The sequence below is a fragment of the Talpa occidentalis genome, unplaced genomic scaffold (assembly GCF_014898055.3).
Source record: "Talpa occidentalis isolate TD23 unplaced genomic scaffold, MPIMG_talOcc4v2.1 talOcc4.18, whole genome shotgun sequence".
NCBI classification, from domain to species: domain Eukaryota; kingdom Metazoa; phylum Chordata; class Mammalia; order Eulipotyphla; family Talpidae; genus Talpa; species Talpa occidentalis.
Genome location: NW_023601851.1, coordinates 2,982,586 through 3,049,252, shown reverse-complemented (window position 1 = coordinate 3,049,252; position 66,667 = coordinate 2,982,586). Strand labels below are relative to the sequence as shown.

General features: G+C 43.9%; 1 pseudogene; it reads right to left on the bottom strand.

The window, feature by feature from the left end:
• Positions 1-6,814: 6,814 nt before the first annotated feature.
• On the bottom strand, positions 6,815-45,368 carry LOC119250818 (protein Shroom2-like; annotated as a pseudogene).
• Between the last annotated feature and the right edge of the window lie 21,299 nt (positions 45,369-66,667).

Genomic DNA, 66,667 nt, shown 5'->3' with positions numbered 1-66,667 from the left:
TGGATATTTGTCTTGTGGTGCAATATCTGATCAATCCTGGAGAAAGACCCATGCACACTTGAGAATAATGTGCATGCATATTTTTGGGGAGTGCAGTTTCCCATAGAGCTCTGTTAACTAAATGAGGTCTAGTTCTTATTTGGGGCTCTAATGTCCTTACATATTTTTTTCATGTTGATCAGTCCATTGGTGAGACTGAAATTTTGAAGTCTCTTACTACATATATATTTTATCTCTCTTTTCAGAGATGACAATAATTGACTGATATATTGGGACCTCCTCCATTTGTGAGTGTAAGCTGATAATATATAATCTCTCTGATTTATGGTGCCCTGAGTCATAACATATGACCATCTATTTCTCTTTCTACCTTTTTCAGTTTCAATTATATTTTGTCTGTTATGAGTATCCCTTCCCTTGCCTTCTCTTTTGGTACATTGGTTGATTTACAACCTTTTACTTTCAGTCTGTGTTTATCTGTTGTAGTTAAATGTGTTTGCTGGAGACAGCAGAAGCTGGGATTTCTTTAATTTTTTTAAGATTTATTATTTATTTATACAAGAACTGAGGTACAGGCCAGATGCACAGGAGAGTAAGTGGATTCACCAGAGACAGAACAGGGAACAGATCAGGCAGACTAACAGAAATACATTCTGAGGGTCAGCAGCAGGTGAGACAGGAGAGGTCTGCCTCTCTATGTGGTTTGCTCCCTGGCCTGCCAGGGATTTACCTCATGCTGCAGAGGCTATGGGTTGCCTCAAATTTTGGTGCCTAACCCGTTGTGCCACCAGGGAGGTCCTACATACCTATCTTTTTATTTTTTAAAGATTTATTTATTTATTTACACAAGAACTGGGTACAGTGAGAAGCACGGGAGGGTGAGAGAATTCACCAGAGCCAGAGCAGGGAACAGAACAGAGTGAGCAAGCACTGCTGTGGGGAACAGCAGGTGGCAGGAGAGGTCTGCGCACCATGTGGGACCCTCACCTGGAGGCTGAGGATCGAAATGGTGCAGCAGAGGCTGTGGGCAGCTTCACAACCCAGCGCTCAACCGCTGCACCACCAGGGAGGAGCCTACATACCAATCTTAACCTTAGTTTTGGTGGCCTGCCCCAGCCTATGGTCGGGTCTGGAAGGGGGGCACTAGTTTGCTGTCCTCCAACAGCCATGAAGACAGGCCCGAGTTTTCCTTCTCACTTTGTTGCAGAGCCCTCCTTCTGCCTTTGCCAGTTCCAGAAGGGGATTGTGGGGCTTCAGTAAGGTTCTCTACTTCATCTGATAGGTGTTTCAACCAGTGCAGGACCAAAATACAACTGCAGCTCTTCATATGCCTCTTCTGCTCCATGAACCTCCTCCACATCTCCTTCTGGCTCTGTCTGTCTTCCATCTTCCCCAGACACCTCTTCAGTTTTCCCCGTTTTTTATTTTTTATTCAATGTTTAGCCTGAGTTTCTTCACTTTCTTTTTTCCCCATTAACGAAGAGTTATTGTTTTACCTCTTTGTGAATGTTTTCTCAGTATAGGATTTATCCACTTAGGTGAGGCTTCATGGCTCTCCCACGGCAAAGCACCCACAGTCCTCCAACACAGTAGATTGTGATCACCCATTCTTAAACCTCTTTGGTTCCCTCTCTTTCGCCTCTCCTGTCGTGGAGGTATCAGATCCACGGGCAGATTGCAATTTGTCTTTGATTGACCGTTCCACATACAAGTGAGAGCATCTGCTGTTATCTTTCTCCTTTGGTCTTATTGCATTTAGAATAATCCCTTCCAACTCATCCATGTTGCTGCAAACAGCATGAGTTCATCTTTTTTGGCCACCAAGTAATATTGCAATGAGTCTATATATACCACATCTTCTTGAAATTTTAAAATGATTTTGGGCATTTAGTTTGTCTCCATATCTAGGCTATTATAAGTAGTGCTGCAGTAAACATAGAGACACAGGATTAACGCAGAATTATCAGTTAGTCTGCCGCCCTCCTCATTTATCGACAAATAAAACTGCTTTCCTTTTCCTCAAACTCTGTTTCCTTTTATTGGCTGAGGGGAACTGAGGCTGGCGTTTGGTAACAATAAGTGCTGGTCAGCAGGGAGCCAACGCTGTGCACATGAGGGAATTCAGTCCAATGTTTTACCAGCAGCACCTTCCAATACTTGATCAGTGGTGCTCAGAGGAAGATATTGAGGGAACAGTGAAAGGTGAGAAGAGAACCCTTTTGAAGTGGAGCTGGGGTCGCTATCCCAAACTACAGTGTCGTCTCAATTAACTAGCATCATTTGTAAACCAATGAATCTAAATCAATCAATAAATAAAAAGGTATTTTTTTGTTTCCTACATTTCATTATGAAAAAATTCAAATACAGAAAAAGTGAATAAATATTGTAATGATGTCCATATACCCACAATCCATGCTCAGTCATTGGAAACATTCTGCCACATTTGCTTTAACTACATCGATATTTTCACTACTGAATAAAGTTGAAGATTGCTTTTTTTTTTCTCTTTATAATATATCCAGCTAAGGGTATAGAGTCAGCATTCTATTTTGGTGACACTTTAAAGAAGTCTTTGTATTTCTCTTTGTGATCATGTTAGCAGTTTGATCTTAGGCTTATTTGTCTCAGCTTGTTTTCCATTTTTAGGGTTGTGTGGTTTAAAACTCAAAAAATGTCAATATATCAGTGAAATCTACTGTCATCCCTGTCCTCTCCACCCTGCCAGCTCCCCTCACCACAGGTGGCCATTGCTTTCTTGTTTACCATACAATTGTTTCTTTTTTTTTTTTCAAGATTTATTTATTTATTATTTTTTTAAACAAAAAAATATTTTTATATTAACCATACAATTGCAACACCCCCATTCTGACCCCAGTCCCTCCCCTCCCGCCCCCACCCCCCAAAAAGTGTCTCTGGTGCATAGATTTTTGTTGATTTTGATTTTCACTTTCTTATAGTTATTCATTTTCCTGGTCCCTTATTTAAGTTTTCTAGATTCCTGCTATGAGTGAGACCATCTGGTATTTTTCTTTTTCTTTTTGGCTTATTTCGCTGAGCATGATCCCTTCCAGTGCCATCCATGTTGCTGCAAATTGCATGTGTTTATCTTTTTTGAATGCTGAGTAATATTCCATGGTGTATATGGACCCCATCTCCTTGATCCTGTCATCTATTTTTGGGCATTTGGGTTGTTTCCAAAGCTTAGCTATTGTAAATAGTGCTGTTATAAACATAGGGGTGCAGGTGCTCTTTGGAATTGATGTTTCTGTGACCTTTGGGTCAATACCTAGGAGTGTAATTGCTGGATCATATGGAAGCTCTATGTTTAGTAGGTCCAGAACTCTCCACACAGCTCTCCATAGTGGTTGGACCAGTTTGCACTCCCACACACTCGCCAACATTTGTTGTTGCTAGTGTTTCTGGTTTATAGTTGCTTGTTGATTTTATTTTTTCTTGGAATTAATTAGTCTTTTTCCTAGTCCCTTGTGTAGGTTTTCTAAATTCCTGCTATAACTAAAACCATCCGGTATTTTTCTTTTTCTTTCTGAATAATATATGGTATCATTGTTGGAGGGAAAAATCAAAGTACAGAACAATGGATATTTTATGCCAATATGGGGTCACATATGAAATGGGAAAATGTATATATTTGCTTTTTTGATAAGAAACAATTGTAAAAAAAATACAAAAAAAATCCCAAGAAGAAAAAAAAAAAATGAGTAATGTAGAGCTATCCACCACTTCCGATGCTCCATTACCCCCTCTACCCTCAAAACAAAAGAAATGAAGTACACTAAATATACTGAGCCAGGGCATTGGGATGGGGAAACCAATAATAGCACAATAGGACAGGAAGAACAGCACATCGAGGGACTGGGGGGCCAGCAGGAAAAAGATGCTAACAGCAAGGCTGGCTGGTGTGAGCTTGCTGTTGATTCACACCTTTTGGTGACTAGGGAAGAGACAAGGTAAAGTGGGGTAGTGGAAAAGTACCCTAGAGGGGAGCAAAATTCTGGGGATCGCTGAAGAACAGTGGAGAGTCCCCAAGATCCCTAAAAATGGGCACCTAGGACTTCCGTAACCTTTTTCTCCCTAGCACCCACTCCTGGAGTCAGGAGTCTCTCCTGCAACAAACCTGAGCTTGTTAATCCTCAGCGGGTGTGTCGGTGATTATTCCTCCTTCAGTAGAACACAAGAACCCAGCCCACCAGCAACATCACCAGGTTGAGAAGGACTAAAAGGACAATGATGACCTGAAGTTAACTTGTGACACCTTCACCTGTTTATTTCACCTGTGCCCTCATCACCATTTTACCTTGCAGATCCCACTGCTCTTCACCTCATTTTCTTTCTTTTCTCTTTTGGAAGATTCATCCATTTATACATAAAAGAACTGAGGAGTAAAGGGTGAGAGTAGTCACCGAGAAAATGCGGCAATTTTAACAGTTAGAGTGACTGAAATACACTGCTGAGGGGAACACAAGACAAGAGAGGAGAGGTCTGCTGCATCACATGGAGAGCTACCTGGCAGGCCTAGGGGCAACCTCCTGCAGCAGAGGCCACAGATAACTTCACGGTGCTGGGCTTAAATCATTGCCCCAACAGGGAGGCCCTATCCCTCGTTTTCTTTCTCTTTCCATAAAAGCTCTCTGGTTTTTCTTTCCTTAGGGCACGCTTTACGATGTGATGAAGAGTGTACACCAAATTACAGTTCTCGGCTATTACAAGTGAAGAAATTAAAAAGCATTTGCCTGCTTAAATTCAGTGCTGTTCTCTTACAAAGGGTAAGGACCTGGCACAGTGAAGGCCTAAACCCTTCATGCAAATTTTGGGGTGGCAACAGCCAGGCCCTAGAGAGATGCAGCCTTTGGGGCTGCAGTCCCCACAGAGACATTCAGCGCCCACCCTGCCTCCCACCCTGCTCCCCGCAGAACACAGGGAAGACAGAGATGACAGGCCAGTGTGTCTTAGTCTTCAGCTGGATGAAAAGCCTGGTACCTTCTGGGAATACCCTCCTGGGGGATCTCTGGTGAGGGACAAAGGCAGAGACCCTTCAGTGACCCAGCAAGCCAGCTAAAACATGGAGGGCCCCTGGCTGTGTCCCGGGAGTGTTCTCAAGTTCCACAGAAGGGAATCTCCATCCCTTCCTCAGTGATTTGGGTCAGAGGAGGCAAGGATTAAATGCCAGAGCAGAGGCTGGGGAGTTGGGTGGTTGAGCTTGTGGCGTGGCTGTGCCAGGGGGTCCTGCAGCTACATTCAGCACAGAGCCTGCTACAGGGAGTGTCCCTGTAGGAAGCCCACATTGGTGGTCCTAAGGCGTGGTCTTGCACAGCCTCATGCCCAGGATGCAGGAGGGAGGTCGTCTCCCACCTTTGTCCCACTCTGTTAGCTGAAAAGCAAGCACCAGTACCTCACTCTTCCCCCACACCACATGTATGCAAAAGTGTGGATGCACCAAGTCAGCAGTCCTGGAGTCACCTCTTTGGAGGAGGACTGTCCTCTGCTGGAAAACAGTGGGCCATGGGCAGCTGCCCACATTCTCAGAGCTGACACAGAGTGGGGAAGTCAGGGACACAGAGGAAGGGTAGCCTGAAAGCCAGAGGGATTGAGGCCCAGCCCCTCTGCAGAGGTGGGGACAGAGACCCAGAGGTGAGGATGAGGGAGAGACTGGCTCACACAGATGCGGAGGCAGAGATAGACCCCAGAAAGCACTCCTGGACCCGTAGCCCCTGCATCAGTGGCCTTCCACTCAAAGTCTGTTTGGACATCCAGGCCCCCGCTCAGCCAGAGACCCTCGTCCCCTTTGGGTCTCAGCCTGGAGTGCAACTGGCTCTCATTACTCACCCCTGCACATAGCTCAGACTCCCTTCCCCTTGAGGTATTCTGGCTGTGTGGGGGTATCCCAAGGGATACAGGGAGCAGTAAAGCGGGGTATATGTGACCCTTGGGCTGGGTTCCCCTAGTGGCCCAATGAGAGGCTGGCCCTGGAGTCTGGTGCTTTGTGGTGCAAGGCTGGAGGTCTTCATGGATTCTGCCCCCATGCCTGAAGGCATTGGGAGATGCAGTGGGTTCAGCCACTGTGCTGCACTGAGTGTGGGCCAGTCAAGTTGCTACCCACTAGCCTCTCCTGATTGTTTCTGAGCGGCAAGGGTGTGCCTGGCAAGTGTCCCATCTGGTGTCATGACCAACTTGTGAGCATGCAACACTCTGTCCACTGCAGAGGTCTGCCTTGCAGAAATAGTCCTGCTTAAATGCAGTGATTGCTTCTTGCTGGGCCTGCACAGGAATCCCCAGCCTGAGTTCTGACACCTTCCACCTCCTCGTATTGTGTTACTCCTGATGGTAGGGATTCCCCACACATAGGGCCCTCAATAGCATGGAAGGTGAGGCAATGACCAGGACATGCGGTGCCTCTGGGGATCCCTCCAAGGTGGCCCTGGCCCTGGTGAGTGGCCCTAAGGAGGCACCGGCCAGAAATTGTCTGGGGCAGCGCACACCCTGGGCAGTGTTACCCAGGGAGGCCCCTTGCTAAGAGCCCCTGGGTGATGGTGATCAGGAGCAGGCCCTCTTCTTCAGGCAGATGGGTGGCAGGCAGCTGAGGCCTAGCCAGAGTGTGCAGGCAGATTTCGAAGACACGTTGGTTCTGGTGAATGACGATGCCTTGGCGGTGGTGGCTGAAGAAGAGGTGACTCTGGGAGGCATTGGACAAAATAGAGACTTGGTGGTGGTAGTGGCCAAGGTTGGTGATGGGAACACCCGGGGGGCCTGCACCAGCAGACACTGCCCCATCCCTCTTGGAGGTGCTGCAGGCCCATCAGTTAAAGCTGGAGCCAATGAACTGGCAAGCCAGCAGGGCCCATTGCAGCCTGAAGCTCAGCATGGGCCAGTGGTGCAGCCCCATCTCGATCACCAAAACACCATAATTCAGGGAGTCCATGGCTTCTGGGCCAAAGTCATATCCTTGCTGCTGCTTCCCCTGGCGGGGCCACAGTTTGGCTGGGTTGTGGCTAGGACTTTGCGGGGAAGGGATTATGAGGGGGCAGCTATCGGGGGAGATGTCAGGTGTGTACACCACTCAGGCCTCACAGTGGTCCTCCTAGACCAAAGAGCCTGGAGTGAGCACACTGATAACTTGCTGGCCCAGAAGCATTGGTGGACAACAACCACCCCCAGATGTCTTCTCCCTGGTGATTCCATGAGGTGCTGAGACTTGGATTGGTGGGGCGGGTGCCGGAGGGAATCAGTGGGGAATCTGGCATTCAGTGGTACAAAACAGGTGAATGAGCTGAAGGAGCGCTTTCCACACAAAGCCCTTATTCGGTGACCAAGGGGCCCGGGGATGAAGCCACAGGCAGATCCACACCTTTGGAGCCAGCTATGCACACAGAGGCTGCTTGTGTCTGGTCCTCAGCATTCAAGGAGACAATGGGAGTGGGAAGAGGATCTCCCAGGGAGCGGGGACTTTGTGTGTTGCTGCAGGATACACAACATCAGCCGGGTGGGGCTGGCCACAATGCATCTGGTGCTGCCTCAGAGGAGAGGCTCTGGTGACCTCCCGGCTTGGGAGGACAGGTCCCACAGGCCAGGAGGTATGGAGCTCTCTCAGACCAGCCTCTGGCTGCCTCCAGCCTTGCCCTGTTCAGTGGCAGCAGGCTCCTTGACCCAGGCCAGTTTTTGAACCACCCCCAGATGTCAGCCTGGCTGAGTCACCTAGATGAAGACATGCTGGGCTACATGATCAACCTGAAGGTGAGCCCAGGCCAAGGGAGTCTGTGGGGCTGGGGAAGGTTCAGGGAAAGGACTGATCCCTGGCAAGGGTGAGGAAAGGGTAGTTCTCCAGGATGAGGTCTCACCTGCCCCTCCACCTTGTCCCCACAGGTGGAAGAGCACAGAGATTGCTGCAAGGTCTCCTTGCTCTTTCGGAACAACCCCTACTTCTCTTCATTTGTTCTGTGGGCTCTGTGTTGTTGTGGCATTTTTGTTGTCTTGAAATAACCCTTTAATTATATTGTCCCTCTCTGATGTATTTATGTTTTGAGTAACAGGCAAAAAAGCCCCCACCAGGACTATAGGAAAATCCATCTGTGTAAGTGAATTATTCTCTAATGCAAATGTGCAGGTTGTAGAACACAATAAAAAATGTAAGGGGTCCTTTACTTGTGTGAGATATGACTGAAAAGAGTAGAAAGCACACTGAAACTGTTACGGAGAAGCCCGATAAAAAATGTGTTGTCTGGCTGTGGGTCCTCACCTGCGCTCTTAAAAAGGGACTTATTAATACTCCACTACAGGCACACACAAAATGTTAATAAAAGGATTATTTACAAGGGAAAAAGATTTGAGGAAATGTACAAGTCAAGGAGAAAATAGGGAAATAAATTTTTTAATGTGTCCTACCCAATCCACAGACCTGGAAACCCAAAGGCACTCTCAGAGCTGGTCGCACGCTGCAAGCCGGCAGGGAGCCAAAAAGGGGTATCCGTCAAAGCCCACGTGTCTGGTTCTATACCAAACCTGGCTGCTTACCCCCACCCTCAGGTTCCAGCAACCTTCCCTTTGGTGATGATGGGATCTGTAGTTCCCAGTGTCTTTTGACTTTGGTCTGGAGTGGGGGTGGAGTCCACAAAGCCTGTATGGATTTAGCTTTAGGACATCCTTTGCCCCTTAACAATCCCCCCTTTCACTTTTTGCCACCATTTCCATGGTGATTCAGATCAAATATATGGATGTTGGGATGTAGTCTCAGAAGAATATTTTTACCAGGTTCCAGTGTGAAATAAAACCAGTCCTCCAGGTATTTTCCATTGTGGAAAGCAAAAGTACTCCATTCCTGGAAAAACAGTATATCAATCCAAGCCAAAAAAACAAAACATCTGGAGGCATTAGCCAAAACAAGACAGCAAATACATCAAAGTATACAATATTACAAGGAAAAAAATCTAAAAATGGTTCAGCTTATGTACAACACAAATTTTCTCAACCTTGATCCCAAACTTTTAACAGCATAATTAACATTTGCAAACTAAATCTACTTTTAAACCTTTTTACCTATTTTTGCATAAAATCACTGGGCAAAATAACTAAACATCAATTTATTTGCTGGCTTTGTTGGAATAATCCATTAGGATCAGAGCGAACTGTTGGCATCTGGTCCATGTAGGCTTCAGGAGCAAAGTTGACCTCATCAGACTCCATCTGGGCTTTCCTCTTCTCGAGGCTACCAGGAATTTTTTTGTTGGCTGAGTTGTCCTGTCCTGCCCATGGAGGCAGCTTCCTCACCCTCTTTGGAGGTCTCTGGAACCCTACAAACAAAGCAACATGTTCTCCTCTTCTTGGTTCAGCTCTTTTTCAACTTTCTGGAAGAACTCCTCACAAAGCCATACAAATAAACTATGTCCATTTTTTTTTGTTTAAGCAGACACATTCCCTATGGAATTTATGCAAAAAGAGACTCTGAGGTAAGTAGTAAAATATTACTACCACTATTTTTATGCAGTGTTGGTATCAAGGGGAGAGAAAATGCAAACACAGGTTAGATTTGCTGGAAAGAAAAATTGCAAACTTGCTGCAGATCCTGGTCACCAAAACAAGAAAACTTTGTGGATTCAGAACAAAATGCAAAAAAAAAAAATACCAGTACTATGTCAAAAAAGAAAAAAAAAACTTAGTAAATATCAGTTATATTTCCAGGTCTACTCAGTCCTTTGTAGGAAAGTTTTACTCTCAACAGTTCCATCAATAGGAATCTGTTGAGACCTTTTCTCCCTATATATCCAGAAACAATTTCTGTAGATATTAAACAATTGAAGTATACAATATTACAAGGTGACAATCACCATTGACAATTTACATACATCTCAGGTACTGAGAGGTTTTTATACACATTTTAGAAAACCACTGTTAACATTTCTGTACATGCCAAAGTTTTACCATTTTCCCAAGTGACAATGCTTCCCTTCCATTTTACTTCATTAGGTAAAAGCCAAATAGAACAAATTCATTTAATGCCTTTCCCAGGACGAAAGGGAGAAACTTTGTGTAGTGTCCCAGGATCTCTACTGAGGTTCCACAAAATTTCCTTGCATCTGCCAAATGACAGGCTACCAAATTTGCACTTGAATTTAGATTTCTGGGATGTTTTTGTCATAAATATCAGAAAAACGACAGAAACAACAATATTCAATCTCTATGAAGGTATCGGCTTAGTTCAGTAGTACAATGTTGACAATCAAACCATAACCTTTAGTTTTTCTCATAACTGGAGACTTTTATTTTTCCACGTCTATGGGTGCCATGTGTACTAATTTGTCAACCAATTTATACCTTGTCTTGGCCAAGACAAGGACACAAGGAAAAGGACATACAGACATACAACATATAGACACAAAGAGCTCTTTAGTTACCAAATTATCATGCGTGGGATATCTCATACAACTGCAGTTTCACTCAGAGGCCAAAGTAACAAAAAAAAAAAAAAAAAAAAAAAAAAACAGAGAAAAAAATAACCTCAAAGTTAAAAAAAAAAAAAGATAAAAGAAAATAACAAAATCAAGAGTGAAAACATTTCTATGTAAAAAAAAAAAAAAATAATGCCAGCATATGCATGATCCTACATGTTATTTCATGCCTCCTAAACTTTGAAAAGAAGAAGATCGGTTAGAGCATGTTGTTTTTTTTTTTCTCGAGTTTCTTCAGCAAAAAAATGTGTCCCTGTGTATCCTGCGGCAATAACTGGAAAATAAGTCAGTAACATTCAAGTTTTTTCTGTTTCTTAAACAAATATCTCAAGTCCTCAATGGGTTCACAAGACCAGTGGGACTTCGTCTCCGGGTCAGCTCCTTCTGGTGCTTTCTTAACTCTGGAATGATGTACCCATGGTTTTATGCCTGCAAGTTTCAGAGAAGTATGTGTGCTTAGCAAAACATCATATGGACCAGTCCATTTTTCTGAGAGCTGGTTTTGGGGATCCCCACTCTGCCAGGTCTTCAGTAAGACCTGATCCCCAGGTCTGAAGGGATGCAATGGTTGATCAGGAGGCATAGAGATCCTTGAGTTTGCAAAGTTGTGAATTACTGCCAGAACCTCCTGGATGGGTTTCACACATTGTGTGATTCGGCAATCTTGTGCCATTTCCAGACTGGCTTTCAGAACTGAGACCTGGAAGGGTCTTCCAAACACAATCTCAAAAGCACTTAATTGTAGCCCACTTCTAGGTGCCGCTCTTATGCAGAGGAGGGCAAGGGATAGTAACTGGTCCCAAGCAGTTGTGTTTATTGGCACAGTTTTACCAAGGTTTTCTTTAAGGTGTGGTTCATATTCTCTGTCCAGAAGACTGCAGTCTCCATGCAACATGCAATGTCCAGTTGATCTGTAACGCACTGCTCACTGCGTGAGTAACTTCAGAGACACATGCCGGCCCATTATCACTCTAGATAGAGTCCGGCAACCCAAAGCAAGGAATTATCTCCTTCAGCAGCTGTTTTGCAACATTGGAAGCTTTTTCCGTCTTTGTGGGAAATGCTTCCACCATTCCGAGAACGTGTCCACAAAAACCGATAGGTATTTGAAGTTGCCTGTTGTTCTAGGCATTTGTGTAAAGTCCACCTACCAGTCCTCAAAAGGGCACTTGCCTTGATATTGAACTCCAATGGCTTTAGTGTGGGAGTCCATTTTGGGGTTATTCCTGGCACATAGTTGATAACCTTGGGTGATCCGTTGTGCTATTTTATGCAAATGTGGTTCCTTCAAATATGGGTGCACTGTTTCTAATAAGGCATCTCTCCCATAGTGAGATACTTCGTGAAGATGTTTTAGCACCAGATATACCAGGGCCTCCGGGAGGAGTATCATACCATGGGAGTTTACTCTCCAAGTGGAGCTGGGGTCAAACTCGGTAAATCCCCATGCACGAGCTCTCTCCTCATCCCGCTTGGTGTATTCAGGAGCATACTGAGTCAGGCCCACAAGAGGGATGAGCGCACCCTGGAGGGTAGAACAGGCAGTGGCCTTAGCCACGTGATCAGCTGCCCTGTTGCACTTTGCCATGTCAGACCCACCCTTTTGGTGGCCAGGGCAATGCATCATGGCAACAGCTGATGGTAGAGCTACTGCCTTTAACAAGGCCAGGATTTCCAATGGGTGATTGACATCCTTGTTACTAGCGGTCAGAAGTCCCCACTCCTTCCAAATGGCCCCATGCATGTGGAGAATCATAAAAGAGTATTTTGGGTCACTAAATATATTGACTCTTACCTTTTGAGAGTTCCAAGGCACGGGTCTGGGCTATTAATTTGGCTTTCTGCACTGATGTACCTGCCAGAAGAGCCTTGGCTTCCACGGTGTTTTGGAGTGTCACCACTGCATATCCCGCACATCGACGGCCTTGGTCCATGAAAATGCTGCTATCCGTAAATAGCTCCCACTCTGGATGCAGCAGAGGCTGGTCAGTTAGATCTGGTCAGCTGGCATACACTGTGTCTATGGTTTCAAAACAGTAATGGATTAAAGTATCATCCTCAGATCTGTCTGCATTGCTTGGAAGCAGTGTGGCAGGATACAGGGAATTAGAAACATGCAGTTTCACATTAGGATTGGGCAACAGAGCTGCTTGATATTTTCACCTTCGCCCAGCAGTCAACTAAAGTCCACTCTTCTGCTCTAGCAATGTTAAGACCTGATGTGGCACACACACAGTGATGGGCTGACCCAATGTAAACTTCTCTGCCTCATGTAGGAGGTCACAAGTGGCAGCCACAGCACACAAACATGGAGGCCATCCCTTGGTGGTGTGGTCCAATTGTTTGGACAGATATGCAACGGGCTGCATTTCTGGCCCCAACAATTGGATCAGCACTCCTAGGCCAACCCCCTGTCTCTCATGTACATTACGTGTGAATGGCTTCCTAAGATCTGGAAGCCCTAATGCTGGTGCAGAGATCAACTTTACTTTTATTTCATCAAAGGCCTTTTGACATTCTGGAGTCCAAGACAAAGGTTCAGAGTCCAGGCCTTTGAGAGCATCATACAAGGGTTTTGCTATTAGTCCAAAATTAGGAATCCAAATCCTACAAAACCCAGTCATACCCAAAAATCTGTGCAACTGTTGCCGGTTGTTGGGAACTCTAAGGGCTGAAATTACCTGTTTTCTTTCTGTCATCTGTCCCAACCTGTGGGATTCGGAGGCACGAATAGAGAAGGACTGAGGATTGAAATGAGGGGCTTGACACGACTTGCCGCTAGTGGTTGCTTCTTTATTTTTCCTTTACCTTCTCTTACTTTTACATGTTTTTCTTTTTCCTGTCTTTTTACTTTCCCTGGCCTTCTCCCTGCTCCTCTTGCAGTAACCTCTCTCAGTATCCTCTCTCGAAGTCTCTCTCTAGAAGTCTCTACACAGTATCCTTTCTGCAGTCTCCTTCTCGAAGTCTCTTCTCCTTATCCTCTATGCAGTCTCCTCTCCTTATCCTCTACGCAGTCTCTTCTCCTTATCCTCTACGCAGTCTCTCTACTCTCTCCCTTGGTTCCCTTCTTATACCCTCATAGCTCCTCCCATCGTACCTCCCAGTCCCACGTGATTTACCAGAAATGCAGTGGTTCCTCAGAAGGTGAAACAGGAATCGAAACCTAACTTATGAGCATGCGCAACACAGCACATGCTCCATGCAGCTCCGGACATCTCCCCTTTTTTTCTTTTAAATGAGACACCCGGCCTGTCTTAGGTTGGCATATCCCATAACCAGCCTTACCCGTCATTGCTAATCCGGCACACCTGGTCCGGACCGCTGTCTTAGGTTGGTCTGGACAGGTTACACTCTTACCTGTCTTTGGCTCACAGGTTCTCTAGGGCTAAGTTGACCTATCTGGATGCCACTGGGGAGTCCTGATCAAGTACCTTGGTGCCAAGTACTTGGCTGACCACAATAGCACATTCTTTGTTTTGCTTCTGTAGCTGATGGAGAAACCATACACTGAAGGCACAAACAGCAAATAGCTAAGGCTATCACCCTGCCCCAAGCTTGCAACTGTGAGAGGAGTCCTCTAAACAAGGCAATGGCACCATCACTAGTAACAGGGGTAACACAAATAAAACTGTACGGAGGGTTGCAAGGCATGTGAGCAGTTAACAAAAGTGTGTCTATCTCTTCTTCCATGAGCTAACTGCTGACTAAGCATAAAAAGTCCATTTCATAAATGTCCATTCATATCTTGCGGTGTTGGTAAGGCAGAAGCAACATTGGCAGCTGATGCACAATCGCCCATTGTACTGACATCTGGGACACTTGTGTCATCACGGTTAGCAGGGTCAGGTGTATTGACAAACCTAATCAATCGAGCAGGAACCCATCGGGGCACTTCCACATCCTGTGGGAAAAGACAAATGCTGCTGGGCAGCTGTATTAATACTGGTGCGGGTGGTTGCCACTCGTTATTGACCTGGTCCTTCCATCTTGCTTGCAACATCGTGACCTGTCGAGGGTCTGGTGACCAGTGCCGATCAGCAGCTGACCACCCCTGGGTAGCTAGGGTCAAAAAATTAAGGGTAAAGAGAGCTGTAGTCAAACGGTCCCTGGGGGAGTGTTCTCCCCCCGTTTGTTTTAAAAGCATAGTTTTCAGAGAACCATGGGCACATTGAACTATACCCTGTCCCTGCGGGTTGTATGGAATTCCCGTTTTGTGCACAATGCGATGGACCACACAAAAGGAGGCAAAAGCCTTACTGGTATAACCAGGACCATTGTCTGTTTTAATGACACGTGGGCGGCCCATTACCGCAAACACCTGTAGCAAATGTGAGCAGACATAAGAAGTCTTTTCACCACAATATGGGGGGGGGTGAAAAGAAAACCAGAAAATGTCGATGGAGACATGGGCCAGGCTCTGTCATCCAAAAGAGGGTACATGAGTCACATCGGTTTGCCAAATTGGTTAGGGAGGATGCCCCGGGGGTTAACTCCTGGGGGCGGCACAGCAGCTGGAGCAAAAGGTGCACACTTGTGACAGGCACAAACAATGTCATGAGCTTGACAACAAGTCAACCCGTAACGACCCTTAAGTGATGTGGCTTTCATGTGCAAGACTGCATGTTTTTCCATAGCACTCTGAAGTGCTGGACAAATTAGATGTCCCCTAGTAAGCCGCTAAAGGTCCTGGCATTGGGAGATGACCTCTGATATGACCTACAAAAGGGTGATGAGTTCTCTTACGAATCAGTGTTTGCAACTGATGAAGGAGGGGTGCGATGGAGCTATAAACAGAAATATGAGCAACAGTTTCCAAAACATTTGAAGCAAGTACCAGATATTTGCTTTCAGAGTACAAATTGATAAGTTCTTGTGAGTGGCTCTCGAGAGCCAAGAGGACAGTGGTCGCCTCAATGACTTGGGCTGAACCACTGACACCTATACCACCTTCCAATCCCCTTCAGAGACAAAAGAGGCTGTACCATTACTGGAGCCATCTGTAAACACTGTTGGCGCCCCTACCATAGGTTCAGTAACCTGTTTCCTGGGGAAACAGACTGGATGATTTTGTAAAAATTTGCATAAAGAGTTGCTGGGATAATGCGAATCAAAAAACACTGAAGTGGTAAAATATAGAATACTCCATGTTTCATCGTGGCATATTAACCTCTGAATTTGTTCTTTGTTATAGGGGAGAATCACCGTTTGCGGGTGAGTACCCAAAAGATGTAGGCTGGAGTCTAGAGCCATTTGTACAATTCTGGCAACTGAATGAAAATAAGGCTCTAAGACTCGTTTTGGACAGATGTTAAGATGGATCCAATAAATGGGACCATCTTGCCATATAAGTGCTGTGGGAGTAAGGTTACTACAAAATACCAAGACATCAAAAGGGCTAGAGACAGACAACCTATTTAAGGTCACCTGGGCTAGAGCCTTTTCGACTCTAGTTATCGCTTCACGAGCTTCCTGCATAATGACTCTAGGAGAAGCAGGGTCTGCATCTCCTTTCAACGTGTCAAAAAGAGGCTTCAGCTCTCCCTATGTAATAGAGAGCAAAGAGAGTATCCATGCTAGATCACCACATAGGCGTTGGAAATCATGCAAGTTGTGAAGGTGAGCTATGCCGATTTTGGTACTGCTGGAGCATAACTGCCTTTACTCAAATGGCATCCTAAATACTGAAAAGGCTCAGCCATCTGTAACTTCTCAGGAGCAATCTTTAGACCTGACATCAGTAAATGATTCTCCAGGTCCTGGAAACAGGCATACAGCAGTCAGATGTGGGAGCTGCCAGTAACAAATCATCCATATAATGATATACATGCACTTGCAAATGTTTGACTCTAACTCTAATGGGTGAAGGCACACCCATTGATATCTATCATGCGGAGCAGCAGCATTAATGGCCAGAATAGAAAAAGCAAAGTGTTTGGAATCTTGATCATGTACTGGAATAGTGAAAAAACAATCCTTAACAATCCTTAAGATCTAGGATCAAGATATAATGATCTAGCAGAATAGCACTTGGAGAGGGAATGCCAGGTTGCACTGGTCCCATAATCTCCATAGTCACATTCACTGCCCTAAGGTCCTCTAATAGTCTCCATTATCCAGACTTCTTTTTGATAGCAAAGATGGGAGTATTCCAGGGGGAGGTAGAAAGGACTATGTGTCCAGCCTGTAGCTGTTCTTCTACTAACATTCTTGCAGCCTCTAACTTCTCTTTTGGCAAGGGCCACTGTGGTACCCACACAGGCGTTTCAGATTTCCAGGTGATAGGAATGGGCGTGGGCAGAGGCCAAATCACAGTGGCCCCTAGAAAAAAGCATAACCAAGCACTCATTTATCCCCCACTTCCCTTGTCACTTCCTGTAGATTAAAAGAGGGAGACCCTTGCTGTTGTTTACCCAAACCTTGTCCAGGCACGTAGCCCTGATTAACCATCATTTGGCCAGCCAGACTATCTGTGACTAATGAAGCCCCCATCTCCACCAGAACATCTTGTCCCCAGAGGTTCATGGGGATTCCAGGGAGGACATAAGGTTGAAATTGCCCACTATGGCCCTCATTGTCCCTCCAGCGGAGCACAGTAGTACTCCTAGAAGGATTTTGGTATATTCCCAGACCCTGCAAGGAGGTGTAAGCGGTAGGCATGGGCCACTTGGAAGGCCAATGCTCCTTGGATATAATGGAAGTGTCTGCCCCAGTATCCAAAAGGTCCTTAAATGTTCTGCCATTAATTATCAATTCAATGTGAGGCCTCTTATCTAATGTCAGAGCCAAATTCACAAGAGGGTTGCCTGAAGAGCCAAAACCTTCAGCACCGCGAATTACACGGTGGACTTTTCCATCACTGGCTAATCTTGGTAATGGTATAATTTGAGCTATTCTGTCACCAGGGGATATAGAGATAACTCCATGAGCAAGAGATGCAAGAATCTTAATTTCTCCAGTGTAATCAGTATCAACGAGGCCTGGGATGACCTGAAGGTCTTTAAGGGAACTGGAGCTGTGGTCAATTATTAGCCCCACAATTCCATCGGGGAGAGGACCATACTGGCCCGTAGGTAAACATTGCACTCCCATGCTAGCAGTAAGAACAGTATATGCAGAGACACTCAAATTGAATCTGCCGCTTCCTGGGGAGGTGTGGAAGAGGTCAGAGAAAAACTTTGCCTTATTTGGGGATTGCTCTGAACTGCCCCTGTAACTGGCTGAGAGGGTCACCGGGGCTGTGCCCTCCCCCACGAGTTTCCCGGCTGCCCTCCCATACAGGGGGTCAGTGGATTTCCCTGATAATCTGTCTTAGACCTACACTTGTTTGCCCAATGACTACCCTTTTGGCACCATGGACAAACTCCTGGTTTCTTTTGAGGGTTAGCAGTTTGCGGTGCCATAGCGCCCCCACTCCACCCCAAAGATGGGCAGGAGGCCTTTATATGCCCTTGCTGACCACAAGCGAAACAGGCATGGTTTTGTGGTCCAGTTACTGGACCACGTAAGGCCTGAGCAATCACCACACCTGTAACTTGAGCTTCACAAATATCCTTACAAAGTCTCACATAATCATCCAAACCAGCCCTAGCTTTCCATGGTCTAATAGCTTCCTGATGCCACTTATTAGCATTTTCAAATGCAAGCTGTTTAACTATCGGTAGGGAGGCATCAGTGTTACATAGAATTCAGCCAGCTGCTGTCATCAATCTTGCTAGGAACTCCACATATGGTTCTTTCGGCCCTTGAAGGACCTTTGTTAATTGAATGTCAGCTCCTCCTCTATCTCCTATTGCCGTCCAGGCTACGTCCAGCTGCTGCAACTTGGGCAAATACAGCCGGGTCATAATCCTTTTGTTGGTCATTACTACCGTATTGCCCTTCTCCTGCTAACATGTCCTTATTTCTAACCGGAAATCCTGCATCAGCATTGAGTTTAGCAGTATGAGTGTGGTTCTCTAAAAATACACAATTCCATACCAAATAATCCCCTGGGGAAGTAACGGCTCTGACCAACGCCTTCCAATCATTAGGAGTCGGATTCATGCCGATCCAGCTATCCAATAAGGGGTGCGTAAAATTGCTCTGGAGGCCATACTGAGTAACCACCTCCTTTAAAGCCTTCAAATCTTTAAAAGCTGTGGAGACATGTACTCTAGTATGTGCCCCTTGAGGATCTGTCCCTTCCAAGACTGGGTAAGCATAATTAGGGGCCTTGGAAGCCAGGACTCTTTCCATCATAGAGCACAGTCTTTCCATTAACGGAAGATCAACCCTGTTGAGTGTTCTACCTGCCTCAGGAGGTGGCTCCCCAGGTGTTTTCCATCTCAATTTACGCTTCCCTGGCTTATAACAACCGAGGTCTTCCTCATCCTGTTCCTCCCCTCCTCCCGACTCATCGGTAGAATAATCTAGGGGAGGGGCTGTTGGTATTTTTTGAGTAGAGGAAGGGGGACTTACCGATGTAGAACTCACAATGGAACTTCTATCTTCTTCCTCCATTTGTCTCGCTCTCCTGACGGCCTCAGTGGCTAACTGAGAGGCAGTAGTGCCACCGGCATTAAGAGCATCTCCGACCACTCCCCAGACTGTCAAAGTAGTGCCAGGAAGAGACTCAAGGACATATAATTGCTGATGCAAGACAATATCTCCTTCCACCTTATTCCAATTGTCACTATTGACCTGATCCTGCTCCAGAAACCATTTAATAGTGATACTAAGGGTCTCTACAAATCCTTTAAGAATTTTTCTACTAAGAGAAACCCCAAGCTATTTTAGGAGAGCTTCCAGGGTAATAACTAACTGCCCCTTGGACATTGAATTGCCCATGATTCCCGCTACCTTACCTTACTTTACTTTACTTGCCGGCTCACCACAGTTGGTCCTTCAGCGGTTCCTTCATTCTTTTTCACGCCCCACGATGGCACCACCTGTCCCGACCCACGGGATTCAGAGGCACGAAAAGAGAAGGGCTGAGGATTGAAATGAGGGGCTTGAGACTACTTGCCGCTAGCGGTTGCTTCTTTATTTTTCCTTTACCTTCTCTTACTTTTACATGTTTTTCTTTTCCCTGTCTTTCTACCTACCCTGGCCTTCTCCCTGCTCCTCTCGCAGTAACCTCTCTCAGTATCCTCTCTCGAAGTCTCTCTCTCGAAGTCTCTACGCAGTATCCATTCTGCAGTCTCCTTCTCGAAGTCTATTCTCCTTATCCTCTCCTCATCCTCTACGCAGTCTCTCTACTCTCTCCCGTGGTTCCCTTCTTATACCCTCATAGCTCCTCCCATCGAACCTCCCAGTCTCACGTGATTTACAGGAAAACGCAGTGGTTTCTTGGAAGGTGAAACGGTAAATCGAAACCTAACTTATCGCATACATGTGCAACATGCCGCATGCTCCAGGCGGCTCCGGACAGTCATCAGGCTCTGTCTGCCTTTCATAATTTCAAACCCCAAATATGTCACAGTTTGTTTGCATATATGTGACTCGTTAGGTGACACCTTGTAGGCACATTCTGCCAAGTTGTTCAGTACCACTAGAGTATTTTCCAGACAAGATTCGCAGTCTGGACTTGCAATCAATGAATCATCTACATATTGCAGTAAGACACCCTGGTTTAATTGAAACTTCCTGAGATCCCTGGCCAGTATTTCCCCAAAAAATAGTTGGGGAATCTTAAACTCCTGTGGAAGCACAGTCCAGCAACACTGGAGAGTGCTCTTGGACTTAGGGTCCTGCCACTCAAAGGCAAAAAGCAGTTGATTCTGGACATCTTTCGGGATACAGAAAAAGGCATCCTTCAGGTCTAATACCGAAAACCACCCAAAGTCACCAGGTATGGCAGTTAATAGGGTGTACGGATTAGGCACAGTGGGATGTAAATCCTGAACAATATCATTAATAGTCCTTAAATCTTGGACAAAATGGTACTCGCTTGAATGGGGTTTCCTCACTGGCAGAATTGGAGTGTTGTATGGTGAATGACAGGGCTGAATGAATCCAGATTGAAGGAACCTTTTCAATACCGGCTCAATTCCCCTTAAGGCCTCCTCCTTTAAGGATATTGTTTCCTCCTCGGGGTTTTCTCCCCTCTATCACTTCTATCTGTACAGGCTCTGCATTTTTTTGCACATCCTGGGGTACCATCAGCCCATACCCATTTACTTACTCTTTCAACAATTTCTGGAGGCAAAATTTCACCTTTTGGTGGAGCATCTTGAGTAAGTAACATCTGGAACCACAGATCACGCTCTGGAGGCACCTGTAGATGAAGCCTCTGATTTTTGGGTGAGAATATAATTTGCATTGAGCTTACTTAAAAGGTCACAGCCAAGTAGAGGGATTGGACACTCTTCCATGTACAGGAAGATGTGCTGGAGCTGTGTGGTGCCCAGCCTGCACTCCAAAGGTTGTAAGAAGAGTTTCTGTCATGGCCTCCCCGTAATCCCAGTGACTGCTGCAGTCTCTTTGCTCATTTTAGTTAATTTCTTATTCAAAACTGAGTATGTCGCTCCAGTGTCCACCAAGAAATCAATCTGACAATCCCCCACAGTGAGGGTTACCCGGGGCTCCGAGGGGGTTATTTTAATGGGCTTAAGATCTAGTGGAGCCCCTGGGCACCCCTATTCTTCATCTGAACCTTCTCCATGAACTGTCATTTGTCTCCTTTCCTCCACACTTGGCTCCAGATTCCTTCTACTCTGTCTATATTCCCTCCTATTTTCACCTGAGGCTCTACTCTGTGCTATCACTTGTCTCCTGTCCTCTGTGCTGGGCTCTCGATTCCTTCTCTGTCTTTATTCCCTATCATCATCTGAGCCTCTACTCTGTGCTAACATTTGTCTTCCTTCCTCTCCCCTTCCTGGTTCCTGGTTCTGTGTACTCTATATTCCCTCCTGTAACCCCTACATGAATCATCCTGTCATGGTGTTCTCAGTCTTCTATCCTGCCTTCTGTAATTATTGTGTCTACCACTCCCCTGTAACCTAGGACAACTGTGCTTCCAATGTCCCTCGTCCCTAGAGAAAGCACACTGTCTCTGTCCATTAGTGTTTCCCTGAAACCCTGTCTTGTGCTCTCTTTGTATGAAAACAGTCACAGGTTTCAGTCTCCTGTCTTCTCTTCTGTCCTCTCTATTATTATAAATCTTAAACGCTAAGTCTACTACCTGGGACGGACTCATCTCTGTGATGCTGTCTACCTTTGTTAACTTTTTCCTTATGTCTGGAGCAATATATGTGATGAATGTCATAGTGATCAAATGAGGATTTTCTGGGGCATCTGGATTCATATCCGCGTGGTTTGCATACGTCTGAATAATCCTCTCAAGGAACTCTGATGGATCCTCATTAGCCCCTTGTGCAAGTTCTAATATTATGTTATTTTTTTTTTGTTTGGGGATTCCCTGCTCCAGTCCTACCAATAAACATTTTTTATACAGGTCCAACATCGCCATTCCTCCATTTTCGGGGTCCCATCCAGGATCTACCTCTGGGACAGCAATCTCTGGCTCTGGGGATTGGCTGTCCTGTTGGCGGGGATGGTCAGCCTCCTCCCTAGCTTTCCTGAATACCATCCACTGCTCATCTAGACCTAGTAAAGTATGTAACATTGACTGTATATCTTCCCAGTTAGGGCGGTGGGAGACGAAGATGGAGGCAAACAAGTTTGCCATCCTCTTAGGAGCCTGCCGGTATGGGGGAACAGAGTTCCTCCAATTTAGGAGGTCCCCAGTATTAAAAGGATGGTGCGACCAAAAGTACCCAGCAGGGGCCTCCCTGGTGGCGCAGAAGTTGAGCGCTGGGTTGAGAAGCTTCCAGCGACCTCTGCGGCGCCTGTTCAATCCCCTGCTGCTCCCCGGCCACTTGAGGTGGGTCCCACATGGCGCGCAGACCTCTCCTGCCACCCGCTGATCCCTCAGCAGTGTGCTTTGGTCTTTCTGCCTGCTCTGCTCCCCGCTCTGGCAAATTCTCTCACCCTCCCGCGCTTCTGACTGTACCCAGTGCATGTATAAACAAAAAACAATCAAATAAATAAATAAATAAATAAATAAATAAATAAATAAATAAATAAATAAATCATGCCTCTATTAAAAAATATATATATATATATTAAAAAAAAAAGTACCCAGCAGGTCGCCCCTGTTCATTCAAGCCACCCATTGGCAACTGGTGAAGAGGAAACCGTCCTGCCTCAGGGTGATCCTTCTTGCCAAAATGGGTGCCACTTCTAGTGTGGGGAGGAGATGCCATTTTTGTTTCCTCCCTGGAGGGCATTGGAGGCTGTGAAACCACAGGAGTCTGCGAGGGATGGACCTCGGGAGGGGCCTGATCATGTGGCAAACCCATTTGTCCTGATGCCTCAGGAGTCTGTGTGGGAGGGGCCTCAGGAGGGGCCTCCTCAGGTGGAGAAGGCCTTAGTACTGATGTGTTTAAGGTATTTAGGAAATGATTCTCCTCCTCTTCTAACTCCATCCTCCTGCAGTCCTCATGGGAAAGTTTATATCTTCTCTGTGCCATCAGCCAAGCCTCTGCCATATCCCCTATCCAATTTATGGAGGGCGGCCTGTATCTGGTCATGCATACTTTTAAAAGCTGACTCAAAAACATTATGATTTTCATTCCTCACACGCTTAATAGTTAAATCAAAAGCCTCATTTTGTTGTTGCATAGCTAAGTTAAGAGCTTAAATTTGTTGCAGCACATTCTCAGTATGTGAAGTAGAACATCTACTTCTCTTAAAACAATAATGTAGCAGATGGCACCTATGCATATTACCAGAGGGGGGGGGGAAACAAAAACAGAAGCACAGACTGTAAAGGAACAGCTTGTAAACCACACACATACATATGCAGAATTAAAATTATGTGCCATACACTAGGTTTAATCCAATTATTTACACTTATAAAACTGGTGGTAATATTTAACGGAAAAAGGCTACTTAAATTCAAGCCAGAAAAAAACTGAAAGAAGTCAACTTAGGGATAAAACCACCTAAGCTCATGGTTGAGTCCATGTGTGGGTCAAAACCACACCCACAAGAACTGTATGCACAGACAAAAAAAAAACAGACTTTTCAAGACATAAAACAAAGATTTTCACTGTGAGTCCTGCAGACCTAGTGTGCTTTATGGTGACCAACACAAGGAATGTTACTTTGGGCTGGTCAGCCACTGGTGTAGCTTGGAAACCACGTTGGGCACCAAACTGTTATGGAGCAGCCCTGGTATAAAACGGGTTGCCTGGCTGTGGGTCCTCACCTGTGCTCTTAAAAAGGGACTTATTAATACTCCACTACAGGCACACACAGAAGGTTAATAAAATGTTTATTGACAAGGGAAAAGGAATTGAGGAAATGTACAACTCAGGGAGAAAATAGGGAAATAAATTATTTTAATGCGTCCTACGCAATCCACTGACCTGGAAACCCAAAGGCACTCTCAGAGCTGGCCACATGCTGCAAGCTGGCAGGGAGCCAAAAAGGGGGAACCCCCAAAGCCCATGTGTCTGGTTCTATACCAAACCTGGCTGGTTACCCCCACCCTCAGGTTTCAGCAACCTTCCCTTTGGTGGTGATGGGATCTGTAGTTCCCAGTGTCTTTTGGCTTTGTTCTGGAGTGGGGGCGGAGTCCACTAAGCCTCTATGGAATTAGCTTCAGGACATCATTTTCCCCCTAACAAAATGATGGAAATGGGTCTTCTAGGTGATTCATTTCTCGTTATCCTGAACTTTATTGGAAAACGAGAAATTTAAACAAATAAAATGAGGTGTGACCTGTGGAAAACAAAAATGAACTTTTTTAATATTTATTTATTTATGCATACAGAAACTGGGGTACAGCCCAGAGATGTTGTGGTAGGAGTGAGAAGATCCACCAGAGACTGTGTGGGGAAAGAACAGGCAGAATGACTGAAATACATGCCTGAGCAGAGCAGCTGGTGAGATAGGAGAGACTATTGCACCATGGGGGTAGCTCCCTGGTTGGGGATAGAACGTGTGCTGCACTGGCTGTGGATAGCTTTATAGGTTGCTTCTTAACTCTTTGTGCCAACAGGGAGGCCCAGCAAAAGTGAACTTTTATGTACCTGGAAAATATTTAAAAATAGCAACCTGTATGACACTCACAATATTGCTGAAAACTAGAAAACTCTCAGGCAACATTAATTGACAACATTAATTGGCAAGTTATTAATTGACAGATCAAGAAGTCAATATGTTGAAAGTGGTGGAAAACCAAAAAAAAAAAAAAACAGATTATTTTATTTATTTTATTTCATTTTATTTTTAAAGAGGCTGTTTGGTTGGACTCATTTGTGAATCCATCTGGTCCTGGGTTTGTTTTTTGTGGATGGTTTTGAGTACTGTTTGAATTTTGCTCCTTGCAATCGGTTTATTGAGGTTTATATTTTTTCTTTGTTTCACATTATGTGATTCTATAGTTCTAAGAATTTGTCCATGCCTTCCAGATTGTTGAACATGATTTTATATATATATATTTATATATATATATATATATATGTATATATATGTATATATATATATATGTGTGTGTATATATATATATGTGTGTGTGTGTGTGTATATATATATATATATATGTGTGTGTGTGTGTGTATATATATATATATATATGTGTGTGTGTGTGTGTATAGTAGTAGTAGTAGTAGTAGTAGTAGTCCCTTACGGTAGCTCAATGATTATTAGTTTGAGGAACCTCCACACACCTTTCCATAGTAGTTGGATCAGTTTGGATTCCCACCAGCAGTGTAGGATGTGCCTTTTCTTCTTCCACATCCTTGCCAACATTTACTGATGTGTATTTTTTAATGTGTGTCATTCTCACTGGTGTAGGGTGATATCTCATTGCGCTTTTGAGTTGCATTTCCATATTATAAGTGATGTTGAATATTTTTTTAATATATATTCTGTTGGCCATTTGCATTTCCTCTTTGGAGAAGTGTTTTACCTCTTCTGGCCCCCATCCCTTTTTTCCTTTCACTGGACTATTTACTTTGTTGTGGTTGAATCCTGTGAGTTCTTTGTAGAGCTTTGTGATCACTCTGTTCTCAGCTGTGTGGAGTAAAATATTTTCTATGAATCTGCAGTGCTTCTCCTTGTGTTGATTAATGTTTCCTTTGGTATACACAAGATTTTCAGCTCCATGTAAACCTGTCTGTTCGTCTTTTCCTTCACTTTCTTTGCTTTGGGGTATAAGTCTTTCAAGATGTTACAGAGATGAATGTCATGCAGTGTTGTTTTACCTACATTTTCAACTATATATTTTGTGGTTTCCGTTCATGTGGTCAATATTCTCTATCCATTTTGAGTTGATTTTTGTGTATGGTGTGAGGTAGTATTCTAATTTTGTTCTTTGGCATGTGGCTGTCCAATTTTGCCAGCACCATTTATTGAATAAATTGTCCTTGTTCCATTATAAATCTTTGATCCTTTGTCAAAGATTAGTTGTTCATATATATGGATTTACCCCTGGATTTTATATTTGATTCCATTGGTCTATGTTTCTGTTTTTGATCCAGCCCCATACATTTTAGTCATTATGGTTTTGTGGAAGAGTTGGAAATATGTAGTGGACTTTATTTTGTGATACTTTCATCCTAGTTCTTTTCAGTTAGGGCAGACTAAAAAGACTATTTTGACTATTCAAGTTTTTGTGTGGCTCCATATGAATTTCATCAATATTTGTTCTATTTCTTTGAGGGCTATCATTGTATCTAGAAAGGCTACTGTGTTTTCTGTGTTGATTTTGTTTCTTAGTATTTACTAAATTGTTGTTTGTTTTGATTACTTTTTACTTGGAATTTTTAGGGCTCTTTATGCATGTTATCATACTATCTGCAAATAGTGATAGTTTTACTACTTCTTTCCTTATTTGGATTCCTTGTATGTCTTTCTCTTGTCTTATTGCTCTGTCTAGGGCTTTCAGTCTCATAGTGAAAACTGGTAGCCAGAGTGGACATCCTTCCTTGTTCCTGATCTTAAAGGAAGGTTTCAGCATTTCACTATTGAGAATAATATTGGCTGAGGATTTGTCATAGATGGCTGTCATCATATTAAGTTTTGTTCCTTCTATCCCAAGATTTTCAAGTGTCTTCCTCAAAATCAGAGGTTGAATTTTGTGAAATGATTTCTAAGTAGCTATTGATATAATTATATGGTTGTTTTTTTATATTTATTTTTTGTTGATGTTTTGGATTACATTAATTGATTTTTGGATGTTGAACCATTGTTGTTCCACTGGATTACATCACCACTCACTTATGGAATATTATTCTTTCGATGGTTTGTTGGGTTCTGTTAGCATGATTTCTTTTTTTGTTTGTTTAAAGATTCATTTATTTGTTTATATGAGCACTGGGTACAGTCAGAGGTACGGGAGGGTTAGAGAATTCACCAGCCAAAGCGGGGAGCAGAACAGACAGACTGATGAAATACGCTGTTGAGAGGAGCAGCGGGCATGGCAGGGGAGGTCTGCTGCACCATGTGGGACCCTTGGGGGCCAGCTAGGGATCAAACTGGTGCTTGGAGGCCGCAGACAGCTTCTCCGCCCAGTGCTCAACCACTGTGACACCGGGGAGGTCTTGTTAGCATGATTTCCTCAAGAAATTTTGCATCTGTTTTCTTTAGGAAGGTTAGCCCAGAGTTTTCTGTTTTTGGGTTGTCTTTGTTCATTTAGGTATCAGTGTAATTTTGGTTACATAAAACATATTTGATATCATCATTTCTATCTCAATATTTGAAATAATTTTGTAGGATATATACTAGATCATTCCTGAACGTTTGACAAAATTCAGTTGTGAAGTCATCTGGTTCTGAGATTTGTTTTGCGGGAGGGTTTTTATTACTGTTTCAATTTCCCTGTTAGTGACTGATTTTCTTTACCTAGTTTTGGCTGATTACAACCCTCTAGCAATTTGTCCATCTCTTCTATGTTATTAAATCTGTTTGCATAAAATTATAAATTTGGAAGAATTAACATTATTAAAATGGCCATTCTACTAAAAGCAATATACAGATTCATTGCTATTCCAGCAAAAATCATAATGACATTCTTGAAAGAAATAGAACAAATACTGATGAAATCCATATGGAACCACAAACATCCATGAATAGCCAAAGCCTTGCTGATGAAAACAAAGGAGAAAGGAGGTATCACACTTCCAAACTTCAAGATAATACCAAGCCACAATATTCATTTATTTATTTGTATATTTATTTATTTATTTATTTATTTATTGGTTTTTGATTATATCATTTGTTTTTTTTTTCATTTTTTCATTTAAATTTTATATTTATATTCCCGATACAATTGCAACCCCCTTATTTTGATCTCAATCTCTCCCCTCCCTGGCCCCCAACTCCCCATAGAGTGTCTCTGGTTCATAGCTGTTTGTTGATTTTGATATTTTCTTTCTCATAGTTATTCATGAGGGAGGCCTGATGAGAGACTGTATAGCTATATACTTTGCTCTGATTATTGATTAACTTGACCCTGTATATTCTGAAATGTTTTGTCCTCATCGTCGTTCATCTCAACATATGTTTTCATGCCTTCTTCAATCTCCTCTTTAATCCGACTTTCTTCTAGTAGTGTGGGTTTCAAACTCCATGAGTGAAAGGGTTCCTTCCTTTCTTTTCATGGTTTATTTCATGTGCAATGCCTTTATTATCAGAGGAGATAGTTGGTATGATTTTCATCCTAACATATCTGTGGATATTTGTCTTGTGATGCAATATTTGATCAATCCTGGAGAAAGACCCATGCACACTTGAGAATAATGTGCACACATATTTTTGGAGAGTGCAGTTTCCCATAGAGCTCTGTTAACTAAATGAGGTCTAGTTCTTTATTTGGGGCTCTAATGTCCTTATGCATTTTTTTTTTTCATGTTGATCAGTCCATTGGTGAGATTGAAATTTTGAAGTCTCTTACTACATATGTATTTTATCTCTCTTTTCAGAGATGACAATAATTTTCTGATATATTGGGACCTCCTCCCTTTGGTGAGTGTAAGCTGATGATAGTTATATCTCTCTGATTTATGGTGCCCTGACTCATAACATATGACCATCTATTTCTCTTTCTATCTCTTTCAGTTTCAATTTTATTTTATCTGTTATGAGTATCCCTGCCTGTGCCTTCTCTTTTGGTACACTTGGTTGATTTCCAACCTTTTACTTTCATTCTGTGTTTATCTGTTGTAGTTAAATGTGTTTGCTGGAGACAGCAGAAGCTGGGATTTCTTTAATTTGTTTTTATTTTTTAAAGATTTATTTATTTATTTATTTATTTATACAAGAACCGGGTATAGGCCAGATGCGCAGGAGGGTAAGTGGATTCACCAGAGACAGAGCGGGGAACAGAACAGGCAGACTGACGAAATATGCTGCTGAGTGGAGAAGTGGGTATGACAGGAGAGGTTGGATTATGCCATATGGGATTCTCGCCAGCCAGCTTGGCTTGAATCCGCCCTGCAGAGGCTGCGGACAGCTTCAGAGTGCAACACTCAACCGCCTGTGCCACTAGAGGAGGACCCTGGGATTTTTAAAAAAATATTAATTTATTTATGCATACAAGAACTGTAGTACAGCCCAGAGTTGTGGCAGGGGTGTGGTGATTGGATTCACCAGAGACAGCATTGGAACAGACTATGTGCATTGACTGAAATGCATTGCTGAGGGGAACAGCGGTAAGTCAGGAGAGGTCTGCTGCACCATGAATGTAGATCCCTGTGAGGGGATTGAACTTGTGCCTCAGTGGCTGAGGATAGCCTTATAGGATGTATCTTATCCCCTTGTGCCACAACGGAGGCCATGGATTTTATATTTTATTTCTTTTCTTTAATTTTATTTTTATATTCCCCATACAATTGCAACCCCCTTATTTTGACCACAATTCCTCCTTTCCCTACCCCCAACCATAACATGTCTCTGCTTCATAGTTGTTTGTTGGTTTTGATATTTTCTTTCTTATATTTATTATTTTTACTGGTCCCTTTTTTAGGTTTTCTAGATTCCTGCTATAAGTGAGACCATCTGGTATTTTTCTTTTTCTTTCTGGCTTATTTCGCTGAGCATGATCCCTTCCAGCTCCATCCATGTTGCTGCAAATTACATGTGTTTATCTGTTTTGATTGCTGAGTAATATTCAGTTGTGTATATGTACCACATCTTCTATCCAGTCATATATGTTTGGTTATTTGGGTTTCCAAAGCTTAGCTATTGAAAATACTGCTGCTATAAACATAGGAGTGTAAGTGCTCTTTGGGATTAATGTTTCTGTGTCCTTTGTGTAAATACCTACGAGTGGAATTGCTGGATCATATGGAATCTGTGTACAGTTCTAGCTTCCATATGATCCAGCAATTCCACTCCTAGGTATTTACCCAAAGGACACAGAAACATTAATTCCAAAGAGCACTTGTACTCCTATATTTATAGCAGCAGTCTTAGGTAAATACCTAGGAATGTAATTGCTGGATCATAAAGAAGCTAGAGCTGTACACAACTTCCATATGATTCAGCAATTCCACTCCTAGGTATTTACCCAAAGGACATGGATTTTATATCTTAATCCAGCCTGTTACTGGTGTCTATTGTCTTCTCCTTCTTCATGCTTGTGATGTTCTCTTTAATAATCTCCTTGAATAGTTTCTCAGTTCACTTGTCTCTCTCCCCACCTTCTGGGATTCCTATGACTCTTACGTGGCCTTTCCTCATTGCCTCAGATTTTTCTCAAAGTGTATCTACATCTCTTTCTTTTCCTTTTTCCTTTGTAGTCCTCTTTCCTTTTCATTCATCCATTCCACCCATTCTGTTTTCATTACTTTTCCCAGAGTTCTTTCGTGGCTCCATTAATCTTACTAATATCTTGCTTTTCCTTCTTTAAAGACTCAGTTTCATTTTTCGGTTTATAATTATATATCTTAAATCATTCTTTTCCTTTCATCATCTTTATTTTTTGTAATCACAGTGATTCTGAATTCTCTATCTGGCAGTCAGAGACTTTCTTCTATGTTATTGTTCTTGAGTTCTGGGGCTGATTTTCTTTTTGTGGTGTTTGCCCATGGAGAGGCTTGTTTGGTTATTTGTATTTTTCCTTCTCCCTCTTTTTTGTTTCCTAATTTGATTTATGGGTTAGTGTAGTGCCAGGAAGGCACAGAGCTGGTTGTCTATGATCTGAGCAGACCAGATGGGTAAAGGAGAATCCTGCAGCCCTCAGTTACTCTCTCAGCCATTTATTGAGCTTTTACAGGTAGTGCACCAACCAGTTACATGGCAGGGAGGGGTGTTTGGGGTAGGAAGATCAGCCTCCAAGCACCCAGCAAATCTGAACTCCTCCTGGGTTCTCTGGAGCTCTTTCTTCACTTCAGTTGGTCAGCATAAAATAATGAAGCCTTGGCCCACAGAAGTTATATTGTTATAACAATATAACAAAATTTAGGGGCTGCCATCAGGCATGCAATCCTAATGGCAGGAGGGCTGAAAAGGCTGAAAATCATTTATCCTATAACTGGGCACTGTGCCACTGATACTGGTGGGCATATCTTTGGCAGGGGCTCCACTGAGACACTAGGGTGTGGTGTCCAGACCAAGGTCAGCACAGTCACAACAGACTTCACAAGCATAGTAATGCTGGGGATGGATTGTTGGACATTATCCCTGAAGAACACCAAGTCTCCGCATGCTGGTGGTCTCTTCCCCTACATGCCCATCTTTTTTTTAAGATTTATTTATTTATAGAGCTGGATTACAGGCCAGAAATGCAAATTGTGAGAATATTCGAAAAAGTCAGAGTGGAAAACAGAACAGGCAGCCTGACTGAAATACACTGCTGAGGGTCGCAGCAGGTGAGACAGGAGAGATCTGCCTCGCCATGTGTTTTGCTCCCTGGCCTGCCGGGGATCGAACTCATGCTGCAGAGGCTGCAGGTTGCCTCACAGCTCGGTGCCTATGCCTTTACGCCACCAGGGAGGTCCTACATACCCATTTTTTTTAATATTTATTTATGTATTTACACAAGCACTGGGTAAAGTCAGAAGCATGGGAGGGTGAGCAGAGAACAGAACAGAGTGAAGAAGCACACTGCTGAGGGGAGCAGCGGGCAGCAGGAGAAGTCTGCGAGCCATGTGGGACACTCATCTGGAGGCTGAGGATCGAACCGGTGCTGCTGAGGCTGCGGCAGCTTTGCAACCCAGTGCTCAACTGCTGCGCTACCAGGGAGACCCATACACACCCATCCTAACCTTAGTTTTGGTGGCCTGCTACAGATTTTGCTCAGGTCTGGAAGGGTGGCACAAGGTTGCTGTCCTCCAACAGCTATGCAGACAGGCTGGAGTTTTCCTGCTCACCTTTGTTGCAGAGCCCTCCTTCTGCCTTTACTAGTTCCAGAAGGGGATTGTGGGGCTACAGTAAGTTTCTCTACTTCACCTGATAGGTGTTTCAACCAGTGCAGGACCAAAATACAACTGCAGCTCTTCACGTGCCTCTCTGCTCCATGAGCCTCCTCCATGTCTCCTTCTGGCTCTCTCTGTCTTCCATCATCCCCAGACACCTCTTCAGGTTTTCCCCATTTTTATTTTTTATTGAAAATTTAGCCTGAGTTTTCTTCACTTTGTTTTTTCCCCATTAAAGAATGCTATTGTTTTACCTCTTTGTGAATGTTTTTGCAGTATAGGATTTATCTACTGAGGTGAGGCTTCATGGCTCTCCCACCAGCAAAGCACCCACAGTCCTCCAACACAGTATATTGTGACCTTTCATTCTTTTTTTATTTTAACATTCAATTTTTATTTTTTATTTATTTTTGGGCAGCTCTGGGGAGCCCACTTTCCCCCACCTCTTATGTGGCTGCTCCTTATGCTTCCTTTTATATATATTTTTATTTAAATTTTATTTTTATGTTCCCTATACAATCACAACCCCCTTATTTTGATCCCAAGCCCTCCTTTCCCCATCCTCCAAACCCCATAGAGTGTCTCTGGTTCATAGTTGTTTGTTGGTTTTGATATTTTCTTTCTTATAGTTATTATTTTTCCTTGTCCATTATTTAAGTTTTCTAGATTCCTGCTATGAGTGAGACCATCCGGTATATTTCTTTTTCTTTCTGGCTTATTTCGCTGAGCATGATCCCTTCCATCTCCATCCATGTTGCTGCAAATTGCATGTTTTTATCTTTCTTGAATGCTGAGTAATATTCCATGGTGTATATGTACCACATATTCTTGATGCAGTCATCTATTTGTGGGCATTTAGGTTGTTTCCAAAGCTTAGCTATTGTAAACAGTGCTGCTATAAGTATAGGGGTGGAGGTGCTCTTTGGAATTGATGTTACTGTGTCCTTTGGTGACCTTCCATTCTGAAACCTCTTCAGTTCACTCCCTTTCACTTCTCCCGTCTTGGAGGTATGAGATCCATGGGCAAATTGCAATTTATCTTTAATTGACCGTTCCACATACAAGTGAGAGCATCTGCTGTTATCTTTCTCTTTTGGTCTTATTCCATTTAGAATAATCCCTTCCAACTCATCCATGTTGCTGCAAACAGCAAGAGTTCCTCTCTTTTTGGCCACCAAGTAATATTCCAATGAGTCTATATATAACACATCTTCTTGAAATTTTAAAATGATTTTGGGCATTCAGTTTGTCTCCATATCTAGGCTATTAAATGTAGTGCTGCAGTAAACATAGAGACACAGGTCTGACATAGAATTATCAGTTAGTTCTGTGTTCCTTGGGTATCTATGTAGGTGTGGGGATAGCTGGATCATAGGACAAGTTTCATTTTTATTCTTTGAGACTCTCCCCATTGCTTTCTATAAGGACTGGAACCATCTACACATCCTCAAAAGGTTTAAGTGTGCTCATTTTTCTCCATACACTGGCCTGATCTTCTAAATTTATTTGGGACTCCCTGGTGGCACAAGGGTTAAATAATCAGACCTATCCTGACTTGCCCACTGCTTCCCTTAGCAGTGTTCTATGCTTAATCTGCCCATTCTGTTACCCACTCTATCTTTGGTGAATCCTCTCATTCCCTGCCCCTCTTGTATGCAAAGCACCCCAGCTCTTGTATGCATAAATAAATAAATATTTTAAAAATAAATAAATAAATTTCTGTTTATTTGTTTATTTATGTAAGATGTGAGATGGAATCTCATTGTGGTATTGATTTGAATTTCCCTGATGATATGTGCCCATTTAGTTCTTCTGTCCATTTTTTGATGGTGTTGTTTGTATGCTTCTTGCTGAGTTTTATGAGTTTTTCATAGATATTCACATCAGTCCCTTGTCAGATGTAAGGTGTGAAAATATTTTCTCCAGTTCATTAGGTGTCTCTTCATTATGGTTACTATCTCCTGTGCTGCAGAGCACCTTCTCAGTTTGGTCTAGTCCCCACTGTTTATGTTTTCCTTCAGTTTCCTTGCTGCTCAGAAAGGCAGGTCTGAAGTTTCATGAGAGTATTCCCTATGTTTTCTTCTTTGTATTTCATGCTTTCTGCTCTTACCCCAAGTCTTTTATCCATTTTGAATTGATTTATATGCCTACTATGAGATGGTGGTCTACATTTTTTTCTTTTTTTAAAGATTATTTTAACTTTTTTTTTAAGATTGTTTTTTTTTTATTTATACAAGAATGGGGGTGCAGGCCAGATGCGTGGTAGGGTGAAAGGATTCACCAGAGATGGAGCAGGGAACAGAACAGGCAGACAGATCAATGACACTGCTGAGGGGAGCAGCGGGCAAGACAGGAGAGGTCTGTCATAGCATATGGGACCCTTGCCAGCCGGCCGGGATAGAACCTGCACCACAGAGGCTGCAGACAGCTTCACGGCACAGTGCTCAACTGTGTGCGCCACCAGGGGAGGCCCAATTATGGTCTAGTGTTTAAAAAGAGATTTATTTATTTATTTATGCATACAAGAATTAGGGTACAGGGCGGGGGCATGTGTGGGGAGAGGATACACCAGAGATGGAGTGGGGAACAGAATAGGCCAACTGACTGATACCCACTGCTGAGGGGAGCAGCGGGAGAGTCAGGAGCGGTCTACAGTGCCATGTGGGTAGCTCCCTGGAAGGGGATCGAACTCTTGTGGCTGTGGATAACTTCAAAGGTTGCCTCTTAAACCTTTGCACCACCAGGCACATCTTAATTTTATTTTTTGTATGATACAGTCCAGTTTTACCAGCACCAGTTATTAAAGATGCTTTACCTGTTTCAGTATATATATAGCACTCCTTTGTCTCAGATTAATTGATCCATATATATGTTTGTATGTGCATGTGTTTGTTAGAATGCTAGCAGGCATTTTTTTTTCTCATTTCTTTGCTTGTAATAGCAGAGAATTGTACTTTGGTTTACACTTCTTAGCACATTATAAAGTCCCGCATCCTAAAGAAATAAAAAAATCAGAGAGGTTTTATAGAAAGAGAAAGGAAATGAGGGGTAGGCCCTCTGGGTTCAGACATGTGACCTACCTTGGCAATGGAAGGGAGATGGGTGGGCAGGACCTCACATGGGAGATGTGAATAGTGATCTGTGGGTCTCCTGGTGCATCTGCCACTGAGCACCCCAGCCCAGCACAGAGCAGAGTGTACCTCTGGCAGTGAGCTAAGTCCACACCTCTCACTGTGTGGGCAGAGTGTCCAAGGCATCAGGCAGCCTTCCTGGCACAGAGTCACAGAGCCACGTGCACCCCAAACTAACCTGCAACAGAGACAAGAATCTGACAATGGGGAAGATAATTTATTCTTTTAAAAAAATGACATAAATTAGGTAAATGAAAGATGTGCTTCATTCAGAGACTATTTATTTTGTGAAGGTCAAGCAGGACAGACTGTTGAGAGTTAAGCGGTAAGTGTCGAGCATGAGATTGGAACACATTCTCCATGGGGACTGCAGGATGGGAGCCACATGAGCAGCCTGACTCTTGCTATCCAGAGACAACCAGAACTGGCTCTCACAGAGGGTGAGCCATCAGCCACCACCTAAGAATGCCAAGGGCCAACGTTTGCACTGGGTTGTTCTTGTGTATAATGGAGCAGTATATACAACGTTATGTACATTGGGAAGCTTTGGGCTCCCAACAAGCAGACGTGAGAGAGGCACACGGGTATGAACAGGATGGGGGAGTGAGCTTGGCAAACAGTGTAACAGAGCAAGGTCTATCACTATGCGGAGGAGAAAGTTCTCAAAGGACACAAACAGCACAGATCCCGTTATTCACATTTTACATACATATCATCAAAAAGACCACAATACTGCACTGGAGTGGGGGACGTCACAGATAAAAGGCATCACAGTAAATTAAAAACAGAAGACATCAACATTCCTGGAGTTGACTCCACAGTGGAGGGAGATGGAGGTCTGGGATGGCCCTGCTCAGAGCTGGTGGCCACATCTGTGGCCACATCTCAGAGGGAGGTGTCATGTCATTGGCAGAATGTGCATTTTTCCAAGTCAGAAATAGCTTAATTTAAAGGGAATATAATCACCTGACAGGAGTTTCTCTGCTGGAGGTGAGGTGCTGCGTCAGAGGCTTGTGGTCCTGATGCCTCACTGTAGAGGCCTAAATCAGTTAGAGTCCCCAGAGGTACAGGCTGCAGTCCTGTGCCTGGAATGCAGTGGTAACTGCTGACAGTGGCACCCTGCACCAGCCGGGCAGGGCAGCCTCTATCACAGGCCATGGGGGAATGAGGATTCAAGTGGCCCCCTATCAGACCAACATCTGACTAGTGTGTCTTAAGATGAAGTCCCCAATGTCCTTGCCGCTGACCACCAAGCATTCATCAGAGGAGGGACTTGCTTGTCAGTGTCTCGGCACTTCTGACTGTACCCAGTGCTTGTATAAAACTTGTATAAATAGACAAATAAATCTTAAAAAAAAGAAACAGTGAGCAGGCTGAAATTTATCACCAGGCACTTGGAGCCAGGTTGTTTTACTCCAGCCACCTCAGGAGGCGACTTGGGGGTCATCCATGTCTCGATTGCTCAGTGACCACCTGCAAAGGCTTCAGCTTCCAGGAGGCCTATCAGAGGCCACTGCCATGAATTTCTCCTTCCGCTGGAGACAAGCAGGGAAACAGAGGCAGCCTGTGCCTGATATGGCACCAAGACAGAGGCCAAGACACCCCCAGATGCTGAGGGGTGGGGTGCGAGAGGCCCTGCTGAGGAGGGGCAGAGCCGTGGCCTAATGCCACATGGACACACAGGAGGATGCAGGACAGGTAGCCTGCCTGGCACTGGGGGGAGCAAAAAAATGACACAATATCTTCCCAAACACCAGGGGGCTTACTACATTTCTCAGAGCATGTGGGCACCAGAGGGGTCAGTGCCCACAAGAATGCAGGTGTGTGTCTCCAGTGGTAGGGGAAGTGAACTGCTGGGTCCCTCCTAGGCCAGGAAGGCGGCCATTGGCCTCTCTCGGGTTGAAGGCTGTCAAACAAGCACTTGAACTGCTCCTTGTCCAGGTGGATCTTGTCCTCCAGGTCGTGCTACTCAATGACCAGAGCCACTTAATCTTGACAAAGTGCTCATGGTCAGCCAGGCTGTCTTCGCCGAGGTAGCTGCCAGGATGTTGAAGACGATGTGCTCGCAGCGGTCCAGGTTCTCCTTGAGCTCTTTGGTGTCTGTGCCGCTGGATCAGAACCCTCTGCTCTCCAGCAGCAGTTAATATAGACAAAGGGCAGGCACTGAGCCCTGGAGCAGTGAGAGGGGGCAGGCGGAGCCTGGGGCATGTGCTCTGGGCAGCCTGGCTGCAGGTTCCTAGGGTCTGCCTCTCCCCACAGCCTTGGGCACCAACACTATGGGGGCTAGAACCCACGGAACTCAGGAGTGCCAAGGTAAGGGTACTGAGGGCACTTCTGGTGACAAAGGCCCCAGTCTCTGGGAGAGCTGACTGGGGCACCTCCCTCTGCAGGAAAGGATGGGGTCTCTAAGCCCTCTGGCTGCAAGAGGACCTGCTGAGAACACTGTAGAAATGCAGGCTGGAGGTGGGAAGACACAGGGAGGGTTGCATGCCTGCACTCCCCATTAGGGTCCATCTCTGGGGAACACAGAGGGTCCCTCATCTCAAATCCAAGCCACCGTCACTGTCTGTCTGCAGAACCACCAGTTTCCTTACAGCCTCCAGGCTCCCTGAGAACAAGGAAGAGGTGGGCTAAGTGTCTCGGGGTTCTGCGGGGAAGAGGCCCAACCACATCGGATGCCTCAGTCTCCAGGCACAGGCAGGGCACAGAAAGGCACAGCCACACAACTCCCACCAGATGTTGGGCATGTGGCTGCCATGTTGCCTCTCTGTCTCGATGGACAATGGCAGCCTCTAGACCCTGACTCCACATCTGTCACCTCACTAGCTTGTCTCTAGCAACCTGCACTTCCCAAAGCCTGCACCGCCAGGCACAAAGATTTGCACTTCAGTGGCACAGTGATTCGAACCTGCCCTGGCTGCCCTGGACACTGAGGCTACCCCACCCACCCATGGCCTTGCACAGGCCTGCAGCTCAGCAAGGCAAGGCAATGTTGGTCATGCAGCCAGGATGCGAGCCCGAATGACCTCCAAACATGCGTCCAGGCAGGAAGGGTGGTTCTGGAGCCTGTGCCCAGGGGAACATGGGCCCGATCCCTGCTGCTGTGCTCCTTCTGCTCTCCCAAACCCTGAATAGGTCTGCCAGCTCCATGACGGTGTGTGCGGGGTGGACCAAAAGTAAGCTAAGCTGCGGAGACCATACTACAGCCACGAGTCGCTTGCCACCGGGTAGATTCTGAGAAACACTCTCACAGATGAGGCTGTGCCAGTGTCAAATCCCGACAGGGTTGCTGCCACACACCCAGAGTGTTTTGCACAGCTCCCGGGCCTCAGTCACACATGAGCTGCACCATCACATGACCTGCGACTGTGTTGTCTCATTTAAATCTACCCTTGGGAGATGTAAGCATGCATAAAGATGCCTCTTTCTTCTTGCTGCTATTTTCCTGTCTCCAGATAAATTTGGCCCAGCTCACAAAGAAAAGTGCAACATGCACATAACCCATGAGGCTCAGGAGCCAAAGCACATAACTATTAATTCCCTATATAGCGTGTTCACTGATAGCTGCATGACCACCCAAAATCACACCAAGATCTCCTATGTAGCATGAAGCCACCCTCATCTGAAAAAGGAATGTTTTCTCTCTGCTTCCGTAGAAGCTAGGCCTCTTATTTTTTTAAACTAATTTTAAAAATATTTATTTATTTATGCATACAAGAGCTGGGGTACAGGCCAGAGATGCAGGGGTGTTGGGGTAAGAGGATTCACCAGAGACAGAGCAGGGAAACAGAACAGGCAGACAGACTGAAATACACTGCTGACGGGAGCAGTGGGCAAGACAGGAGAGGGCTGTGTCACCATGTGGGTTGCTTCCTGGCCAGCCAGGATCAAACTTGCTCTTCTGAGGATGCAAATTGCTTCATAGTGTGGTACTTTACCCCTTGCACCACCAAGGAGGCCCCTATGCCTGTTACTAAAAGCAAAGATCATCCTTTGGAAGGTTGTTATGTACAAAGAAACCCATTAGCAAATGTTTGCTGGTCTCTGATCTAGCAAGTGGCCTGCGGTGGATGCCAGGACCCTGTGACAGACATGCGGCTCTAGAGGTCATGCATTCCACATGTGGGGTACTATTCACCCAGAGCACAAGATGAAATGTTGCTGGCCTAGGCCAACAGCCAAGCCACAGGGAGTGACCTGCACTGCCCAGTTCAGAAGGACAAAGGCAAACGTGGGCTTGAATCGGGCATGATTCAAGGAGCAAGACACTGAGGAAAGCCGGTGGACACTAGTGAAGGCAAGCTTCTGAGGTCCTGGAGGAAGAAGTGGCTGCAAGGGGTGGGGCAATGCCCCAAGCTGCTGGATCAGGAAGGGGAGCCAGTGAACAGGCCCCAGACTCCTCAAGGCTGCTCTGGTCTGGGAGACACAGCACACACTAGTGGTGACCAGCACCGAGACAGGGATCTGTCAGGCACTGGCGGGCTCCACTGACACATGGGGGTGGACAAAGTGAAGCTCATTTCCTAAAGATATGTGTGTGAACCCTTATCACCTTGGTCCCTGGGCTCAAGGCAGCCCTGCAGCTGCCACGGTGCCCAACCCACCAGCTGCTCCAGACTGCCAGACTTATTCCTCACATCCCCAGGTAAGCCACCTGTGGACCACCAGCTGCAGGTCTGCTGTGCCTACACCTACCTCATCTCCAGGAGAAGTACTGTTGTCCAGGCTACTGAAAATGTTTTCCAGGAGTGCTAGGAGGACCAACAGAGATGGCAGGAGGTTCACCACCTTGTCCAGATCCCAGATGAACATCCGGGACTTGTCAAACTCATTGTGCTTGCAGACATTCTTGGCTACAGCCTCCATTTCCTCCCCCAGCATGCTATTGGCCTGGACATCCTCCAGGAGTCTCTCACAGGCCTTCCAGAACACCGGCATTTTGTAGCAGAGCTCTCAGAGAGCTCCTGCTGTGGGGACAGGGCGGGACTCATGATGGTGCCAGCTCCAGAGGGGACACCAGCGCCTACCTCCTGGGAGGAACGACCAGTCCTGGAATGGCAGTGTGCTGCTCAGCCCTTCAGGCCATGCTGGGGTGTAGGGATGGGGTGGGGAGCTAGGCAGGGCTGCCATGACCAGTCAGGTGGGAGAAGCAGGGAACAGCGGGAGAGAGCTGAGGCCTGTGACCTTTGTCTCGGGTCCTGCCCTCACAGACTTTCTCAGGCCAGCATGTGTGCATTGTCATTAAAGCTCAGACAGGAATGGTGACACTGGCATTCGTGGCGGTGATTCTGTCCCTACTGTGAGATCATGGCCACCTGCTATTTAGTCCCTGACCTCTTCTCTGAGCATCCCTTGCTTGGCTCTGCAGCTTCTAGACACACCACACCAGGTCCTCTGCACTCGCTTGGCCCATGCCTAACCAGCAGGGATGCTTGTAGGGCTGCCCACTGGTCACTCCAACTCCCTGTCCAATCATCCCTTCATCTGCACCTCCTCCATCATCATACTCCTGCTCTCTCTATCCCTTCACCTGGTTTTAATTTTTGTACCACCAACAGGTTACATTAGGGTTGGCAAACTTATGCTGCAAAGGACCAAGTAGGAAATAGTTTCGACTTGAGAGGCTGCATGGTCAATGTTGCAGTGACTTTGCTGTGCTGCTGTGGCCAACGCCAGGAGACACTATCTGCCCATGAACCAATGTGTCTGAATAACCCTTTATTTGCAATGACATATGACCAGATCTGGCTCACGGGCTGCAGCTTGCTGACTGTTGTGTGTACATGTCTGTCTCGTGAGGACGCCAGCCTCTCTGGGATGGAAGAGTACTATCCAGCTTCTTCCATTTTGGGGACACAGTGCCTGGGGCGAAAGCAGAGGGCAAAGCCCCTGGCATGGTGGAGTCCCCTCCTCCTCACCCCTGAAAGGGAAGTGCCATGTGCTTGTTGGCATCTCTGCTGCCCTAATCTCTTCACTGAAAGGTCGTGGTCCAAGTCACTTGCTGAGTCCTCTTCAAGACTCCTGCTGCTCCTGCAGGTCCTTCATCTTGATCAACAGCTTAGCCTTGGGGTCTGATGTGCTGTAGTAGGCGGAGCTGGTGAGCAGTGACATGACAGCAGGCGTGCTTGGCTCCTCCTTCTGGGGAAGCACAGGAGCAGGTCAGCAGGGATGTCCCTGTGCCTGCACTCCTTGGACCAGGCGGGTCCTGGGCCAAGCAAAGGTGACCTTTTGGAGACACATGCTTGACACAGCAAAAGCGGGAGCCAAGAGCAGGTGGCAGAGTTAGAACTGCAAACAATTTGCCACTGACAACAGGCATTGCCTTTACAGCGGGGAAGGGGCAGTGAAGAGGCATGCCTCACATCCTCTACCTGGGAGTAGGACAGTGACCCATATCAGTGGGGCGTGGGGACCCCAGGACACCCATGTGCCCTACACCATCCCATGAGCTGTCCCAGGGCCTGCTCTCTGGTCTGTTCCACCTGACCCTCCTCCTCCCACTCTGCTGTCCTGTAGGGCGCTCCCTAATGTGCACACAGATGCTTGCAGGACCCCAGACCTCAGTGCCTATTTCTGCACCTGCAGGCCCCTGACATTTCAGGCACCTGAGATTTTCACACTCTGTTGTGGTGGCCTGGCTGTCCTGGGTTTTGGGGTGTGGTGCAGCACGCTGGCCCCCACCCCCTGGACATCGGGTGTGACTTTGCCATTATGACAACCAAGCTGCGCAGTTCTGGACCCCAGTGCCTGGGGGAGATAGGCCCCAGGTTGACAACTGCTGCCTGGTGGAGGAGCAGGCGTGGGTGTCTCCCTCAACCACCTTGGCCTCCCACCGAGAAAGAGCAGGTAGGGCTTTCAAGACTGTCAAGCCCTGAGGTCGACACCCCCAGGATTTAGGCCTGTCTCCCTCAGTTTCCCTTTCAGGAGGCTCAGGCCGGCAACAGCAGTAAGCAACATGTTGGGAGCAGTTAGGACTGCATGCCCCTCCCCAGCCGCCATCCCACCCCCCAAAACCACCTGGGAATTCATGGGGCAGAACTTGGGCACAGAGCACATGAACTGTTCCCCAGGGGCCAAGGAGAGGGACTTTGGGGAGCAGCTTCCTCTGTTGCTGAGCATCCTCCAAGAGGTGCCTGTCTTTGGGGAAGATGACCTCCATCATTTTCATGGCAGTCCTCATCTTTACACAGGGGTCCAGGAAGTGGGCCAGGGACTTGCCCTTGCCCCCGACCTCCCGGGTCAGCTCTTCCGACTTTGGGTCCTCTACCCTGCACTCCTTGGCCTTCATGTAGCTGAGCACGACATGGGAGGCACATTTGTCCGGGCTAGGGGGCGTGTGTTGGGCACTCTGGTGGCTGGACATACAGAAGCTGGAATAGGACTGCTTCAAAATGCACAGAGTCCTGAGCTGGTCCTTCTCCAGCCCGCTGGGCTGCGAGGGTGGCTTGTCTTCTCCTGCTGGATCTCTGTGTGCATGATCTTGATGGGCACCATCTTCACTGTGGTTGGGATGTCCATCACCCGCTTGACCCTGGAAAGAGATGCGGTCAGTCAGCTGAGGCCCTCGCAGCGTCCTCACGCTGTGGCTAAAGGTGATTTTGATGATCACCGCTTGGGGAAAATGCCTGCTTGGCCCACCACAGAAGTGTCCACCTGAAAGTGGAACTCCCTGACACCGTGGACACCCATTACCCCATGGGAAAGTCTACTCCCGAGCTCACTAGAAGTTCCCTGACCCAGGATGATGCAGGTTCGCCCCAAAACCTGATTAAAGATCCTGACTCTGGAGACTGAATCAGGTGCCTTTCAGGCACGGCCCCACCGAACCCCAACCCCAGAGATGCACAGGATGGAAGAGATGCAGCCTCCACCAGCAGGGACAGTACCTGGTAGAATTCTCACCCTGGATGAGCTGGAGCAGCTTGTCCAACAGTTTCTGGGAGGCAAACTGCAGAGAAGAGGACCAGAGTTGTCCATGGCAGCAGCATGCGTGGGAGGGCACGGGTCTTCCTGGTAGGCCACACAGGAGTATACATGCTCGCCTGCTGCCCTCGGGCATCTGTGGCACACCTCTGAGTGGCCTGTCTGCCAAGATGCAGGGGCTGTGTGACAGAGTCAGGTGGTCCAGGCACAAGTCCAGGACTACCAGTGATGGCATGGCCAGGGCATGCCCAGCGTGGTCAGGTAGCTGACACAGATGCCCCATATGGGTCTCTCAATGGGCCTGGGCTCCCATCCCGGTGGCTGGGCCCCTGTGGGGCCAGCCTCTTGGATAGTGGCTACATCACCTCTTGGTGCATGCAGCAGGTCTGTGGGAATGAGCTCCCTGAGTGTCTGAAGCTCTGAGTTAGGCCATCTGCTCCACTTTAACCACTGTCTCGGCCTCCTGCTGTGGATTCTGGGGCACAGGCCACTTCAGAGGCCTGACACGCCAGCCATGGGTGTTCCATGCTCCTGGAACATCTCCAAGGCACAAGCCTGCAGATCTAGAGAACGAAGGAGCACAAATGAGCAAGGTCTCAGGGACACTCCAGCCACAGTGACACCTGCACCCTGAGTGCCAAAACCGTTGGGGATCCAGGCATGTTCCCCACACCTGTCCCTCTGCTGCCAGGCACCACATCCAGACCTACTCTGCACAACAACATGCAGTCCTACAATAGGCCGTACGTGGGACACATGGAACACACACCCTGAACACACACAAACTGTGCTTCTAGGCAAGAGCAACATCTACCATGTGACTTACTTTGGGAAATGCTTGCACAGGACAAACTAAGAGGGGCCATAAATCAATATATTAGTAAAATCTATGTGCCCATACATCCATGAAATTGCACACACGCCCTCAGGGCCAGAGGAAAAACTGGGGCCAAAACCAGAAAGCTCACAGGCAGCATCACCACCCGTCCCCTGACTATAGTCACCCTGCCTCCTCCCAACAAATGGGCATGGAGGAACCTCTGCTGAGCCTGTCACTCAAGGGAAGAGCGTTTTCAGCTGGGGAGATCCCTGTGAGTCATGGGGGGCCCTCATGAGCCAGCAGTGCCTTTGGAGGTGTAACCAGTTCACTAGTGAGTGCTCAGAAGACCCGCCCCAGCCAGTCGGGGAGCCTCGCGCTGCACCTTCGTTGGTGCCCCTCCTGGGATAGAACCCCAGGTATGACAGATGTCCCAACCCTCCCTGGTCGTGGCAGTGCCAGAGGAATACCCTGGGCCCGTCCCTTGTTACAGGCTCAGGACAAGACGCTCAAGCCCAGATGGCTCCTGTGTAGAACCCAGAGTACAACCCACTTCCCTCCACTTCTTCCTTGTGAGGCAGCTGGGCTGTGTCTCCCACCCCGTGGAGACCAGGCAGAGGCAGTGTGGCTTGGCCAAAGGCTGGAACTCCTTGGTGTCATCAGGAAGAGGCAGGGGGCTCTATGGAGAAACAGACTGGGGTCAGCAAACCCACAACACTGCAGCCAAGCACAGGCACTGCAGGGCATAGCCACAACTCAGGGAGGTCAGGGTGTTTGAAAATTGTGGGTTAGATACACACAGAGAAAGTGGGCATTATCAGAATAGTGAACAGAGCAACAGCTGTTTTGGAGAACACCATAGGCAAATCTGTGGATACCAGACAGACCAGAGCATTTAAACACTGCCAAGCTGGACATGCCTCCAAGGGAAGAGTTGTTCCCAGCCCCTGGATTCTGCCATGGGCCTGATGTCTGTTCTTCAAGCCACTGTGACTCCTAGGCAGTGAGATTGACTCAGGACAATCACCGAATCCCCCGGGAGTTCCTTCCAGAGGACTGCAATGCCCTTGAATGTCTCATATTTTTTTTAAGATTTATGCCTACAAGAACTGGGGTACAGGGCAGACATATGGGGGTGAGAGGACTCACCAGAGACAGAGTGGGGAGCCAAACAGGCAGACTGACTCAAATACGCTGAGAGGGGAGGAGTGACCAACGAAGGAGAGGTCTGCGGCATCACGTGCATAGCTCCCTGACTGGAGATTGAACTCCTGCTCCAGTGGCTACCAATAACTATATAATGCTGAGACAACCCCTGCACCACCAGGGAAGCCCTGAATGTCCTCTTCCTCAGACAGAAACTCAAAATGTAGCATCCAGAGACCCACGTAAATACACCCGGTGCCTATTAGGTAATAAACACCCGCCACCACGCAGAAACAGAATTGAGTTAGCTGCGGCTCAGTTAAGCCAAAGCCTCGGTGCCTTGGGCCGTCTGCAGTCACATCTAACATGTGGCACCATATGCACAAAATCCTCCAGCAGGACTCAAGCTGAGAGCCAGGAATGGGAGAGGACAAGCTAAGACCTGGGCTAGGAGCAGGGCCTCGGTCAGCTGCTGTCCTGGCTCCATCCTGGACCCTGCCCTGCCAGCCTCTAAAGCGCCTGACAGCACATTCCAGGGGTTCCATTATCTACACTGCACCAGCACTAGCTGGGGACCAAGCTTGTCTTAACCCCATTATTTTTTCTTGAACCCCTCTCACTTGCCATAAAACCGTATGTTGCTGCTTATTATCCCAGTTGATTAGAATTCAGGACAGAAAAGTTCAAAAATGAGAATGTGAGGCTCTGTGGGGCTTACAAGTGACTATTTGGTAGGTAGCAGGGATAGTGTGTGACTAGTGTATTGTCAATGTGTCTGGGTTTTGTGTATCTGTGTGTGTCTGTGTGTGCCTGTGTGTATGTTTGTCTTTTTTTTGCTTTCAAGGATAAAGGTTCTGGTGACAGCAGAACCCAGAAATAGAAAAAAGCCATGACTTAAGGACTTAGCCAGAAAAAGCATCTAAGTGCCATGCCAGGGAACACACACTACTGAGAGTACCCCCTCCATCAAGACACACACTCCTGGGGAGCTCAGCATACTTTCTAGCCCTGTGATGTCCCTGTCTTGACCACTGCTCCCCTCAGCAGTGTATTTCAGTCACTCCACCTGTTCTGTTCCCCACTCTGTCTCTGGTGAATCCTCTCACCCTGCCCCCCACACCTCTGGCCTTTACCCCAGTTCTTGTAGGCATGGATAAATAAATCTTTTAAAAATAAATAAATAAAATTGTTTGTAAGGTGATCTTACATGGATTTTTCTTTTACAAATATTATCATCATGAGTTATATTGATCTAAATCTTGAAACTAAAATTTCTTTCATTTATGGAAAATTTTATACTACACTATAACTTATTATTCATGAAAACTAGACCTATGTAAAATCAGTCAACATTTTATTTAGAATTTTTCATTAATGTTCATCAAGGAAATTATTATTTTAAGAAATTACCACACAATTTAAAACATAATGTTATGCTCACCATGAAAATAAATTTGGACAATCTGAATATTTTCCATCTTCAGAAGATGATGACAGTCCAATACATTTTAAAATGTATTACATTCTTGGTTGTAATGCAACTGAGAATCAGTAAACACAGGAAAAAATTCTGCTTTCCTACTTTGCCTAAAAGCAAAACATTCATTTTCAAGTTCCCTCCTCCAGGAAGGACAAATCAGCCTGCAGAAGGCAATCAAAGGAATTTAGCAAATTTACTAAGTAGGTTTCATCTCTTATAAACATAAAACTGCCTTCCTTTGACTTGGAATTTCTGACAGGTTTACTGATAGAAGCTCTATCCATCAGAGTTCTAAGCCACGTCCTTTTTGGTCCCCATTTTCACCTTGCAGATGTTTACCTGTACATGAGAGAAACATGTTATCTGTGTTAGCAAGCTTCTATTTGCCATTCTCTTGTTAATTTGCCTTTTATCACATGGATCTCAGCCATGAATTCCCAAGAGTTAAAGGGAAATTATTTTACTGCCCCTACATAATTTTCCAGAGTAATATGAACCAGCACTTCTCTCCCTTGAGCACACTGGAAATGTGTAAAATTAAGCTCTACTCAAACCCAGTTACTCCACCCTCATGTCAGTTAGTTAGACTGCTGTGAACCATGAGGGTTTTCATTTCTGTCAAATACCCAGATGATCTAGGAACGCTTAACTTTTTCTTTTAAAGAATTATTTATTTATGCATAAAAGTACTGGGGTACAGGCCAGAGGTGCAGGGGGCAGGATGAGAGGATTCACCAGAGACAGAGTGGGGAATAAAACAGGCAGATTGATTGAAATACATTGCTGAGGGGAGCAGTGGGTCAGTCATGAGAGGTCTGCTGCACCATGTGGGTAGATCTACATGGGAATGATTCATTAAATAAGGGTACATATAACTCAGCCATGACATAATCTACTGGAAATTTAACGAGTTTTTTAGGTCTATTAAAATTTTCTGCAACATATGCTTCATTTTTGCAATGTTATATTTTCCCAGGGAGTCAGCCATTTCTTCTGTTTCATCAACTTCAGTTCCTCTCTATATTTTCTCATAATTCTTCTGTTAAATGAAATCTTTTCACTCATAAACTTTTCAGTATTTTGGGAGGTCTCTAATACCCTGGAGAATCTAGAGCATTTTTGTTTTATTTTGTTCTGTTGCACATTTTTCAATGATTAAGACTATATCTCCCGGGGCCTCACCAGTGGCACAGTAGTTGAGCGGTGGGTTGTGGAGCTGCCTGCAGCCTCTGCAGTGGAGGTTTGATCCCTGGCTGCTCCCCGGCCACTGGAGGAGGGTCCCACATGGCACGCAGACCTCTCCTGCTGCCCGCTGCTCCCCTCAGCAGTGTACTTCAGTCTTTCTGCCTGCTCTGCTCCCCACTCTGGCTCTGGTGAATTCTCTCACCCTCCACGCTTCTGACTGTACCCACTGCTTGTATAAATAAATAAATAAATCTTTAAAAAAAGACTATATCTCCCAAACAATTCAATAATTGCTTATTATAGATTCACTATTATTCAGATATATACCAAATACAAGTGTTGGGAAGATGTTTTCTCACAGTAAATGAATTGAACATGACCCATTATTTTCACAAAGCATATTTTCTGTCCCAGGAAAAATAAGACACATAAATAATAGATTTGTAAAGCCCAAAAGAACATTAAACAATAAAAAGCAACTCCATGTGGCATGTGCTCCATGTGTCAGTACACTGAGAAATCCTAAAATTCACTCATGACCCTCTGAGTCACACTGATTAGTGGAACCAAGAACAGCTTAATTTACATTTCTCACAATAATGGCACAAGGATCTCTTGCTCAGATCCTGGAATTAACCAGTTAATCCCCCAGCAGTTGAGGGACTGGTTTTACTTGGATGGTAACCACATTTGCAATGAACAGAATCCCATTAAATTCTCCCAGTTAAAACCAGATGGGAACTGACTTTGTGAATCCTACCTACGTTCAACATTCCAAACACAATCAGTGAGTTCCTGTAATGAAGCAGCCGTGGTCATGACCTCCAAAGCAAGACCTTCATCAAATTATGGTGACATCAGGTGTTATTCACACATCTCAACTTCTGATGGGTTATCACTTGGGAGTGCATTTCCTAATTGGTGGTGAGACAGGTATATTTGTTTTTAATTGGCAATTGATCTGAATGATATGAAATCCAAGTGTGATTCAGAAAGTTACTGAGAATTTCTGAATCGCAGTTTAAAGAACAGTAATTCTTTAAAATCTATACCAATATCCAAGTACTACCACTTCTGCTCCTGTCTCTGCAGAGATGTCTTGAAGGTGGCTTTTTGTTTCAATGTTAAATATTGTTCCCCGCTGAAAACTAAAGGCCAATTTCACCCTCCTTCCCTTTCCATTTTAAGCCTATCCCCAACTCCAAGCCGCTGATGAAGTGCTATTTCTCTTTTATATCAAATTTACCCAATGGTTTTCATGACCTCAAAATTTTAGGTCCTATTTTGTTGCTGTTCAGTGCTACCTGCTTATCACCATTTACCCTTTATCCCAGTAAACAATGTTACCACTATTTCAGTTTTGGAAAATCTTTCTCAAGAACATTTCAAATAATGTGTGAACCCTCCTCTTTTCCAAACCTTTCTAGACTCTCAACAAAATAATATAACCAGATCAATGCTTCTCTCTGCATAGTCATTCATAAAATACATTGTAGAGGGCCTCCCCTGGTGGTACATCAGTTGATCACTGGACTGCGAAGCTGCCCGCAGCCTCTGTAGTGCCAATTCAAACCCTGGCCACCAGTGAGGGTCCCACATGGCACGATAGACCTCTCCTGCTGCACCCACTGCTCCCCTCAGCAGTGTATTCCGTCGGTCTATCTGTTCTGTTCCCCACTCCGGCTCTGGTGAATTCTCTCACCCCCACACACTTCTGACTGTACCCGGTGCTTGTATAAATGCATATATAAATCTTTAAAAAAGTACATTGTAGATACTCAACATTATTTTAATCAAATTGAATTTTGGTGGATTTTTTTTTCCCAGATGCTTTTCTGTTTCATCACGACTATCATAAATCTTTTCTTCTGAAGACTCCATAAGAAACATGTTTATCATGGTTATTCTCTCTTTTAATCTTTTAGATTCTGAACTATTCTTTTAATCTTTTAGATTCTGAAATATATTGTATATTCATGTCTCAGTTTCTATACTTTCAGATATAATATTAATAGAATAGAATCTATGGAGAAACTATGACATATAAATAAGGTTTTCTTTCATTACAAAGACAGATTGTAAGAATATGTTTTTGTTCAGGTCTAACTAATTTGGTAAATAAGAACATTTGTGCTTTATACCTAACTGAATCATTTTGGTAGGGACACAGGGAAAAATCATGTATCATGATAACTGGCTCCAAGAATATGATTCCAAACCCACAGAAAACATGTGAGACTGATAAACCTAGCAACCAACACCTAAGAGAGAATAACAGCTAAAGGCTACTGACAAGATCCTGAAAAACTGATGCCCACTGGAGTAGTGAATCTACCACCAGTAGGTGAGGAAGAATTCAACTGGTTTTTACATTGAGAGTAAAGAATATAATGTGCCACACAGTACACAATTTCAATTTTGTTGGGCATGCTCATCCAGCATTCCCCCAACTTCAAAGTCTTCAAACTCCATTCATACAGATGGTGGGTGGGTTTTTTTCTTCCCTTACATTTCAATCTGCCATCAAATGCTGTTCTTTTGGAATCTGTGAAGAAGATCTGACCTTGTGCAGATACATAGTTGGAAAAGCTGATTAAAACGCTTCTTTCATTCCCAACTGTGAATCTTCACAAGAATGAAAGAAGCACATTAACCAGCTTTCTAGATTACTGTAGATGTCATTCTTTGAACAAAGTGAAAATGAGTAGTTTAGTTAAGAGGAGGTCCTTAGAGAGGTCATGAGATTGGAATCTATAGTCTGTATTAATGAATTTTCCATCTGTGGTCCCCGATAAAAATATGTGGTTTTTACCTCAAAACAGACAACAAATAGGCAGACAACCCAATAACAATGGACAGAGACCCACTTAGACACTTACTAGAGAACACAGGCGATGACCAATGAACAAATAGAAAATGGTTCAACACCAATCATTATCAGGAATATGTGAATCAAAACTATGATCAGGTCTTAACTCAACCCTGTGAGAATGGCCCATATTAAAAAGAATGGAGAGAAATGGGGAGGTGGATGTGGAGAAAAAGGAATTCTCATCCACTCTTGGGAATACTGTTTGTGCAGCTTCCCTGGAAAACACTATGGGCAGAGATAAAAAAAAAAAAAAAGAAAATCCCAAATGTTGCAGCAATACTTCTTTTTTTTTTTCAAATTTAAATTTTAATTTTATATTCCCCATACAATTGCAACCCCCTTATTTTGACCCCAATCCCTCCCATCCCCGCCCTTCCCCCATAGAGTGTCTCTGGTTCATAGATGTTTGTTGATTTTGATTTTTACTTTCCTATAGTTATTCTTTTTTCCTGGCCTCTTATTTAAGTTTTCTAGATTCCTGCTATGAGTGAGACCATCTGGTATTTTTCTTTTTCTTTCTGGCATATTTCGCTGAGCATGATCCCTTCCAGCGCCATCCATGTTGCTGCAAATTGCATGTGTTTATCTATTTTGATTGCTGAGTAATATTCCATGGGGTATATGTACCACATCTTCTTGATCCAGTCATCTATTTTTTGGCATTTGGGTTGTTTCCAAAGCTTAGCTATTGTAAACAGTGCTGCTATAAACATAGGGGTGCAGGTGCCCTTTGGGTTTAATGTTTCTGTGTCATTTGGGTAAATATCTAGGAGTGGGATTGCTGGATCATATGGATGCTCTATCTGTAGTAGGTTGAGGAATCTCCACTCAGCTATCCATATCTCTTGGACCAATTTGCACTCCCAACAGCAGTGCAGGAGAATTCCTTTTTATCCATATTCTTGCCAACATTTGTTGTTGCTAGTTTTATAAATATGTGCCATTCTCACTGTTGTAAGATGGTATCTCATTGTAGTTTTGATTTTCATTTCCCTGATTACAAGTAATGTTGAACATGTTTTTCATATTCCTCCTGGCCATTTGCATTTCCTCTTCACAGAAGTTTCTTTTTAGCTCTTCTGCCCAATTTATGACTGGATTACTTTCTCTGTGTTTGTTGAGTCTCATCAGCTCTTTGTAGATTTTTTGATCAGTCCTTTATCATTAGTGTTGTGGGCAAAAAATGTTCTCCCAGTCAGTGGGGTTTCTCTTTGTTTTTGTTATTGTCTCTTTTGCTGTGCAGAAGCTCTTTAATTTGATACAGTCCCAGCTATTTATCTTTGCCTTTACTATCATTGCTTTGGGTGATGTATCTGTAAAGATGTCTTTGATGTGCATATCATGTAGTGTTTCACCTATATTTCCTTCTATGTATTTTATGTTTTCAGGTCTTATGTCTAGTTCTTTAATCCATTTTGAGTTGGTTTTTGTGTATGGTGTGAGGTAGTGGTCAAGCTTCATTCTTTTGCATGTAGTGACCCAGTTTTCCCAGCACCATTTATTGAACAAACTTTCCTTGCTCCAAAACATATTCTTTGTTCTTTGTTGAAGATTAGTTGAACAAAAATCTGTGGGTTGATTTCAGGATTTTTTATTCAATTCCATTGGTCTGTGTGTCTGTTCTTGTTCCAATACCATGCAGTTTTGATTATTATGACTTAGTAGTACAGTTTGAAGTCTGGAAGTGTGATGCCTACATTACCTTCTCTTTTTTTTTTTCAGGAGAGCTTTGGCTATTCAGGGATTTTGGTGATTCCATATGAATTTCATCAATAATTGTTCTATTTCTTTGAAGAATAAGATTGAAATTTTTATTAGAATAGCATTGAATCTGTATATTGCTTTTGTTTGGATGGCCATTTTAATAATGTTTATCCTTCCAATACATGAGCAGGGGACATCTTTCTATTGCTTTCTGTCTTCTGCTATTTATTTTAACAGTGTTTTATAGTTTCCTTTGAATAAGTTATTTACCTCTTTTGTTAGATTTATTCCCAAGTATTTGATTTTTTTTTGTTTTGATAATAAAAGGGATTTTTTTTTAATTTCTTCTTCTTCAGATTTATTGTTTGTGTATAGGAAGGCTACTGATTTTTGCATGTTGATTTTGTATCCTGCCACTTTACTGAACTGATTGATGAATTGATTTAGTTTTTCTGTGGAGTTTTTGGGGTTCTCTATGTATATTATATCATCTGCAAATAGTGATAGTTTCACTTCTTCTTTTCCTATTTGGATTCCTTGTATGTCTTTCTCTTGTCTTATTGCTCTCTCTCTTATTCTAGTACTATATTGAAAAGCAGTGGTGAGAGTGGACATCCTTGTCTTGTCCCAGATCTTAATGGGAAAGCTGTCAGCTTTTTGCCATTGAGAATGACACTGGCTGTTGATTTGTCATATATGGCCTTTTGATGTTGAGGTATGTTCCTTGTATCCCAAGAATTTCAAGGGCTTTTTTCATGAATGGGTGTTGTACTTTGTCAAAAGCTTTCTTGGCATCTATTGATATTATCATATGGTTTTTGTATTTCTTTTTGTTGATGTGTTGGATAATGCTGATATATTTTCAGATGTTGAACCATCCTTGTGTCCCTGGAATGAATCCCACTTAGTTATGGTGAATTATCTTATGGATACATTGTTGGATTCTGATAGCTAAAATTTTATTGAGGATTGTTGCATCAGTGTTCACTAGGGAGATTGGCCTGTAGTTTTCTTTTTGTGTTGTCCTTGTTTGGTTTTGGTATTAGTGTAATGTTGGCTTCATAGAACATGTTGGGTATTATCCCTTTCTTCTCAATTTTTTGGAAGAGTTTGTGAAGGATTGGCACTAATTTGTTTTTTTTTTTCTTTTCTTCTTTTTTTTTTTAGTTAAAACCTGTCTCACAGATTTCTTTGCTGTAGTTTATATATATAAATATATATGTAATTTATTTCTAAATAAATATATAATTTATTTATTAGTTTATTTATTCATTCATTCATTCATTTAATTTTTTAAGATTTTATGTTTTATTTATATATACAAGCACTGACTGGTACAGACAGAAGTGCAGAGGGTGAGATAATTCACTAGATCCAGAGCGAGGAGCAGAGCAGGAAGAAGGACCAAAGGACACAGCTGAGGGGAGCAGCGGGTGGTAGGAGAGGTCTGTGTGCCATTGGGACCCTCCTCTGTTGGCTGGGGAGCAGCCAGGGATCGAACCGGTGCTGCAGAGGCTGCGGGCAGCTTTGCAACCCAGCGCTCAACCACTGTGCCAGCAGTGAGGCCCACTAATTTGTTTCTGAATGCTTGGTAGAATCATCTGTAAATCCATCAGGTCCTGGGCTTTTGTTTTTGGGAAGGTTTTTGACTACCATTTCAGTTTTACTGCTTGTAATTGGTCTGATTAGGTGTTCTATTTCTTCTTTATCTAGCTTTGGGTGATGGTAGTGTTGTAGGAATTTCCATCTCCTCTATATTGTTGAACTGGGTTTCATATCATTGTTCATAGTAGTTTCTGATTATTCTTTTGATTTCTGCTCTGACTATTGTGATTTTTCCTCTTTCATTTGTGATCCTGTTTATTTATGCTTTCTCCCTTTTTTTCCTTTGTGAGCCTGGCTAGAGGTTTGTCTATTTTATTTATTATTTTGAAGAACCAGCTCTTGGTTTCACTGATCTTTTGGATTGTTATTTTCAGTTTTGATTTCATTTATTTTTGCTTTGGTTTTTATTTCTTTTCTTCTAATGGTTTTGTTTTTGCTGTTGTTGTTGTTCTTTTTCTAGTTCTTTGAGCTTCAAAATTAGGTTGTTTCTTTGAATTCTTTCTTGTTTCTGGATGGGAGCTTCTATTGCTATAAATTTTCCTCTTATTACTGTTTTTGCTGCATCCCATCAATTGAGGAAATTGGTGTCCTCCTTGTCATTAAATTCAAAGAATTTTTTTAATTTCTTCTTTGATCTCCTCATTAGTCCAGTGGTCTTCCAGTAGGTAGAGAGCTCCATAAGGTAGGAGAGCTCCCTGCCTTCTTTTTATGGTTTATTTCTAGTTTGATGCCTTCATGGTCAGAAAAGATGGTTGGTATGATTTCAATCTTGGTGTATCTGTTGATATTTGCCTTGTGTCCCAGTATGTGATCAATCCTGGAGAATGATCCGTGTGTGCTTGAGAAAAACATGTACTCAGATTTTTTTGGGTTTAGTGTTCTATAGATGTCTGTTAAGCCCAAGCACTCTAGATCCTTATTTAGAGCTTTAGTGTCTTTACTTATTTTTTGTCTCATTGATCTATTCATTGCAGATAGTGGTGTGCTGAAGTCTCTCAATATGTATGTGTTTTCTCTGAGGTCTGTTTTCAAAGATGATAATAGTTGTCTGATATATTTTGGTGCTCCTTCGTTTGGTGAATATATGTTAATGAGTGTTATTTTTTCTTGAAGTATTGTCCCCTTGATCATAATGTACTGACCAATGGGGTCTCTTTTTACCTTTTTGAGTTTGAAATCTGTTTTATCTGATATAGGTATAGCTGTTCCTGACTTCTTTTTTGGTCCATTTGCTTGTAGGATTGTTTTCCATCCTTTAACTTTGAGTCTATTTTTATCTTTTGTAGCTAAATGTGTTTCCTGGAGACAGCAAAGGTTGGGTTTTGTTTCTTAATCCAGCCAGTGACTCTGTCTTTTTTTTGAAGATTTTAGTCCACTTACATTTAGAGTTAAGATTGATATGTTAGATCTGTATTTGCATTGTGTTTGTCTTTCCATTGATTTTATTTATTTATTCTTTTAATAACTTTTTTGGCCTTCTTTTGTTGTTATTCGTCCCTCTGAGGTTCTGGATTTAGGACACCTTGTAGTATTTTTTGGAGTGGAGGTTACTCATAATGAAATTCCAGGGTTTCTGTTTGTCTGGTAAGGACCTCATTCTTTCTTCATAGAGGAAGGAGAGTTTTGTAGGATAGAGTATTCTTGGTTGGAATCTGTTTTCTTGGAGTCTGTCTTTTCTCCTTGCCCATAGTGTTTCTTCGGAGAAGTCTGATGTCAGTCTGATTGGTTTTCTTTTGATTGTTATCTATTTCTTCCCTCTTATCAGCTTCATTATTTTTTCCTTGTCTTTGAATCTTGGGAGCTTTACTGTTATGTGTCTTGCTGTATGTTTTCTTTCGTTGTGGAATTTTGGTATTCTTCTTGCTTCTTGTATATCAATTTTCAGCTCCTTCTTTTCATTTGGGAAGTTCTCTTCAATTATCTCCTTGAATATTTTCTCCATTCCTACATCTCTCTCCTCTCCTTCTGGGATTCCTATAACTCTTATATTTCCTTTCCTCATAGAGTCAGAGAGTTCCCGATGTCTTTCTTCATTCCTTTTCCTTTGTACTTCTCTTTCCTTCTCTGTTGTTTTTTTTTTTATTTCTGTGTCTTCAAGATTACTTATTTGTTCTTCCATTTCATCTATTCTGATTACATTGCTTTTCCCAGAGTTCTTTAGCACCTCCATTAATTCTTTGATCTCCTGCATTTATTTTGCTTCTCTCTTTAGAGAATCAATTTCATTCTTCTGAGCATTGTTTTCCTTAATGACTTCCATCAGTTTTTTCATCATGGCAATTTTAAATTATTTTTCTTGAAGGCTCAGACGTTCTTCCCAGTCACCGTATTTGCAAGCTGGTGGGTGTATTTGTGTATTTTTTTTGTTGTTGTGTGTCTTTTCTCTGAAGCATTGTTACTTTGCTTGTAGTTTTTCTTTTCCCTGTTGCCTGTCTTCTAATTTGCCTTATGCATCAGGACACTGTGCCGCTGGTACTAGCTGGCATGTTTTTGGTGTGTTCTTTCAGGAGTTTTAGATACTGGCAATCCAAATGAGTCAAAAACTGTTACGCCAGAAGTCTAGTGAGTCAGTGGTACTTTGAGTATGTTAATGGACACTGTCACAGAATCTCTCCTCCTTCTTTGTTTAATTACAAAGGTGTGTCTGGAAATCCCACAGACTTCCCTGCAGTTAAGGCAGCTGGATTGCACCCTGGGTTCCAAATCTCTGGATCCTCCTCTGGGCTCCAACTTCCTTCCAGGTGGTACCAGGCTTGTGGGGCATTTAGCTCACCTCTGACCATGCAGGGAACCTTCTCCCTCTGGCTCCACAGGGAGCTTTCTGGCAAATTCAAGCGGTCTTTATTGAAGAAAGTTCCTTGTTCTAAAATGGTGCTTTAGGGGCCTCCCTGGTGGCACAGCAGTTGAGCGCTGGGTTGCGAAGCTGCCCGCGGCCTCTGCGGTGCCAGTTCGATCCCCGGCTGCTCCCGGCCACTGGAGGAGGGTCCCACATGGCGCGCAGACCTCTCCTGCCGCCCGCTGCTCCCCTCAGCAGTGTACTTCGGTCCTTTTGCCTGCTCTGCTCCCCGCTCTGGCTCTGGTGAATTCTCTCACCCTCCCGCGCTTCTGACTGTACCCAGTGCATGTATAAACAAAACAAACAAACAAACAAACAAACAAATAAAAAAATAAAACATGCCTCTAAAAAAAAATGGTGCTTTGGAGTCAGGCACACTCTTCCATGGCCCGGTCTGCACCAGCATGGGTGCCTGCTCCCCCTCTGGATTCAGACTGCTGGCCAGAAGGGCGTGGGCAAACTTCCCAGCTCACCTCTGGTTCCTTTCGGAGCATTCTGCCAGTTTCAAGCAGTCTATACTGAAGGTCTGTCCCTGTTCTAAAATGGCAATGCAGGGATGTACTCCCCTGTGTGTCTTGTCTTCCTCAGCGGTCTGCTTCCCCTCTGGGCTTAGACTGCTGGCCAGAAGGGGCCTGGTGCGGGCACAATTCCCAGCTCACCTCTAGTTCCCCCAGGAGCCTTCTGCCGGTTTCAAGCAGCCTTTACTGAAGATAGGTCCCTGTTCTAAAATGGCGATGTGGGGATGCACTGCCCTGTGTGTCCGGTCTGCCCCTGCCATGGGTGCCCGCTCCCCCTCTGGGATCGGACTGCTGGCCAGAAGGGGCCTTGTGCGGGCAAACTTCCCAGCTCACCTCTGGCTCCTCCAGCAGCTTTCTGCTGGTTTCAAGCAGTCTTCACTGAAGAAAGATCCCTGTTCTAAAATGGTGATGCGGGGATGCACTCCCCTGCATGCCGGGTCTGCCCCAGTGATGGGTGCCTGCTACCTTTCTGGGCTAGGACTGCTGGCCACAAGGGACCTGGCATAGGCGAACTTCCCAGCTCACTTCTGGCTCCTCCAGGAGCCTTCCCGATGCAGCAATACTTCTGCTAGGTATTTACTCAAATATGAAAACTCAAAAATACGAAGAGATTTATATGCCCCTGTGGTCACAGCAGTGCTGTCCATAATTGCCAAGTACAGGACCAACCCAAAAGCTCAACAACTGAGAATTGGATAAATTGGGGATAGTCTATATAAATACTCAAGGAAATACTGCAAAGACATGAAAATGAATGAACCAATGCTTTTGGAAACAGAATGGAATCACCCTCTGGCGATGATTTTAGGTGAAATAAGTCAGAAAGTGAAAGGAAAATCATGTGTTACACTTCTGTAGAATATAACCAAAGAACCTAACTGACAAAACACAACAAAAGTAAATCTTAGAAGTTGGGGGAAATGCTGGTTAACAGAAAGAACAGGAGGGGGAAAGTAAAGGAGGGAAAGTGGTGGGGTTCTGAGCGGAGGTTAAGTGAAGGATGAGGGAAGTGTGTGCACATGTGGAGGAGAAAGACTGTAATGTCACAGTTAAATAAATATGTAAACAACTGACATGTGAATAAAAAAAAAGAGTCAGAAAATCCTTGGTTTTATTTTAACACTTTACATGGACCTTTCAGTCACATGTGTTTTTGTGACTTGGTGCATTATTCATTTATAAAATAGTGCCCCAGTGTGCTCTGAAGATCTTCTAAATATTCACACATTGTATTATGTGGTATTAAAAATACCTCATTTGTTAAAATCACCACTAATCTCCCCCCAGGACAGACTTGAAATTATGGGGAAGCTATTGAACTCCTTGGTGATAATTACTGTAAGTTATTATACTTGGGGAGAACAGTCTCTTGTCACTTTCAAGAAGATATCTTCCAAATCTTCCAGTGTGACATTTATTTGGTAGTAATTACTTCCACAGAAAATAGAATTCCATGGGAGAAGAAAAGGATCCACTTTAATGCATAACCCCAAAATGGCAGCCTGATATGAAGTTTTAAGCACACTGTCCCAACTAGATCATGCAGGATGGAAATGGAATAAAATTAAGTGCTTCCATCTTCATCTAGGGCATTGTAAGGGAAACAGTATTGTCATAAACTACCCCATGTAGAGCAGGAAGAATAAGAAAACTAGCAAGTTTAGTATCATGGAATTAATTTGCATTGAGTACTAGCAGTTTTACCCTGAACCGCTGGTGTGCTATCAGTAGCAAGTCTACGCAGCACAGGAAAAAATACAAATATCGCTTAAGCAGAGTTAGAAAAACATCTTGGCTTAACCCCAAAAGAGGGCTGGAAATTCCCAGGGACCTGTGAAGTACAGCTTACCACTTACCAATATATATCTTTTTTTTTTTTTTTTTGAAAATCAGAAATTTTATTGATTTTTTTATGTTTTTCCAGAACATACCTTCCAATCTACCTTTCTAAAATAACATTAATTTCAAACACTTGCTGTACAATATATTGCCATACAATTTCCCAAATATATCACAAAAATGTTTGTAATAGAAAATCTGTAAAACTCATGAGACTAACTATTCTAGGTACAACTAAGTATCTAGTTTGCTGTAATTATAATATATTGTTCATCTCTTTGTTTTTAGCATCTACTCTGTTCTTTATCATGGATGCTCTTTTCTAATAGAAATTCATATTTATTGACTTTTTCATATCTTGAGAGTCCTTGATTCCATCATCACTTTGATCCTATAAGGTGTGTTTCCCCCCTTAAAAATCATTACTACTTAATTTCTCTTGTATGTGATGAATGTGTAAAAGTCCATATCTGATATTGGTGAAGTTGTCTAGATTAATGGATAGTGTCCTTCATTCAGCATGGGAAGCATTTGTATTTGCAAAATGCTCTCCCATCACTCCCCGCCAGGAGGAATCTCGGGCAAGCAGTATAGTGAGTTGAAAGTCATTGCTATACACAGTCATCTTTCAATCTACAACATAAGCACCATGGATATGAGTTATACAGTCATGATTTATAACAAAATGACTGACGGAGGGATGATGATAAGTGGAAAAGTCGCTTGCATGGCAAAACCAAATTAGATTGGGCTCATGAAGGAACAGACTGAAAAGTCTGTGTTCATGCCAATCCTTCATGAGCCTGGTGCTCCTGCATGCCTCCATAACTGAGTTCTTGAGGGATTTGGATATAAAGAGAGGAGAGGCTGAGAAAAACAGAACAAGCCTAGGTCTTACTTAAACCCTCATGTGTATAATCCACCTTTTGTGGACTGACAGGTCAGCAGGTCAGCTGACAAGCTGGATAATCCAAATCATCAGCTAGGTTTCCTCCCAACCTCCACCTATCTCCATTTCCCACTCTCTCGAGTTCTGAGTTTCCAAAACCAATAAATCATTCAGTTCTGAGTACCTGGTAGACCAGATCTGCCATAGGTGGTGCTTTGTAGAACTAGAGAATGGTGTCCTTCTCAAGAATCAGCCCAGAGAGAAACAAGCCACTTTGTAACAGTGATACATCCTTTCTTCTGCATCACATGAACAAATCCCTTTGGGAATCCATAAGTGGAAAACCCCTTTGAATGCACCCACATGATTTTATATAAATTCTGAGGGTATTCTAATCTGTATTCACATTAACAGCCACCATGTGAGTGACTGATGTTCCCTGCAAAGTCACTAAGACATAAACTTTGTGTCTTCAGTTGAATTTGTTGTGATACTGCAGGCCAACCTGAGTGTATTAACAGTGCTATTATTTATTCACCAAGCAATGACTCCTATCAGTTATTTTCTGAAATGTCCACATCTGAGATGTGAACAACACTGACACCTTAAGCACCAGAAATAGCAGTTGAAGCAAATCTGATGACTGAGCCATCAGCTTATGTTTATGCAAATGGGCCCTTGCCTTCCTCTGGAACCCACAATTCACACCTTCTAGAAATCATACCATTTACATCCACATAAAGGAAAAGTCAGAAGTATCAAATGCTGGTATGCAGACTCTCTCATAAATGTTACAATTAGGAGAAAAAGGACATTAGATTCAGGGGTTATGCCTGCTTCCAGAAATTGGGTCCAGGCTAAATGTCTTGGGATGCAGTGAAGTGACTGGCTAATTTCTGTGCCTGGCTCTTTTAGAGGAAATGGTGTTCTATATCATAAAGGACATATCATATGAGGTCAACAAAGTAACAGTTTGGTGGATGATGGATGCCTGACATATTTTTTCCAAAGCAGGAAGCATTCTGATCAGAGTGAGCAGGAATCCAATTCTAAAAAATACAATCAGATATATCTATAAATGACAGGTCAATAAATTAATCTCCCAGCTAACGCATTATCTCACAGCTCTTTGTAACCAACATATTTTCCATAGCTTGTCCTGAAAAAAGAAAGGTAAAAATGTATGTACCTAACCAGATATATTATTGTATGCTGCTCTTACATCAGATTATAAACAGCAATACCAGGGGTGCAGGGAGTGTGCCCGTATCACCATTTTAGAACAGGGGCATTTCTTCAGTAAAGACTGCTTGAAACCAGAAGAAGGCTCCCTCAGGAGCCACAGGTGAGCTGGAAAGTTCGCCATGCCAGGCCACATCTGGCCTGCAATCTGAGACCAGAGCGGGAGCGGGAACCCTCTTCCTGGGCAGACCGAGCATGCAGGGAGTGTATCCCGCATCTTCATTTTAAAACAGGGACATTCTTCAGTAAAGACTGCTTGAAACTGGCAGAAGGCTCCTCGAGGAGGCAGCGATGAGCTGGGAAGTTCGACCACACCAGGCCACTTCTAGCCTGCAGTCAGAGCCCAGAGGGGGAGCTGGAACCCACCGCTGGGGCAGACAAGGCAAACAGAGGAGTGCAAACCTGCATCGCCTTTTTAGAACAGGGACCTTTCTTAACTAAAGCCTGCTTGAAACCAGCAGATGGCTCCTGGAAGAGCCAGAGGTGAGCTGGGAAGTTCGGCCAACATGCCGGCCAGTACCAGCAACACAGTGTCCAATGCTTACGGCAAATTGGAAAACAGACAGTAGGGAGTAGAAAATCCACACACAACCCAGCAGCTCCTCAGGTAAAAAGCACACCACAAAAAGAAATCCACCGCCCAGATTGCAACGACAGTAACTTGGAAGAACTTCTGAGCCTTCCAGAAAGAAAATTTAAAATTGCCATGATTAAAAAACTGACAGAAGTCATAAAGGAAAACAATGATATGGGGAAAATAAACAACGATCAGAAGAATGAAATTGAGTCCCTAAAGAGGGAAGTAAAAGAAATGCAGGAGATCAAAGAATTAATGGAGGTGCTAAAGAACTCTGGGAAAAGCAATGAAAGCAGAATAGATGAAATGAAAGAACGAATAAGTACTCTTGAAGACACAGAAATAAAAAGAAGAAATTAAAAAAAATAATTTTATTATCAAAACAAAAAAAAAAAGAAATACTTGGGAATAAATCTAACAAAGAGGTAAAGAACATATTCAAAGGAAACTATAAAACATTGTTAAAAGAAATAGAAGAAGACGCAAAGAAATGAAAAGATGTCCCCTGCTCATGGATTGGAAGAATAAACATTATTAAAACGGCCATCCTACCAAAAGCAATATACAGATTCAATGTTATTTCAATAAAAATTTCAATCTCATTCATCAAATAAATAGAACAATTATTGATGAAATTCATATGGAATCACCAAAAACCCTGAATAGCCAAAGCTCTCCTGAAAAAAAAGAAGGGATGGAAGTATCACACTCTCAGTCTTCAAACTATGCTACAAAGCCATAATCATCAAAACTGCATGGTATTGGAGCAAGAACAGACACACAGACCAATGGAATCAAATAGAAAATCCACAAATAAACCCACAGATTTATGGTCAACTAATCTTCAACAAAGAACAAAGAATATGTTTTGGAGCAAGGAAAGTTTGTTCAGTAAATGGTGCTGGGAAAACTGGGTCACTACATGCAAAAGAATGAAGCTTGACTACTACCTCACACCATACCAAAAAAAAAAAAAAAAAAAAAACTCAAAATGGATTAAAGAACTAGACATGAGACCTGAAATCCTAAAATACATAGCAGGAAATGTAGGCAAAACAATACATGATATGCACATCAAAGGCATCTTTACAGACACATCACCCAAAGCAGTGATAGTGAAGGCAAAGATAAACAGCTGGGACTACATCAAATTAAAGAGCTTCTGCACAGCAAAAGAGACAATAACCAAAACAAAGTGAAGCCCCACTGACTGGTAGAACATTTTTGCACCCAACACTAATGACAAAGACTGATCACAAAAATCTACAAATAGCTGATGAGACTCAACAAAAACAAAGAAAATAATCCAGTCAAAAAATGCACAGAAGAGCTAGGAAAAAAAAAAAAAACCTTCTCTGAAGAGGAAATGCAAATTGCCAACAGGCATATGAAAAATGTTCAACATCAGGGAAATGCAAATCAAAACTTCCATGAGATACCATCTTACACCAGTGAGAATGGCACATATTAAAAAAAAAAAAAAAACTAGCAACAACACATGTTGGAGAGGTTGTGGAGAAAATGCTACTCTTCTGCACTGTTGGTGGGAGTGCAAACTGGTCCAAACACTATGGACAGCTGTATGGAGATTTCTTTACCTATTAAACATAGAGCTTCCATAAGATCCAGAAATTCCACTTCTAGGTATTTACCCAAAAGACACAGAAACATCAATTCCAAAGAGCACCTGCACCCCTATGTTTACAGCAGCACTATTTACAATAGTTAAGCTATAGAGGCAACCAAAATGCCCAAAAATATATGACTGGATCAAGAAGATGTGGTACATATGCACAATGGAATACCACTCAGCAATCAAAAAGAGAAGCACATGCAATGTGCAGCAACATGGATGGTGCTGGAATGGATCATGCTCAGCGAACTAAGCCAGAAAGAAAAAGAAAAATACCAGATGGTCTAACTCACAGCAGGAATCTAGAAAAGTTAAATAAGGGACCAGGAAAAAGAATAACTATAAGAAAGTAAAAATCAAAATCAACAAACAACTATGAACCAGAGACACACTATGGGGAGTGGGGGCCAGGGAGGGGAGGGATTGGGGTTAAAATAAGGGGTCACAATTATATGGGGAATATAAAAATAAAAAAATATATAAAAATAGATTATAAACAGCCCATTAAAAGAGTTTTTGTATAATCTGTATTTGCTGTCATTGTGGATTGCACTTGAAAAATGGTTGTAGTGATTCTCCTAGCTAAGAAATGCATTGTCTAAGTGTGTGTGTCTGTGTGTGTGTTTGTGTATGTTGATGTGTTGTCCATGGGAATTTGGAAGAATACTATTCTCAAAGATGCAAGAATACGTAGCAAATAATTTGTCCCATTCCAGGAACAACAGGCTAGACAACAGGGAGGTGCAGAGAGGAATAATAAAAAACAGTGCATTCTGCCACAAGAGAAGCAAAGCTAAAACACTAAAGAAACATGCATAAGCCATGCTCAAGTTCCCAGTACCAAGCACTCCATTGGCACTCTATAATGAGGACTGAATGCATGAGGAGTACAAATTAAGTGGCACGATGCTTTCCCCACTACAGAAAGTACCACATCAAGTGGAAATCAATCTCAGAGACAGTATTAAGAGCTGACAATGATATAACACTTAAGTGACCTCAGTGCCATCCCACTGCTAACGAATATGGCATTTTCCAAGAAAACACAAGTTGAATGTCCTTATGGAATGCTTTGTGCAAAGCTAGGGTGTAGGATATGCCCAGAAACATTTAAAATGGGTGCAATATTGCAAGTATTAACAAAACACGTCGAGGGCCTCCCTAATGGAGCAAGGGGGTAAGAATCACATTATGAAGCAATTCATAGCCTCTGCAGCATGAATTCAATCTGAGCCAAGAAGTTAGCCCACATGGCACAGCAGAGCTCTCCTGTCTCCCCGCTGCTCCTCTCAGCAGTGTGTTTCAGTAGATCCAACTATTGTGTTTCCCACTCTGTCTCTGGTGGATCCTCTCACCTCCCCCATCTCTGACGTGTACCCCATAAATAAATGTATGCATAAATAAATAAATCTTTTGAAAAAAGTTGAAAAGATGTGAAGTTTAAAGAGATTTTAACATAATGCCTTTATAAAATAAAGTCAACAGTGAAATTATTTATCACCTCAAACACTTATCAGTGGTAATTTTAATTGGTCTGGTCACTGAAATGAACACAACATCAAAAGTGCCCGGTGTGGAAAAGGCTAGACAAGGGTTAGGACAGTTGTTTTCCACATTATCATTCTGCAAATGAGCAAAGAGCTGACTTAGTGTACATGCTTATGTTCTAGGAAGTGAGCAAGGTTTGTGCATTGTTTTAATTAGGTACTAAGTAAAAACCAACACTTTTTCCCTCTGTGCAAATCTACTTAGAAAATAATCTAACCCGGTCAAAATATATGCACTTCACACTTGAGCTTTAAAAGTTGTTGAGCTTAGGTTCCTCTCCAGGGCTTTCCTTACAGTCCATAATCTGATTTGCGGTCACAATATGAACTTAAAACAAAACAGGGCACTTATTTCTTCAGTCCCTCTCTTCCTGTCCACCCATGTTCCTGCAATGACATTCAGGCCTGTTCCTTTCTAGTCAGTCAGGGAGGTTCTCTTGTCCACAATTTCAGCACCGTGGCAGAGAACAGCCCCCCGGCTACAGAAACAACCGCCTTGATCTCAGCATCAGCAGGGAGGACAGCTCTACCAACACCTAGCCAACCCCGGTTTCAGCACCACGGCGGGGACAGCTCCACCAACTCCCATACGACCCCCTGGTTTCAGCACCATGGCGGAGAACAGCTCCACCAAGAACTAGCCAATCCTCCGATTTCACCACGGAGTAGAACAGCCAACTCCATGCTCTGGTTCGCTGAAGACAATGGTGTAATTAATATCTAGACAATCACCCTCAAACTCAGTAGTGGAAAACGCCCCCAACTTCATACCCTCCTTTACAAAAAGGGTTTTTTTCAGTGGTCAGTGAATGTTCTTTCCTTCTGACCCACACTTAATGTGAACTGATAGGATAGTTACCTAGTTGAAGATGGACTTAGTGTTGCACAGACATTTCTTTTCAAAAAGAAATATCAGCTAGACATGTTATAGAGGTGCCTTTTCTGCAAGCAGTGTTTCAGAGTCAATAGCTAAAGATTTTTGGCTGACTTGTATCCAGACACTGATTATATAGGAATTCAAGTTCCACTGTCATTTTATCTGAAGAAGTGGTTGAAAGAGAAATGACAATTGCCATCAAATGACAAGAATGCTTTCATGTCATTTATCTGTTTTATGTTCAAAAGCATTTATTTTTGGAAACATTGTGTCTCTCTTCCTTTCTGAGGGACAAAATTCATCACTCTTCGCTCAAATTGCCTTAGAATTAAACTGGATGATTCCTCAGGTTTCAAAGCACCCACACATCTCCTGCTTGAGTGATGTTCCTGGACAGACCAAGGTGTGTCTCTGGAAATAGATGAGACCAAAGGGCATTCATTAGTTTCTCAGTGGGACCCAGATGGCAGATAAATATCAGACACTGTCACTAGAGACTTCATCTTCTATCCCTTTCTTATAAATGTCCATAGGTGAGGGGAGGAAACATTTAAAGGGAAAAAAACCTTCAGCGGTCTGAGCTTAGAATCACATGAGGTAGCAGGATGAAAACCCAGACAAACTAACTCCACACAAAAACCCCCTGGAGTGTTAGTATTGATACACTTAGAGGTGGCAAACTGCAGAAAATGACAGATGCAGAAATGATGCAGAAAAGTTTTTATTCCACACTATATATTTCTCCCAGAATCTTGAACTTTATCCAAAATCAGCTGATAAATCATCTTCTAGTGGCTAAAATTTCCATGGGATGCTATCAGAGATCACTCTCAGAGTTGATTCCTATACAAAATCAATGCTCCTAAAGTGATTAATCATTCACTTTATGCTCTCCCCTCATCTCCCTGTGCTCTACACTGCACTTCCTCTTTGCTGTAGGGACTCGTTTCTGCTACAGATTTTCAGATACAACAGAGGGAAA